This window comes from Mercurialis annua, linkage group LG5 (genome assembly GCF_937616625.2).
Source record: "Mercurialis annua linkage group LG5, ddMerAnnu1.2, whole genome shotgun sequence".
Lineage (NCBI taxonomy): Eukaryota > Viridiplantae > Streptophyta > Magnoliopsida > Malpighiales > Euphorbiaceae > Mercurialis > Mercurialis annua.
In genome coordinates, this window is record NC_065574.1 from 37,766,567 (window position 1) to 37,838,655 (window position 72,089).

Genomic DNA, 72,089 nt, shown 5'->3' on the forward strand with positions numbered 1-72,089 from the left:
AAGGTGAAACGTTTTGATTTGTTTCATAACGTTTGTAAACGTTTGGCTTAAATTGCTAAATATGTGAAACGTTTGGATTAATTTCGTAATGTTTGTAAACGTTGGGTTTAATTTGCTAAAAAGGTGAAACATTTGGTTTTGTTTCATAACGTTTGTCAACGTTCGGCTTAAATTGCTAAAAAGGTGAAACGTTTGGATATGTTTCGTAACGTTTGTAAACGTTTCGCTTAAATCACTAAAAAGGTGAAACGTTTGGATTTGTTTCGTAATGCTTTTAAACGTTTGGCTTAAATCGCTAAAAAGGTGAAACGTTAGGATTTCTTTCCTAACGTTTGTAAACGTTTGTCTTAAATCGCTAAAAAGGGGAAACATTTGGATTTGTTTTGTAACGTTTGTAAACGTTATGCTTAAATCGCTAAAAACGTGAAACACTTGGATTTGTTTCGTAATGTTTATAAACGTTTGGCTTAAATTGCTATAAAGGAGAAATGCTTGGATTTGTTTAGTAACCTTTGGATTTTTTTCGTAACCTTTGTTTAAATCGCTAAAAAGGTTAAACGTTTGGATTTGTTTCGTAACCTTTGTAAACGATTGGCTTAAATTGCTAAAAAGGTGAAAAGTTTGGATTTGTTTCGGAACGTTTGTCAACGTTCGGTTTAAATCGCTAAAAAGGTGAAATGTTTGGATTTGTTTAGCAACGTTTGTAAACGTTTGGCTTAGTTGCTAAAAAGGTGAAACGTTTGGATTTGTTTCGTAGTGTTTGTAAACGTTTGGAATTGTGTCGTAACGTTTGTAAACGTTTGGCTTCAATCGCTAAAAAGGCGAAACTTTTGGATTTGTGTCGTAACGTTTGTAAACGTTTGGCATAAATCGCTGAAAAGGAGAAATTACTAATCCAGATAGTCCGACCCGGGAGTGCTCACACTCTACCTCGTCGATCGCGACTTATCTCTTAATCCCAAAGTGTGAATCCAACTCACTAGATACGGGGACTCTAGACTACACCATAGCCGAGTGCTCACTCGTATCGAATTCATTGTCCAACTTCAAAATTCATATTTATATCGTGTTATTTCATATCATATCGTATTAAATCATCTCTCATATGCAAATACACTAGACTGACTCGATACTAGTGAACGCACATCCTATTGACACCCAATAGGTAGCTAGTTTCTTCGGATCGCATACTAGTTCCTCGTATATAAAAACTTAATAAAACATATAACATTTCAATAAATCATATATAATGCGATGCGTGTAAACAATTTACATATATATAATATAACTTTAATATGTAATACACGAAAGTAAAGTGCAACTCACAGAAACCGCAATCTGATCAATGACGTAGTCAATGAAATGATATGCCCTCGCTATCCCACGTCTACTGACCTCTCCGCTCGCTAACAAGTATGATACATAATAATTAACGTTTAATAGTAAGATATTAATCTTGTATTTTTATACGTGTAATATTTTAAATTCTAGGGTTATGTCTCATTCTTAATGTTATTTGTGAACTCGATATTCGTTTATCGTATTCACGATATATCGAACTATGTTTCTCATATTCGAGGAACGTATAACATCCTTAGCGTTTTAAATTATCGGGGTCCTTAATCGTTTTTAGGGTCTAATTATTGAAAATATTGAAATCCTGCTCAATTAGGGCTAAAAGCCCATTTTGGCCCTCATGGAGCCATTGTGCGGGCGCGCAAGGGCACTGGGCGTCCGCATAGTGTAGTGTGCGTCCGCACACTAGTGTGCGTTCGCACACTGTGCGTCCGCACACTAGTGTGCGTTCGCACACTGTGCGTCCGCACACCTGTTGTGTGCGATCGCACACCACGGCGTGCATTCGCACACCGTGTGAAGCCGTGTATACAGCCCCAGAAACATCATTTCCGGACGCCCCGTCGTCCTACCACTCGTCAAACACCTAAAAAACTTCATTTCCTCACAAACCCGTAATTCGGTTTTCGTCAAAATTCTGAAAACGATCCAAAAACATCAATTTTGCTAAATCCGCTAAAACAGCCCGTATATTCGAATTTCACACCAAATTTCGAGATTCTTACCTTAATTTGGAGCTTAGGATCGACAGAGCCTTCGATTTCGAAGAGATTGCCGCGAAAATCGCTTGAATCGGACTCCGAACGGCGAAACGACGATATCGATCGATATGGAACTCTCTGGACTTCTTCCTTTCTCTAATCTTTCTTTTTCAAATGAAATAATTATATATATCTTGGCTAAAGTGCCATTTGGTCCTTTTTTGTTACCATTTATCCTTTAAACTTTTCATTTATACGATTTAGTCCATAACTAAATAAAAAAATTCTTAATTTATAACTTATACGTATTATTTATATCCAATAAATAATACGAAGCTCGATATTAAACCTTTCCCGTCAAAACCTATGAATTTCCATTTTCGACACATAGTGGCTAAATTACCACTTTAGTCCTTGCACTTTATTTTGGGCCTTGGCATTTTTCCTTTCGATTCCACTTGCAACTCTAGAATTGAAATATATTATTAAATTCTTCGCTATTATCTTTTTCAAAAACGACCTACTAAAACTTATTTATCTTAATTTTATCAGAAATCTTTCCGATTTCGCCACTCTGACGAGTTTAAACTTGACACGTGGCCCAAATAAATAATTAAATCTTTTGGGGTATTACATTCTTCCCCCCTTATAAAAATTCTTCTTCGAATTTTCATAGAACTTATTGAGACCTTATAATTGGCCGTACGCTTTCCTTGATGTCCACTAGTGCGTTTTAGTCGTAGCTTTTCTTTTACTTCTGCTTTTAGATCTCCCCTTATAACCTCGTACCATCGCATAGTTGAGAATCTTCTTGTTATTATTTGTGTTCATCTGTTGCCTCTCTGAAGTAGTATGGCTTTAGCGTACCCTCGATACTGAGATCTTTGTGTCCTTATCACATGGTTGTCATTAATCCTTAATTAATACTGTCCAAACCCATTATTCCATTCTTAGTCGTCACCGGGTCGCTACTTGTCTCTTTTGTACGTGTATAGTCACGACGTGTTGGCTACATCCCTAATGACGTACTTTCTTCATTCATACTTTTATGAGTATTTTCTCTTGTAATCATAATCTACGGTTATGGTCTTTACTATCGTTTGTATTTGTCACTTTTCTTTCTTAGCTGGTTCTTGTCATTTCTTACTCCTCTCTATCATTATCTGACACTTCATTTCTCATCAACCAATCTCTTTCAACTTGCACCTTGTCTAACACATTCATTATCTCTTAACATAGCTGAGCCTGATACATCATTTACTATCTACAATTTCTCTTTCCTTTGTTTTATTAAACTATCGTGAACCTTACGTCGTTTTGTTAGTTGTGATTCTTCACTCGTTTACCGTTATTATAACCGCTCGCTTTACGTTGATTTTAATCGTGTAGATTGTACGACCGTCTTCTTTGACCGCTACTATTCGTGTTTTTATCTTCTTTGACTCTCTTTGATTGGTTCTTGAAGATCCTCTCGAGTCTTTAATTGTCTTGTCAGTCAAACATGTTTCTTTTTCTTTACGTTACAATTCCTTATTCATGTTGACTTCATAAGAATCTTAAATGTTTCTTTAATACTTAACTGTCTCAAGAATGTTTCTCACTAATTAGTCTTCGCTCACCTGCATTCTTACTTTTAAGATCAAAATAATCCAATAGATCTTTAATGATCTATCTTCTTAACTTCATATTTATCCGCTTTGGTATTTGTATTAATTTATAACTGACAATCTCATAAATTTTCATCACTTTCCTTATCCTAATCCCTCCTTGTTACATGAACGACTTTCTTTTTCGTCTTACACTTCTTCTTCCTACTCTCAAATAGCTTCACAACTTATTCTTACTCTTCAAGGTCTCGTCCTGATACTTATTATGATTGTTTCTTAGTTTGTCCTTATTCTGCCTTTCATTTTCTTCTTGAAGTGTTTCCTTAGCACTTATGATATGGTTCTAATTGTCGTTTGAGCAACTTGATTTCTCTGTACTAATACCAACTCTTGTTATTATAACATACGTCTTTCCTCCGTTTATAACAACTCCATTGCTGCTTTTTTATTCTGATAATCCTTCTGATGTATCTCTAGAACTTTCTATTTCTCAAATCATCTTACTAGATTTTAAGGACACATACGTTTCCTATCACATTTTCTTTCATATTTATTTTTTGCCATTTTTACATTTACTGATACGCATGTCTATGTGCGTGACCTTTATCTTTATACTAGAATTCTACAATTTAACTTTTGTCCTTTTTGTTAACGCAACTTACAGCTCTTAACGCTGATATTAGTAACTTCACTTAATATCAGTCATATAGCATCATTTATTTCTTGATCTATCTAACTTCAAACCTTCACATCTTACAAGATCATCTTCTTCGTCGTTCGTATCCTTTAATTCTTTTTTAATGTGTTTCTCTATATCTTCTATTGCTGACATTGATAAGGTTACATATCCTTAAAATATTACTTGATGATCATCATCCATATCATCGTCTTCTCATCCTTTATACTTTTAATTTCTCTCCTCCGATATGGCTTTTGGTTGCTATGTTACTTGTCTTAACATAAGGATAATCATTATATTCTTCATCCTTGCGTATTCATTACTTCTCTTTCGTCTAACATGATTCTCTGTCATTACACCCTTTGTTTTAACATAAGGATAGATATTGTATCCTTAGACATTGCCAGCGCATCGCATCTTGTCTGCGTATGCTCTCCGGCGATAACTCCTTATTCGCATTTTATTTTAACTTCGTTAACTGTGTTGCAATTAATCGTTAACATGGCTTTATTTTGTTATTGGGGTTTATTTTTGCAAGTCTTATTCTTATTTATTAAAAATCTTTTATTATCCGTCACAGAGTTTCACGTATGAGTTCACTTACAAAACCAATACGATTTCAAAAACATCTTTTTGGCTAGCTAGCACTTTAAATCACTTTTCATAAATCATTTAAAATCGTCAATACAATTGTAGCTCAGAGTGATGACACCTCTAATCACCAAAGAGTTGCTCGAAATCGCATTTTCTTTATCATTGTAAAGATATGATGCATGATCTATAATTCGAAAATCATTTTCTTATGCATTTGTAAAGTGATTATGCAATGTCGTATGCGATGTTTGAGCGCAATTGTACTTTGAAAAAAAATCTTAAAAACTTTCATAATTTTCATAAAATCGTAAGTTTACTCTATATTGTACACTCTGCGACTATTAACGGCTTTCTTTATACTTATTGGGTATATTTCAAATTTTGTATTGTTGTCACTTACTGTCGTTTTTCCTGACTATTCTTCTGTCACATCACTTCTTTTTTCATATCTCCGATAACTCAATTCAATTCGAAGTTCTCTATTGCTGTAATCACTACATCCACTTCTTTGATACAGTGTATCATGTCATACACAAACGTAGGTACCGATGTTCCACATCGATTCCCTTTTCAGTAATCTATCTTTTCTTTTACAGCTTCTAGAACGTAATATAGGAATTACGTTCGCGATATATGTATTATGTGGTGTTTATTATATTATTACTAAATTATGTTCATACTTTCTTTTATTAGGCGCGTATTCGTCGATACTGCTTCCTATAGGTTCTAGCTATCAAAGGTATTATCCTAATACTGATATTCTATATGCAATGCAGCAAACATATACATAGCCGTGCAAACATATTAACACAAACACACAGAGCATGTAAATCGCTGATACCTGGAGGTGCCTGATGCGGAACGCTAGGTTCCCTAATGACTATGCCTGTGTGTCGGCCCCTAACTCTTCTACCAGAGTGGCCTCCGCCTCTGTGCACAAAGTGGGGGTTGGTCCTGATTCTAGAGGATGTGTTGACGTAATCCGGATGGAACTCACGCCTAAAATAGAAGGGTCGAACGGGATCACCCTCCCACTCACGTTCAGTCTCGATTCTACGGGCCATCGTAGTGAGCATCCCAAAATGTTCACCTACATATTCATATAGCTCACCAAACTCAGGTCCTAAGCCTCTGACGTATCTACGGCTGATGGTTCTATTATCTTCATTTAGATCAGGGACTCCCTCAACCATTCGCAGAAAATTAGCAGAATACAACCCTACTGTTAGCATCTCTCTAGAAAAGGAGCGCATCTGCCTCCTAACTTGGTTTAAAGCTATATGTGCCTGACCATTTGCTATATCTGCATCTTCTCTCAAATCACGGTATCTCCGCACCCTAGACCAGAAATGCTCGCTTCTGTACTCCTCAATGTCTGATTCATCTAACAGTTCCTCTTCTTCAAACTCCTCTCCTTCTAACTCTTCTTCTAGATTTTCCTCCTCCGGATCCTCCTCAGGGTCCTCTTATGGGTCCTCTTCAGGATCCTCCTCAGGGTCCTCTTCTGGATCCTCCTCATCTTCTTCAATATACTCTATTTCTGGCGAATGGACTCTACCTCTATTTCCAAAAGAACTGGCAATCTCTGACACAGACATATAGCCATTCTAATAAATTTATGGCGATCTTCTAATATTTGCGTGGAATCCATTCTGATGGACTCCAGATGGTTCGCCTATTTCATTGTGAAATCCATTTTGAAATATAGGAGGCGCTTCCTCCCGTTCTTCCACAGCATGTGACTGAGCTCCGTTCTGCCCAGACATGCTGAAAAGAAACAATTTCAAACATAAGCGACCATCTGAGCCCATTTCCACACACAATTCCAATATTAACTTATAAAATGCTGTAAACATTTAGCATTTAATCCAAATGCACGTAGTTTAAAAGCAAATAATCATTTAACAATTCTAGCGAAAGTAGTAAGCACTTGGTTATCTCAGTCGTTCGTATATACATATACTAATCACTTAATAGGTTAGTAGCCCTGATTCCGCGCACTGTACCACATATTACTAATGCACATATCAAACAAATGCAGGCAACTAAGGTCCGACTCTCTTGCTGCAGTAGTTCCTAGGTTTACTTACTTGACAGAGTATCCCAAATCAACAAACACTCAGACAAGACTGGCAGTGGTAACTGGGAAAACTGCTCTCAAATAAACATTGAAACAAACTTGCAGTGGTAACTGGACCAACTGCTTTGATACCAACATTGTCACGACCCAAAATATTAAGCCGCAACCGGCGCTAGGGAACGGGAGTGGTAGCTCCGAAACCCATAGCAAGCCTCAAACCACTATGAATTTCTCGCAAATAATAAACAGATAACATTAACAACGGAAGCTAATACACATATATAACATCTAATCAAATATTTACACTAACTGTTTAAAGCCTCGCGGGCTCTAGTTACCGTACCCAATACGAATTGACCTCGTTGTACTATATACATAAGTTAGTGTAATAAAACATATCACCGGCATCTGGGGCCGTGAATAAACATACTACATGTAGCCTACAAAAACATATAAACAAGACAGCAAGTAATATGTACACTAAAAATGTACTGCTGTCTAGGCTACGACTCTGTCAACACGGGACCACTACTGCAGCACTCACAGAATTCATGAAACTATACATACACAGCTGACTTCTAGACTTCAAAACTGGCTTCTAGCTAAGTCCACATACTAAGCACCAGAAAAAACATCAAAGGTAAGGGGTCAGTATTTGGGAAAATACTGAGTGAGTTTGCAGTTTACTAACGGCATTACAATAAAACATAGCATCGCATTTCAAGAAAACAATAATTTAATATAAAATAATACATATAAACAGGTATTTGATCCGTACGAAACTAATATCCTAGCATGCGACACAACTTTTGAATAATAAAATCATACTAATCCAGATAGTCCGACCCGGGAGTGCTCACACTCTACCTCGTCGATCACGACCTATCTCTTAATCCCAAAGTGTGAGTCCAACTCACTAGATACGGGGACTCTAGACTACACCGTAGCCGAGTGCTCACTCGTATCGAATTCATTGTCCATCTTCAAAATTCATATTTATATCGTGTCATTTCATATCATATAGTATTAAATCATCTCTCATATGCAAATACACTAGACTGACTCGATACTGGTGATCGCACAGCCTATTGACACCCAATAGGTAGCTAGTTACTTCGGACCGCATACTAGTTCCTCGTATATAAAAACTTAATAAAACATATAACATTTCAATCAATCATATATAATGCGATGCGTGTAAACAATTTACATATATAATATAACTTTAATATGTAATACACGAAAGTAAAGTACAACTCACAGAAACCGCAATCCAATCAATGACGTAGTCGATGAAATGATATGCTCTCGCTATCCCACGTCAACTGACCTCTCTACTCGCTAACACGTCTGATACATAATAATTAACGTTTAATAGTTAGATATTAATCTTGTGTTTTTATACGTGTAATATTTTAAATTCTAGGGTTATGTTTCATTCTTAATGTTATTCGTGAACTCGATATTCCTTTATCGTATTCACGATATATCGAACTCTGTTTCTCATATTGGAGAAACGTATAACATCCTTAGCGTTTTCCATTATCATTGCTCGCGTAAAATGTCGAGCTAAAACCTTACTTTTTAAATTATCGGGGTCCTTAATCGTTTTTAGGGTCTAATAATTGAAAATATTGAAATCCCGCTCAATTAGGGCTAAAAGCCCATTTTGGTCCTCATGGACCCATTGTGCGGGCGCGGAAGGGCACGATGCGTCTTCACAGTGTAGTGTGCGTTCGCATACTTCAGTGTGCGTTCGCACACTACAAGTGTGCATTCCCACACTGTGCGTCCGCACAAATGTTGCTAAATCCGCAGAAATGTCGTTTCCGGGCGCCCCGTCGTGCTACCACTCGTCAAACACCTAAAACACTCCATTTCCTCACAAACCCGTAATTCGGTTCTCGTCAAAACGCTAAAAACAATCCAAAAACATCAATTTTGCTAAATCCACTAAAACAGCCCGTATATTCGAATCTCACACCAAATTTCAAGATTCTTACCTTAATTTGGAGCTTAGGATCGATAGAGCCTTCGATTTCGAAGAGATTGCCGCGCAAATCGCTTGAATCGGACTCCAAACAGCGAAACGGCGGCGAAACGACGATATCGATCGACATGGAACTCTCTGGACTTCTTCCTTTCTATGATCTTTCTTTTTCAAATGAAATAATTATATATATCTTGGCTAAAGTGCCATTTGGTCCTTTTTTTGTTACCATTTATCCTTTAAACTTTTCATTTGTACGATTTAGTCCATAACTAAATCTATAAATTCTTAAATTATAACTTATACGTATTATTTATATCCAATAAATAATACGAACCTCGATATTAATAGTTTCCCGTCAAAACCTATGAATTTCCATTTTCGACACATAGTGGTTAAATTACCACTTTAGTCCCTGCACTTTATTTTGGGCCTTTCTTGGCATTTTTCCTTTCGATTCCACTTCAAACTCTAGAATTGAAATATATTATTAAATTCTTCGCTATTATCTTTTACAAAACCGACCTACTAAAACTTATTTATCTTAATTTTATCAGAAATCTTTCCGATTTCGTCACTCTAGCGAGTTTAAACTGGACACGTGGCCCAAATAAATAATTAAATCTTTTGGGGTATTACATCAACTGACAAAATTTACGTTATCTTTAAATTAAACTTGTTAAAATAAATGTATCTCTTTCTCGAAAGTACACAAACCGTGGAAAATCCTTCGTACTGAAATACACATTGATGTTTCAAACATCCAAAATTTAAGTCGTTTCTAAATCTTGCTCTCAAACAAAACCACAATTTGAAGAAATCGTTCAACCGAAAAATTTATTATTCTTTTTTAATCAAATTTGATGAAATTTCATCCTTTCCTCAAAAGAATAATGTTAGCAATGCAATTTTCTTTATTTATAAAAAATCTTTATATCAATATACCGAAATACTTGCACACTTTAAAATCTGAAAAGATAATGTCTCTTTAAAAAATGCATTGTCTAAACACACAGGAGCATAACCAATATCCTAAATCCACAAACTTTTAAATAATAAATCGGAAATTATCACGAAAACTTCTTAATCTGAATATAAACATACACCGCACTTGGCACAACTATTTTACGAGCGCAACTTCAAATTTATTCTTACTTTCTATAAAATACAAGATTTTGAGAACACAGGCCGATCTCTAACAACGCAATCATCCAAAAATATTCACCACCATCATCACAGAGTATTTGTCCAGCTACCTTTCGGTAACAGTTTAAAAATCATTTGAAATCCGACAACTTTATAAATAAGTTTATCACAATGCGACTCGCAAGCTTGATTTAAAACATTTTTCTCAAAACACTTTATCGATAAAAATCCATTTTACATAATTATGCGCCAAGGAGATGAAATCTCTCATCCCCAAAGAGTAACATCCAACCCTAATCATTTCTATGCACGTGATGCATGTACTATTAACATAAGTGCTCAATGCAATCCTATTTGTGACATTATAAATGCATGTTCATGATATCTCTGGGCACAATTACGTGTTGAAAATATTTCAATTATTTTAACAGGTTAATATTTGAAATCAATTTCCCTTCGAAATATTTACTATATATTACACTCTGTTAGACGCGCATTCATCCAACTTGACATATTTTCCCATCTTCATTATCCTAATCCACCAATTTGCATCGTCATTAACGAAATAACCCAAAACAACAATGAACTAAAATTTACCTAACAATGACTTCCACCTCAAATAAAATTGAAAATTTCTCCAAAAAAAATAAAGCAACACAACCGCCTTCACAGCCTCACCACCAGTTTCGGTATTTCACCGATCTACCTTATGCAAACACTAGCGTATTACTACACTGATCAATCTCGATTCACAGATTCCAAATCTATTTCTAAAATGCCAAAAGCCAAAAATTTCGATACTCCAAATTATCAAAAACGATTCCGACCTAGAAACGCCTAACGCTCGAAGCTTCACGCACGAGGCAAACACCTACGAGTAGAATTATTCCATCGGTGTTGAGTAATATAACTCAACTCACCTTCCAATAATAAAGATAGTTTCTTAAACAGGATCAACTAATGATCCCAAGAGTCGCTCCTCAAATTACTTGATGTCAAAATTAATCACATAAAATCTCCAGAGTTCAAACAATAGATCTGGCATAAACGAATTATAACATCTAAACTAATCGCAGGGTCAAAACAAAGGTTCAAATCGCACATTGACTCCAACGCAAAAGTTAAACCAAGGAAATACTAACGAGAGATACCCTCACGTGACACTCCATACAATGAGGCCAACGAGGTCAATAACTGATATGACATAACTTAATCAATCATGAGAGACAAAAATAATGACACTTAAACATCTCGCAGTAAAAAAATTACTCATTAGGATAGTTAAACAATATAAATCTCAAAGGATTGAGCATAGACCATCTTATGTGGTCAACGAATTCCTACCGACATGGTTACAACACAAACAGTCCGGAAATGATCAAAATATTAAAACATAATATAACATGTTCAAAATGTCAAATCGGATCAAAATAAATAAAGATATTGACCGAAAGTACGCATCAAAACCCATCTTGAAAGATAAAATTTACAAAAATAGATTTCAAGTTCATGTCGAGTCCCATAGTTTAAGAAAAAAATCATTTTCCGGAAAACTTCTTTACAAATCAATGGTTAAAATTTGTTCTCAACGCCTCAATTTAAAATCATCGAGTTAGCCGAGTGATTACAACTTCCAAGCTCAACTCCAAACTTAGGTGACCTAAGTCAAACCCGCAAGAACCATTTGTAAAAAAGAACATATACAATAAGTTTTCAAATCCGGAAAAACGCATTTTAAAACAAATTTCAATATTTTCAAAAGAAAAAGTTCGACGTCACCCACATAACAACATCAAACTCATCGCCCAAGTGAGAAAACGATTTTTTTTAACAACCTTTCTAGAAACATAAGCTTCAATCAAAATTAGCAAATCGAGCACAAGACCAACAACATCAAAGTATTGAGAAACTAAAAAAATGGTAAAATCACGAATGCAATATTAAAATGTCAAAATGGTATTCCCTTTAAAAATAATTTTAATTCGAAGACAGTCGTTTTAGAAATAACAATTCAGATGTAACCTTTAAAATTTAAAATACGAGACAATCATTTTATTTCAAGAGAATAACCCTTTTGTAATCATCAGTCAAATGTAAGAATTTGAAATACATGAATTTAATTTTTTTTACTGGCAAGATACTAAAATAGTATTTTAGGGTGTCGTGTCCAGACTACCCATTTGACTTTTTATGTCAAAACACCAGTTGGGCCAAAATAATTTTTTTAAAAAAATTTAAAACAATACGTGGCCAGCAACATAATCCACAAAACGTGATAAAAAAAATTCAGTCAAACGTCATTTAAACCCGAAACAATAGCAAATCCTGATAAAATAGCATTTTTAAAATCAAGGCTTTCGGCCAACGCTAGAAGTACTCACAAAATAATCCAATATCAACAATTTTATTAAAGGCATAAAAGCCAAAATACTATCACCCAGTAAAACGCACCAACAACATGATAAGAAAAATGATATCATGCCCAAGCATGAATTAGAGCAATTTACCATAGTAAGATTTTCCGAGAAATCAAAAGCAATTTAAAATCACCCAAACGAAATAGTATCAACAACAAAACTATTAGGATCAAATCAAGACATAAAAAGATTGACTCAACACATTCCTATCGGTGTAGGTAGAAAGTTTAAAATTAAAAGATGACGTTTCAAAAGACACGACACAAATCCTAATTTCACAGTAGTTTCTAAGACACGACATCAACTTATCATGCCAAAAACGCATAACACATAACATGCATAAGGCCTTGGTTTGAAACCAAAGCTCTGATACCAAGTGTGTCACGACCCAAATTCATGGATCACGACCGGCGCTAGGGTATGGGTATGGTTTTACCAAAACCTGTAGCAAGCCTTGCGGAAAACTACCAATCATATAAACCTGCAGAAAAACCAATTCTCGGGGGCAACCGAGACTCCAACTTAAACTACCAGTTTAAATAAAGTACTACCATTAAATAAAAATAACTAGAGTTAAATAATAATAATGCCAAAGCATAGAATAAAGCAAGTCAGACCAATTCGAAAAACAAACTAGAATAATATAGACTTCTAGTTTTCTACTGCGGTTTAAGAATAAAAATTAGTTTGACAATTTATTTAAAATAAAACAAACCTCCGAAGAATCAAAGGATAGGAGTTGACCAGCTTTCAAATCATAAACCTCGAAAATTTGGGAAAACAACGGGGTTAGATATAATGAGATGAGTTCGCAATACTATTTACATTTATTAATTTTAAAACCCTTAAATCAAATCCTTTTATACTAATATAATATATGATTATGGAATACAGTATTGAAATGATCCCAGCGTAAGTATGACATAGCATACCGAAAAATTCAAAGTGGACGGGAATAAATTCTCGTCAAATTACCAGCGTAAGCAAGACCTTAGTCAGCCGATCCCAAAGTATTTATCGGTGCACACAGTCTCAATACAAGCCTATCGAGTAGCTCGTTTCAATCCAGATCCATAATCGCTAAAAACGATTAAAAAATATTTATAATACTAAAATAAATTGCGGTACTTAATAAAGCGGTTAATGGCACTACAAACTCACTGCTTGCGTATCCACGTGAATATTGGCAAACAGCCTAAACCTGCTCTGAATCCAAAGCACGAACGGTCGACAAGTCTAAACAAATATAAGTAATTATTAAAACGGACCCTAACTCTATAGAGTACTAGACACCACATAGGACTACCACAAACAACAAGTTAAGGTAAAGTCAATCATAGTAAACATAATACTCAACAATTATAAGTCAACAACAAGTCAAGCCTATTGAGTTTCCGCCTTAAAATATAATCCGGAAAAGGTAAACCCAAATGAAAACGTTAAATTTAATTTAATAATTCCATCGTAGTGAGCCTACTGAGACGTTACGTCGCTCAGTTTCTTCTCACATGTTGGGCGACCAATGTCTAACCCGATCCAACCATTTATATCAAAATATAAACTACAAATTGTAATACCAAAAATAATAATTTTGATAAAATGGAAATTACATATAATAAGGAACAAAATGACAGTCACATAATAAAATAACTCATATTTAGCAACTAGTTACTATATACTCCCTCTGTCTCATTTTGTTTGTCCATTTTTTATTTTCACACATATTAAGAAAACATTAATTACTAACAATTCTTCCTTTTGTATCCTTTTTTTGGTTCTTGAGAATTACTGTATTGAAAAAAATAGTCAATAAAATAATAATAAGATTAAATGCCACCACAAATGTAAGAATAATATCCATTAATATTAAGAGGTAAAATAGAAAAATATGTGTATATAATACAATTGTGACAATCATTTTGGGACTTTTAAATATAGTATAGTGGACAAACAAAATACGACGGAGGGAGTATACAAATATAATTAACTATACTGCTCTAGTATTATAAACATAGCACTCATTGAATTTCTATTCATTTATTAGATTTTTTTTTCAACAAAATGTTTTAAAATTGATAAGATTAAAAGATTAGAAATAAAAATATCATCTGTTTCTCCATATTTCAGGGAATCGAAACACAACTTTTAGTTTGGCAAAATGTTGCTTCAACATATGACCAATTACCACTCAAAAATGAATCATGCAATTCGTTAATATTTTTCAGAAATATGATAACAAATACAGAGAAAATAAACCCTTTGATAATAATAGAATTATAAATATTTCAAAATCGATTATTAATACAAAACTTAATTAGATTATTGAATAGAAATAATAATTAACAAGGTGTTATGGAAAGTTTATTTTTAATGGTAGAGACAAATTCCCATTTTTTTATGAAAGCCACTGTATTAAAATCTTCAGTGACGGCTCATTTTTTTCTTTTAAATTCTTATTTTGTTTGTAGCAAAAACAAATAAATTAGAATAGACTTCTTTAAATACATTTTGTTAGGATTAGGGTTTTATAAAAAAGATGAAATCCCAACTTTGCCATTACTACTACTGCTATTATTATTATTATTATTATTATTATTATTATTATTATTAATTGCTGGATTTTACACTTAAATACATATCACTAAGGTTAATTTCTCTTAAAATAAAATTACAGTTTTATTCATGTTAATTATTATTATTATTATTGTCTACCAGATGTTACAATAACAGTGTCTCAAATGAGACATTGGTCTAATTGTATATGCATGGCCATCGCCAACAAGGCCCATGCAAGAAAAAGAATCTTGGGCCACACGAGCACAATCGAGAAAATTACATAAATCATGGGCCAACCAACTCAACATAAATCGCACCACGACCAAAAGATTCAAATAATTACCGAAAGTTCGACAGAAAAAGCAAAAAAAAAACATACGGGATATGACATTCTCTCCAACTTATATGAAATTCGTCCTCAAATTTAAACATGAAACAACTCAAATAACACAAAATATAAGGCGCACAAATAAACACAAAACATAAAAAACACACCAACTCAACCTACCTCAAGGAAACAGAATAGGGTAACGAATTTGCATATCGGACTCCGTTTCCTAAGTGCACTCTTCAACATAATGATTACGCTAGAGAATATTGACCATAAGAATCTCCTTGTTCTGCAACTTATGCACTTGCGTATCTACAATCTCAACAGGTTTTCCCTCGAACGATAACTTAATACCACCACTTGCACAAACTGACTTTGGTAGTTTTCAGGTCATGGAAAATAGAGTGCCTTTCTCACCCAAAATCCAAAAGAAAAGCAGTCTGATTGATACGTCGATTTCGATTCGCTTGCCTCAAAAACGGGCATTAGGCCACTACTGATGTTGATTCGAAGGAAGAAGAACTATCTCAAATGGTCACAAAAGGTATCAACACTAAGTTTCCCTTAACTTAAAACGATAACGCCATTTCTAGGTGAAATCAAACGAGGGAATATAACTCGTCTGAAATACTTAGGATAATTAAAATGAACCTCGAATCTCTTTCAAAGATAACTATAATCAATATTTCTATTTAGCAAAGGTCAACACAAGACGAAACACATCGGAAACATATGGGGTATTACAATTGGCTTCTCTATTTTCATATTTGAATTGGTGAACTCATATGCGTATTTAGAACCTATTTAATTGTTGTGACACGCTTGTGTCTACTTTGGGTGTTTTGACCAATTGTGGCTAGGTTTGGGTTTTTTTTATAAATGTGTTTCTTTGTTGTTAAGCCAGGTTGAGTTTCATATTTTCAAATGAGTAATCTTTTGATTTAAAGCTTTCGGATCATACTTTCTTTTTATTCTGGCATATCTTTCGGTCGGGTTGGACTTGAGTCGCCCGACATGTGAGATTAACCTTGAATGCTAATTCATTACTCAGGATTTTCACTTGGTTTTAAAGTTTTAAACTAAGTTATATAAGTACTCCGGATTATGTTTTTGTAATATCCCGTATTTTTAAATTAATTTTTTTATTATAATTTTTGCATTCCATCAAATTTTAGATAATTTATTGTTATTATTATAATATATTTTTATTAAATCTTATTTTACTCTTTCGTGATTTGTTTCAGACTAGATTTGTATTATATAATTAAAAAAAAGATAAAACGAATAAATCTAATTTTCCATGTAACCCATGCATTCCTTTTATTATTCACACATATGGCCCATTTAATTTTGTAGTTGGACAAATGAGGAGCCCATCATGCTTGGCTTTGTATTTTCATATTTGATCAGATTCAAATTTTTGTAACAATAGAATTTTAACGTTTCTCTCTTTTCATTCCTTAAATATTTAAGATACATTTTAAAACCTATTTTTTTTACCCTAATTCTATCACCACACTTCATACAATCCCTAGCCACCATCTCCTTCGTTTTTCCTCTGAGAAATTCACTCCCAAATCCTCCTCCAAACTCAGCTGTTCATCGGTAAATTTCTTGAGCCTTATTTCAGTTTTGGCTAAAAATGACATCACCATATTTTGTTCCGTTCTTAATCGTTATAGCATTATTTTCAGTTCCGTTTTGTCTTAGACGGAGTAGACTCACGCCTCTACAAATCCCATCTTTAGTTTCTCCAAACGGTATGTTATTAATCTCGTTTTAATCGCCGTCGTATCACCGCTTTAGATTGTTATTAACTATGAATGTTTCAATTGGTTGCTGCCTAATTTCCTTTTTTTCTTTTAACTAAGACTTTGATTGCTTAAGTGATGTTAGTCTCTTAATTTTGGGTAGTAAATCGTTTAAGCTCTTAGTTAAGATTCCTGCCCTTCGTTTTCCTTGGTTCTCTGTTATTCGTTTTTGAGTTTCTATCGAAATCATTAATTGTTGATCTTATTCATGCTTGTTAGGGAACTCAGCGTGGTCATTAGATTTGTTAGGATAATGAAGATTTATTGAGTTGGCTTGGAATTTGTTGTCTGGGTTGCTAAGGAAATCACGATGCAATGATAAATGGTTAGCTTAAGTTTTGGTTCTGTTACAGCAAATATTAAGTTGGGTTTGTATGTTCATGATGATGATAATGTGGCGATGGATGATTGGATACTTTTGAATTGTTTTGGTTAAATGATGACTTTGGTCACTGAATTCTTATGTTTTAAATCTATTGATTCCTAAGCTTATCTTTCAACTGTTTTAATTGATTTTTGATTTTAATTTACGAAATTGGTTTCGACTTATTAATTAGCGATTTAAGTAATATTATTATTTATAATTTGAAATTACTTTGGGCATTAATATTTTTAAATTTAAATTAATATTAACTTTATTATAGTTTATATATGATTTTATTATTTTGACTACATTGAATGGGAATTGAGGATTTCATTTAATTCGAAATTTTGTCAAATTAATTATATTATTTCTAAGGCATAAAAATAATATTTGAATATTTACAAATCAAATTAATAATTATTATTAATTATTATTTAATTGTTAAATTGATATTTTTGGCTTAGAATGCCTTTGGAATTAAATTTATATTTTAGCTTTATTTGTTATTTAATTAATTGAGATAATTTCCGGTAATATTTAATTACTTGAGTTTCAAGCTATTGAGTTCTATTTTGATATTAATTAATATTTTATTTAATATTAATTATAAACTGTGGTTTATAAATTCTGGAATATCAGTTGGGTCGGTTTGGACTTGGGTCACCGACATGTGGGTTTAGCTTGGTAGTTTTGAAAAACTCGGCTAACCCACTATTTGAGGAATTGATTTTATTTATCAATTAAATATTATTTTAATAATATTCTCGGATTGGATTTAAGTGCGAACTCAATAGTCTTGAATTAATTACGGCATTATAATTTATTTGAGAATTGTGTTTCTCTGTGATTTATCTGGTTATTTAATTGTGCTAGTCCTACATGGTGTCTAGTGATCTTAGAGTTAGGGGTCGTACGAATTTTAACCTATTTATTATTTTAGACCCGTCAATTGCTCGTGCTTCGGAGTTTACGCAGGGTTAGCTTTTTGCCAAGATCACGTGGATAAGCAAGCAGTGAGTTTGTAGTGCTATTTACCGCTTTATTAAGTACCGCATCGTATTTTAATATTATAAATGTTTGTGAACTGTTTTTACGGATTATGGATCTGGATTGAAACGAGCTACTCGATAGGCTTGTATCGAGACTGTGTGCACCGGTGAGTACTCTGGGAAACGGCAAACTAAAGTCTTGCTTACGCTGGTATATATTTATGACGAGGATTTGTTCCCGTCCACTCTGGGTTTATCAGTATGCTATGTCATACTTACGCTGGGATCATTTCAATACTGTTTTCCATAATCATATTATATTAGTATAAAAATATTTTGATTTAAGGGTTTTAAACTTAATAAATGTAAATAGTATTGCGAACTCATCTCAGTATATCTGACCCGGTTGTTTTCCCAGATTTTCTAGGTTTATGATTTTAAAGCTAGTCCACTCTGATTCTTTTGATTCCTCGGAGGTTTTTATGTTATTAAACTAGTGTCTGTTTTCGAACTCTTAGACCGCAGTAGAACTAGTTTATTTATTACATTTGATTATTACACTTTGGGATTGTCGATATATTCGATTATTTATATTGGCATGATTACTCTGGATTACGATATTGTTATATATAAGGCACGCTGTTGAACATTTAAGATATTTAAGTTATTTATATTAGAACTGTAATATAAATTGCTAGACCTAGGTTGGAGTCTCGGTTGCCCCCGAGCAATTTCTGCATGTTTAAATATTTATTTGATTTCCGCGAGGCTTGCTACGGGTTTTGGTACAACCATACCCATACCCTAGCGCCGGTCACGATTCATGAAATTGGGTCGTGACAAAGTTGGTATCAGAGCTTTAGTTTCGAACTAAGGCCAAATTTTGCATGTTATGTGTTTATCGCGTTAAGGCATGTTAAGTGTTCTTGTTGTGTCATAGGATCTACTGCGGAATTAGGAATCATGTCTTGTCTTTGAAACGTCATCTTTTGATTTTAAAACTTTCTCCCTACACCGATAGGATTGCGTCAAATCAGTCATTAATCATGCTTTGATTTGATGCTTTTATTTTATTATAGTGATGTTATTTCACTTGGTGATTTAATTGCTTTTTATTTCTCGGAAAATCTTATGTTGATAATTTTCTTTATGTCATACTTGGGTATGATGTTAATTGCCTTATCTTGATAATGATGCTTTTCACTTGGGTGATATATTTTGGCTGTTATACTTTAAGGATGTTGTTGGCATTAAATTATTTGAGAGTACTTCTGGTTTGGCCGAGAGCCTCGATTTTAAAAATGATATTTGTCAGTCTTTGACATTTTTTGGATTTAAATGATTTTTGACCGAAAAATCTTTATCACGTTTTATTGATTATGTTGATGACCACATATTGGTTTCAAAAGTAACTTAATGAAATTATTTTTGCCTAGCTGGTGTGTTAACGCAAAAAGGTCAAATGGGTAGGCTGGACACGACACCCTAAAATATCAATTTCAATATTTGGCTAGTAAATTGAAATTCATGTATTTCAAAATTTTAATTTTGAATGAGGATTGTAAAAAGGGCTGTACTTTTTAATTAAAATGAATTTCTCATAATTTAAAGTTTAAATTTTTACGTCTGGATTGGTATTTCTAAAGTGATTGTTTTTGAAATAAAATTATTTTGGAGGGGCATACAGAGTTGGAAATTTAATATCATTTTCGTAATTTTACAATATTTTGGTTTGTAAAAATTGTAGTGTTGTTGGTATTATGCTCGATTTACTAGTATTGACTGATGTATGTGTTTTTGAAAAGATTGATGGAAATAAAATTGTTTTCTTACTTGAGTGATGTGTTGATGTTGTCATTTGGGTGACGTCGAGCTTCCTATTTTGAGAGGATTGGAATTTGTTTAAAACGCGTTTTTCCGGATTGGAAAAATAATTTGTATACGTTTTACAAATAGTAAATGCGGGTTTGACTTGGGTCACCCAAATTTGGAGTTAAGTTTGGAAGTTGTAATTATTCGGCTAACTCGATGATTTAATAAAAATTGAGGCATTTGAAAACAAATTTTTAGTCAATGTTTTGTAAAGAGGTTTTCTGGAAAATCAATTTTTAAACTGAAGAGGCTCGACATTAACTTGAAATCTACTTTGTAAATCTTACCTTTTGAAAGGGGTTTTGATGAATATTTTTGGTAAATATCTTTATTTATTTGATCTGATTTGGCGTTTTTAGCATGTCGTTTCATGATTTAATGTTTTAATCATTGTTGGGTTGTTTGAGTTGTTACAATGTCGGTAGGAATTCGTTTATCATATAAGATGTTGCATGCTCATTTGTTTTGGAATTATATTGGTTACCTACCCTAATGAGTAATTGTTTTACTGCAAGATGTTTAAGTGCTTTTTGGTTTTGTGAAAATTTATGACCTTTATTATTGCCTCATTGTGTGGAGTATCACGTGAGGACATTACTCACTTGTTTCTTTGGCTTAATTAAAGCATTGGGTTGATGTGCGTTTCGAACCTTTATTTTGACCCTGCGATTAGTTTAGATCTTCTAATTGGTTTAGTTGGATCGAACGTTTGGACTCTGAAATTCGAAGTGATTAATTTTGTTATCAAAAAATTTGAGGAGCGATCTCAAGAGTTGTTTGCAGATTCGAATTCTGAATCTATCCTGGTCAGAGGAAGGCGATTTGAGTCATACTACTCACCATCGGTGGAATAATTCTTCTCGTGAGTGTTGTCTCGAGCGTGGAATTTCGAATGTTATGTGTTTCTAGGTCGGGCTCATTTGTGACGATTTGTTGTATCGAAATTTTTTCTGTTAGCATTCTAGAATTAGATATGCAATCTGTGAATCGAGTTAGATCAGTGTAGTAGTACACTGGTGTTTTCTTCAGGTAGATCGGTGAGACACCGAAACTGATAGTATAGCTGTGAAGGCGGTCGTGTTGGTTGTTGCCTTTGGAAAATTTGAGTGGGAAATTCGTTGTTAGGTAAATTTCCGTTTCGTTGTTGATTTTGGGTTATTTCGTTAATAACTACGCAAATTGGTGGACTAGGATAATAGAGATGGACAAATATGTCAAGATGGACGAGTGCACATCTCACAGAGTGTAATGTCTAGAAAATGTTTCAAAAAAATAAATTGATTTCAAATGTTAACTTGTTAAAGAAATTGAAATGTTTTATCACGTAATTCTGCCCAGACATGTCATGAACATGCATTTGAAATGACATGAATAGGAAACTGCATTGAGCATTGAGTATGATCACTAACTAAAAGAGAAATAAATAATTGATACATGCATTTAGAACATTCATCACGACATTAAATTATTAGGGTTGGATGCAACTCCTTGGGGATGAGAGCTGTCATCACCCTGGCGCACAATTATATAAAATAAATTTTATCAGTGAGACTTTTCAGGAAAAATATTTTGTTATAAACTCGCGAGTTATATTGTGAAAATAGTGTTTAAAAAGGTTAATAAATTTCAAACGCTTTTGAAATTTTTATTTGGTTGGAAACTAGACAAATACTCTGTGATGACGGTGGTGATTTAAGAGGAATTGCATTGTAAGGATTTATTCTATATTATTGGAGTATCAGCGTTTGCTAAATAGGATTTATGGTTGTAAGTTGCACTTGAGGTTTAGTTGTGGTAAGTGCGGAAAAAAAATTGAGTAATTTGTGTCAGCTTAGAGTATATAAGTTGAGGAATATTGATTTATGGAAATTGGTTATGCTCTGCGTGTTTATTTACACTGAAAGGTTTAAAAGGAATTTTGTATTTACAGATTCAATTTCTGTTTAAAAGTTTTGTTACCGATATGGAAATTTTTCGTAAATAAAGGAATTCTTATTTGTGAAATTTTAACTTTTTAGAAAGAGATGAAATTTTGTCAGTTTTAACTAAAAGTTGATTTTAAATTTTTATAAATGAACAATTTTATAAAATCGTGAATTTATTTTGAAAGTAAAGTTATGTGGTCATTTCAAATTGAGAGTGTTTCATTATGTTGATGCGTTTACGAAACTAGACGATTTTTCAACGGGTTAATTGTTTTCGGTTGAAAATGAAATTTAACTACAGATGCTAGTAATTTCAAATTAAAGGCGGATGGTGTTATTTAAATTGTGTTTACGGAAAGCGTTTTTCCATAAAAAAATTATTTTGAGCATAACCAATAAACCGATTAATTGTGACTGGATCTTAATGAACTTCGGTAGGATTCAGGGATTTGGTGATACAGAAATAAATGTCGAGGATAAAAAATTTTCGTTGTTGTGAGTCTAAGTTATGTATTCCTTACCTTTGGTGTGCTTTCCTACGTTTAGGTTCGAATAGTTGATGAAATTACAGAAATGATCTTAGTTAGTTAAAACAGGGCGATTCTAGTGGTATTTAGTTTTAAGCCGTTATTTGTGAGAGCAATTATAAGCAGGACGATATTTTGTTTTGCTGTTAAGTTTTTTTTTTTTTAGGGTAATTGGTATTGTGAGCACTCTAAGTGCTATAGTGAATAGGTGTTAAGAAATGTAAGATAATATTCCAGTGAAAGTGTCCTTATGTTTCAGTTGTAGCATTGGAGTTTGGCTTATTCAGATTTCGATTGAATTTTGGGACTGTTCCTACACTTATGGTGTTGCTTGGTAGTCTTGGAGACTTGATCTTGTTATTTTGAAACTTTTTCTCGTTTAGTATGTTGGTTACTTCCTGATTTTAATAAATTTCTAATATGTTCACACGTGGTGTTTGAGAAGTCGTCTGAGGTACCAAATTGTTGATATTAGAATTTTTTGCGTATGCTTGTGGTGACCAGTCGAACTTTCGATCCAATTTTGTCTTCGAAGTCGTATTTTAATAAGTTGGGGAGAATGTCCAAAAAAAAGACAGCGTGTTTTCGGTTATTATGTTTTGCTTCGCTTTAACTTGCTCAGTCTTCTTTGAGATAGATTTATCTTCTGGTAAGAGTTTGGTTAGAATCTCTTGAGATTGCAGTTTTATTTTTATTTCCGTAAAGTTGTCACTCGGTCGTAAGAAATTTCGGAATTCAAAAATTGTGACGCGTAATTGTTTCTTTCGTTCCGTCAAGGATGTGTTACTACGTATTTTGAGTTATGTGAGACTTTGCGTGATATAATTGATTTTATATTACTTTGCTTTATGGTAAATTCGAGGACGAATTTTTAATAAGCTGGGGAGAATGTAATATCCCGTATTTTTAAATTAATTTTTTTATTATAATTTTTGCATTCCATCAAATTTTAGATAATTTATTGTTATTATTATAATATATTTTTATTAAATCTTATTTTACTCTTTCGTGATTTGTTTCAGACTTGATTTGTATTATATAATTAAAAAAAAGATAAAACGAATAAATCAAATTTTCCATGTAACCCATGCATTCCTTTTATTATTCACACATATGGCCCATTTAATTTTGTAGTTGGACAAATGAGGAGCCCATCATGCTTGGCTTTGTATTTTCATATTTGATCAGATTCAAATTTTTGTAACAATAGAATTTTCACGTTTCTCTCTTTTCATTCCTTAAATATTTAAGATACATTTTAAAACCTATTTTTTTTACCCTAATTCTATCACCACACTTCATACAATCCCTAGCCACCATCTCCTTCGTTTTTCCTCTGAGAAATTCACTCCCAAATCCTCCTCCAAACTCAGCTGTTCATCGGTAAATTTCTTGAGCCTTATTTCAGTTTTGGCTAAAAACGACATCTCCATATTTTGTTCCGTTCTTAATCATTATAACATTATTTTCAGTTCCGTTTTGTCTTAGACGGAGTAGACTCACGCCTCTACAAATCCCATCTTTAGTTTCTCCAAACGGTATGTTATTAATCTCGTTTAAATCGCCGTCGTCTCACCGCTTTAGATTGTTATTAACTATGAATGTTTCAATTGGTTGCTGCCTAATTTCCTTTTTTTCTTTTAACTAAGACTTTGATTGCTTAAGTGATGTTAGTCTCTTAATTTTGGGTAGTAAATCGTTTAAGCTCTTAGTTAAGATTCCTGCCCTTCGTTTTTCTTGGTTCTCTGTTATTCGTTTTTGAGTTTCTATCGAAATCATTAATTGTTGATCTTATTCATGCTTGTTAGGGAACTCAGCGTGGTCATTAGATTTGTTAGGATAATGAAGATTTATTGAGTTGGCTTGGAATTTGTTGTCTGGGTTGCTAAGGAAATCACGATGCAATGATAAATGGTTAGCTTAAGTTTTGGTTCTGTTACAGCAAATATTAAGTTGGGTTTGTATGTTCATGATGATGATAATGTGGCGATGGATGATTGGATACTTTTGAATTGTTTTGGCTAAATGATGACTTTGGTCACTGAATTCTTATGTTTTAAATCTATTGATTCCTAAGCTTATCTTTCAACTGTTTTAATTGATTTTTGATTTTAATTTACGAAATTGGTTTCGACTTATTAATTAGCGATTTAAGTAATATTATTATTTATAATTTGAAATTACTTTGGGCATTAATATTTTTAAATTTAAATTAATATTAACTTTATTATAGTTTATATATGATTTTATTATTTTGACTACATTGAATGGGAATTGAGGATTTCATTTAATTTGAAATTTTGTCAAATTTATTATATTATTTCTAAGGCATAAAAATAATATTTGAATATTTAAAAATTAAATTAATAATTATTATTAATTATTATTTAATTGTTAAATTGATATTTTTGACTTAGAATGCCTTTGGAATTAAATTTATATTTTATCTTTATTTGTTATTTATTTAATTGAGATAATTTCCGGTAATATTTAATTACTTGAGTTTCAAGCTATTGAGTTCTATTTTGATATTAATTAATATTTTATTTAATATTAATTATAAACTGTGGTTTATAAATTCTGGAATATCAGTTGGGTCGGTTTGGACTTGGGTCACCGACATGTGGGTTTAGCTTGGTAGTTTTGAAAAACTCGGCTAACCCACTATTTGAGGAATTGATTTTATTTATCAATTAAATATTATTTTAATAATATTCTCGGATTGGATTTAAGTGCGAACTCAATAGTCTTGAATTAATTACGGCATTATAATTTATTTGAGAATTGTGTTTCTCTGTGATTTATCTGGTTATTTAATTGTGCTAGTCCTACATGGTGTCTAGTGATCTTAGAGTTAGGGGTCGTACGGATTTTAACCTATTTATTATTTTAGACCTGTCAATTGCTCGTGCTTCGGAGTCTACGCAGGGTTAGCTGTTTGCCAAGATCACGTGGATAAGCAAGCAGTGAGTTTGTAGTGCTATTTACCGCTTTATTAAGTACCGCATCGTATTTTAATATTATAAATGTTTGTGAACTGTTTTTACGGATTATGGATCTGGATTGAAACGAGCTACTCGATAGGCTTGTATCGAGACTGTGTGCACCGGTGAGTACTCTGGGAAACGGCAAACTAATGTCTTGCTTACGCTGGTATATATTTATGACGAGGATTTGTTCCCGTCCACTCTGGGTTTATCAGTATGCTATGTCATACTTACGCTGGGATCATTTCAATACTGTTTTCCATAATCATATTATATTAGTATAAAAATATTTTGATTTAAGGGTTTTAAACTTAATAAATGTAAATAGTATTGCGAACTCATCTCAGTATATCTGACCCCGTTGTTTTCCCAAATTTTCTAGGTTTATGATTTTAAAGCTGGTCCACTCCGATTCTTTTGATTCCTCGGAGGTTTTTATGTTATTAAACTAGTTTCTGTTTTCGAACTCTTAGACCGCAGTAGAACTAGTTTATTTATTACATTTGATTATTACACTTTGGGATTGTCGGTATATTCGATTATTTATATTGGCATGATTACTCTGGATTAGGATATTGTTATATATAACGCACGCTGTTGAACATTTAAGATATTTAAGTTATTTATATTAGAACTGTAATATAAATTGCTAGACCTAGGTTGGAGTCTCGGTTGCCCCCGAGCAATTTCTGCATGTTTAAATATTTATTTGATTTCCGCGAGGCTTGCTACGGGTTTTGGTACAACCATACCCATACCCTAGCGCCGGTCACGATTCATGAAATTGGGTCGTGACAGTTTTCAAAAGAGAACTTAATTAGGCTTAAATTATTATTTGACTCTGGTATTACTTTGTCTATCGATTGTATACGTTTGATTGTTATGCCGTGGCATATACTTTGGCTTGTGGGTGAGATACTAGTCCTATTTGTTGTCTAATATTCTTAGAGTTAGGGGATGGATTGTTTTTAACTTAAGCTTTGTTTCTAGACCCGTCGACTGATCGTGCTTCGGAGTTAGAGCATGTTTAGGTTACTTGCCAGGTTATTCACGTGAATTCGCAAGCTTTGAGTTTGTAGTGTTATTTACCGCTTTATTAAGTACCGCAATTATTTTAGTATATAAACTGTTTCTGAACTGTTTAAAGCGATTATGGATCTAGATTGGAACGTGCTACTCGATAGGCTTGTATCGAGACTGTGTGCATAGATAAGTACTCTGGATCAGCAGACCAATGTCTTGCTTACGCTAGTATAAGACCAATGTCTACCCTAAGTTCGATATGATACATCATACTTACGCCGGGATCATTTCAAGACTGCTATTTCCATAATCTTCCGTATATCAGTAAAATGATTTATTTTAAGGGTTTTAAACTTAATAAATGTAAATAGCATTGTGAACTCATCTCAGTATATCTGACCCCGTTGTTTTTCCAATTTTCCAGGCTTATGATTTGAGAGAGTTGGTCAATCTCCGATTTCTTGATTCCTTCGGAGGTTCCTTTGTTTTAATAAATCTAGTCAACTGTTTTATACTCTTCGATCGCAGTAGAACTAGTTAGTCATTTATGATTACTTTATACTTTGGTTTGTCGGTATGGTCCGACTATTTTATATTGTTGATGGCATGATATACATTAGATATGATCATTTATATAAGGCCTGCTGTTGAGTTTTGGGTTTTAGCCTAGCAGTTCAAATATTTAAGTTATTATTTAAGTCGTGATATAAACTGCTAGACTTAGGTTGGAGTCTCGGTTGGCCCCGAGCAGTGGTTTTCTTGCAAGTTTATATGTTGTATGATTATCCGCAAGGCTTGCTATTGATTTTGGTACAACCATACCCATACCCTGGCGCCGGTCGCAATCCTTGAAATTGGTTCGTGACAAAGTTGGTATCAGAGCTTTGGTTTCAAACCAAGGTCATTTTGCATGTTATGTGTTTACTACTTTAATGCATGTTCAGTTGTTGCTGTGTCATAGGATCTACTGCGTAATTAGGATTCAACTCTTGTCTTTTGAAACGTCATCTTTTATTTTCAAAACATTCTACCTTCATCTATAGGAATGTTGAATGTCGGTCTTATGTGTTACTGATGCTTTACTTTGGAGTGTTAGTTGCTTTTATATTGGGTGATATTTTATGGCCTATTGTGCCTTAAATGGTGTTTACTTCGGGTGATGCTTTGTTGGCTTTTGTGCCATATATGAGATATAGTTTGAGTGATGTTTTATGGACTGTTGTGCCTTATATAGTGTTTACTTCGGGTGATACTTTGTTGGTTGTTGTGCCTTATATAATGTTTAACTTGGGTGATTAGTTGTTGGCTTTTACGCCTTGGATGATTTTGATTGGATTGCTTTCACCTTTTTGGTGGGTACAATTTGTAATGACTCGGCTAACTCGCTGGTTGTTTTGGATTGAGATACTTTAGAAACTTTTAAAAAAATGATTTACAAAGGATGTTTTCCGGGAATTTTTTTTTTTAAAACTGTGAGGCTCAACTAGAACTTGAAAACTTTTGTGGTTGACTTTATAATTCAAAATGAGTTTCGATGCGTATTTTGATCGATGACATATTACTTGTTGTTCTTGTTACGACGAATCGCAGTGTGTTGTAGCATGCTTTTTATTTGCCATTAAATAGGTTTGGGTTAATTATGGTTAATCGCATGTTTGAGTGGTTTATGGTTTGTAGAATTTGTAATATTTTAGCTTTAATTTGGGTTGTATACCTCGCAATTTTGGTTGGTATATGTTGGTTGAGTTTTTTTATCTCGTCGTGCTGGGTAGCACGGGAGGTAATTTCTTTCATGCGTTCTTTGACTTAACCTTGATGTTGGCTTTTGATTTGTGAGTCGAACTTCATTTAGGCCTGTATTGCTTTAGTTTTAGTTTGAGGTTAGACTGGTGTTAGTATATTGTTTTGCGGATCGAGATATTTTGGGTTTCAATATCGAGAGGAGTAAAGTGCTCTTTGAAACGGTTGGTGGTTTTTGACTATCAAGAAATAACATATTTTGGAAATTCTTATCCGAGGAGATAGATTGGTGTATCTTATAATGCTAGTGCTTTTCATCAAGTTGGACGATGTAATGCAGGAATTTATGGTAAGTTTTTATATAAGCATATGCGATGTATTGTTTTCCTTTAGCTAAGTTTCATATTATTTTGGAGTTTAATAGAGCATTATTTTATTCATGAGAGATGTTAACAGAGTTATCAATTTGAATTATTGTATTAGTATCATATAATTTGGCAGATTGAGAGTACAGAATTTGAAATTATATTTTGAGGCTATCAAGTGCACGTCTCACAGAGTGTAACATCTGTAAAACGTTTTATCGAGAAATTGATTTCAAATGAAATTTGTGAAAGTATTTCAAATATTTTTATCACGTAGTTGTGCCTAGACATATCATGAACATGCATTTTGAATGTCTGGAATAGGAAATTGCATTGAGCATTGAGTATGTTCACTAAATAAAAAAAATTAATAATTAATACATGCATAATAGTACATGCATCACGTGCATATAAATGATTAGATTTGGATGCAACTCTTTGGGGATGAGAGGTATCATCACCCTGGCGCACAATTATGTAAAGTGGATTTTATCAATAAAGTGTTTTGAAACGAACTCGCGAGTCACTATGTGATAAATGTAATTACAAAGAGGATGGATTTCAATTGGTTTCAATTGGTTTTAAAGTGTTTTGAAACGAACTCGCGAGTCACGGTTGCATTGTAAAGGTTGGTTTTCTATTGTTAGAGTGTTTGTATTTCATAAAGTATAGCTATGAATATAAGGTTGCATTCAAGATATAGTTGGGGTAAGTGCAGTAAAATGTTAAGTTTGGATTGGGAGGATTTGTGTTAGCTAACGGTTTATGTCTTGAGGTAGTGTTGAATTGAGGAATTTGGTTATGCTCCACGTGTGTATTTACACTTAAAATTTTAAATAAATTTTGTTTTTACAGATTCGATTTATGTCAAACAGTTTTGATATATCGATATAACATTATTTTGTAAACGAAGAGATACTTATTTGCAGATTTTCCCTTTTTGAGAAAGTGAGGAAATTTATCAAGGTTAATTTAAAAGAAAATAATAAACTTTGTGAGTTGAACGATTTCATAAATTTGTACATTTATTTAAAAGTATGGTGTAACGGTGAATTCAAATACAAATGTTTTTAAAATGGAGGTGTTTATAAAACTGGAGATTTTCAAACAGTAAAAGCATTTTGTTTTGGAAAATAAAAAGGAGGTATAAGATGTTAACATTTTTGTTTGAAGTAGAAAATATTAATATATAATATTTTGTGTTTTGGAAATTTTATTTTCCTATAAGTCTGACTTTGAATATAACCAATGACGGGGTCAATTGTGAATGTGATCTAGGTGATCTATTGTTAGGATTTGAGGTTACATTTATTGGTGTAATAATTTTGGATGTTCGAATAATCTTAGACTTAAGTGTTAATCAATTTTGAGGTTTGGTTATTATAAGTGTAAGTTGTGTACTACTTATGGGATAATTAAAGGAATCATTGTGATTGAGATTGTTTGTTATAATCATGAGATTTCGTTACCATGAGGTAAGTTCACATTTTCTTTTGAATAACGGTGTGAGTTTTGTGTTTTATAATTCGCAAAGTTAATGGTATTATATAGTGTGGTTTTTGTATGAACTAGAATTTTCAGTTCGGGGTTGTTCTTGAACTTTGATGATATGGGTTTCAAATTTTTTAAGATTCAAGCTAGTTTTGGAAACCAACTTCGTTGGATAATTTTTGATTGTTCACATTTATGTTGACGGAGTGGTTGTTGGAGCACCAAGTTGTTAGAATTATAATTTTACGCAATATGTGTGCTGTGACCGTTTAAATTGCGAATCAGTTTCTTATTTATAATTCGAGGTCGAATTTTTCTTAGGTTTGGGAGAATGTAATACCCTATATATTTTTGGCGTGTTTTGTATTGTGTTGACTTTCTCTGGGTGGAAATTTTGATTCGAGTTATCATTGAAAGAGATTCGAGGTTCGTTCTTATTTATCCTAAGTATTTCAGTCGAGCTTTATATGGAGATTTGAGGTTTGTTCTTGTTTATCCTAAGTATTTTAGTCGAATTTTATCCGTGAGAGTTTGTATTCCTTCGTTTAGTATCACCTAGAAAGGGCATTATCGTTTTATGTTAAGTGGAAGTTAGCATTAAGGCTCTTATGACCTTTTAAGATTGTTCGGTTTATTAAAGTCATGAACATGTGTTTTTGTTCAGACAACATATAGTTGTATCATATGTTTTACGTGGGTTGTGTTATGTTAAATTCGATGACGAATTTTATATAAGTTGGGGAGATTTTAATATCCCGTGTTTTTCCGTCATGGTTTTGTTGTGTTTCCGACTTAGTTTCGGATTGTTATTGGTGGACTTAGCTAGTGTGATACTATATTTGGGGTTTGAGTTGTATCTTGTATGGGTCGCATGTGTCGTGTGATTTTTGATGGCGATTTTGTAACAGGTTTATAATCGATAATGTGTTCGTGTGCCTTCTGAACCTGACATGTCTTGATAAAACATCCATATCTCCCAATTGCACAGTTGGATCGGGCTCATTATTGAATATGCTGTGCACTAGAAAGAGTTCACCGTTGGATCAGAATCGGAGCACGTCGGAGGGCACATTGGGCCATCATGCCTCCCAACGCGCCCCAGGGTGTTTTGTGCCTTTTGAAAAGGCACGACGGCAGGCGCATTGGGCCATCGCGCCTCGCAATGCGCCTGTCGTGTTTTTTCACTTTGGGGCCTATAAATAGAACGAGTAACGAGTAACGTTCTGATTTTGAAAGGTATCAAGTATTCACATATGGTTTTTTAGTTTTACATATCATCGCCGAGACATAAACAGAACGATTAACGAGCACCGATGAATTGCAATGTAGGGACTAAACGGGAAATATGGAAAACATTCAGGGACAAAAACATGCTTTTAAAGATTATTTTTATTTTGGTTGAATGAGTTGTATGGCAGCAGATATATATATATATATATGATGATCGTGCAAGGTGCGACGGGTGCGATCATACCAGCTATAATGCACCGGATCCCATCAGAACTCCGAAGTTAAACGTGCTTGGGCGAGAGCAGTACTAAGATGGGCGACCTCATAGGAAGTCCTCTCGTTGCACCCCTTTTTTGCAATTTTACAGTTCGTGCCTGTATTTTTTTATTATTATTATCATAGCGGAGACATAAACAGAACGAGTAACGAGCACCGATGAATTTCAATGTAGGGAATAAACAGGAAATATGGAAAAAGTTCAGGGACCAAAACGTACATTTAAAGATAGTATTTATTTTCGTTGAATGAGTTGCAAGACAACAGATATATATGATAATCGTGCAAGGTGTGACGGGTGCGATCATAACAGCACTAATGCAGTGGATTCCATCAAAACTTCGAAGTTAAACGTGCTTGGATGAGAGCAGTACTAGGATGAGTGACCTCCTGGGAAGTCCTCGTGTTGCACCCATCTTTTGCATTTTTGGGGTGCGCGCCTGTATTTTTATATTATTACTATCATTTCCGAGACATAAGCAGAACGAGTAACGAGCACCGATGAATTGCAATGCAGGGACTAAACGGGAAATATGAAAAGTTCAGGGACCAAAATGTACTTTTAAAGATAGTTTTTATTTTGGTTGAATGAGTTACAAGGAAGCAGATATATACGATGATCGTGCAAGGTGTGACGGGTGCGATCATACCAGCACAAATGCACCGGATCCCATCAGAACTCCGAAGTTAAACGTGCTTGGGTGAGAGCAGTACTAGGATTAGTGACCTCCAGGGAAGTCCTCGTGTTGCACCCCCTTTTTTGCATTTTTGCAGTCCGCGCCTGTATGTTTTTTATTATTATTATCGCCGAGACATAAACAGAATGAGTAACGAGCATCAATGGATTACAATGAAGGGACTAAACGGGAAATATGGAAAAAGTTCAGGGACCCAAATGTACTTTTAAAGATAGTTTTTATTTTGGTTGAATGAGTTGTAAGGCATCAGATATATACGATGATCGTGCAAGGTGTGAAGGGTGCGATCATACCTGCACTAATGCACCGGATCCCATCAAAACTCCGAAGCTAAACGTGCTTGGGCGAGAGCAGTACTAGGATGGGTGACCTCCTGGGAAGTCCTCGTGTTGCACCCCTTTTTTTCATTTTTACGGTCCGCGCCTGCATTTTTTTTAGTATTATCGCCGAGACATAAACAGAACGAGTAACGAGCACCGATGAATTGCAATGCAGGGACTAAACGGGAAATATGGAAAACGTTCAGGGACCAAAACGTACTTTCAAAAATAGTCTTTATTTTAGTTGAATGAGTTGCAAGGCAGCATATATTTATGATGATCGTGCAAGGTGTGACGGGTGCGATCATACCAGCACTAATGCATCGGATCCCATCAGAACTTCGAAGTTGAACCTATGGTTGGATTGTTGTCTTAAAATACTTAATTATATATTGGTTTGTTGTTGTTATTGTTTGAGGATATTGTTGCTGCCCATAAACATTTTTTGGGGTTGTTTGTATGACTTTGGTATGTTAGTATTGTTTAAACTTGTTGGGCAAACGTTTCATGTTTGTTGATTATAAGATTAGAAATTCTATGCCATGAATGATTGTTGGTTTGATTAATTGGTTCATATATGAGTTTATGCTTTAGATATGTATACATGTTGTTGGAATCATTTTAAGTGATTTGGCACGCTGGTGTCTACTCTGGGTGGTTTGGCCAATTGTGGTTAGTTTTGAGCATATTGTGTAAGTGTTGCCTTGTTGTTAAGCTATATTGAGTTCCATAATTTTCAAATGAATAATGTTTTGGTTTAAAAGTTTTAGATTTAACATTGGTTTTACTCTGGCATATAATTGGGTCGGGTTAGACTTGGGTCACCCGACATGTGAGATTAAGCTTGAAGTCTAATTCACAACTCTGGGATTTTCACTTGGTTTCAAAGTTTTAAACTAAGTTATATAAGTACTCCGGATTATATTTTCAAGGGGAACTCAATTATGTTTAACTTATTGTTTGACTCTGGTATTAATTTGAATATGGAATGTATTTGTATGGATGTTGTGCTTGGGCTTATACCTTGGTTGTGGTTTGAGATGCTAGTCTTATGTGGTGTCTAGTATTCTTAGAGTTAGGGGATGATTTGTTTTTAACTTAAGCATTGTTTCTAGACTCGTCGACTGTTTGTGCTTTGGAGTCAGAGCAGGTTTAGGCTATTTTCTAAGATTCACGTGGATACGCAAGTAGTGAGTTTGTAGTTTTATTTACCGCTTTATAAAGTACCGCAATTATTTTAGCATATAAACTGTTTTGAACTGTTTTAAGCGAATATGGATCTGGATTGGAAAACGCTACTCGATAGGCTTGTATCGAGACTGTGTGCACCAGTAAGTACTCTGGGATCAGCAGACTAATGTTTTGCTTACGCTGCTATATAACGAGGATTTGTTCCCATCCACTATGGGTTCAGTATGATACGTCATACTTAAACTGGTATCATTTCAATACTGTATTTCCATAATCCTAAGTATATTAGTATAAAATGATTTTTTAAGGGTTTTAAACTTAATAAATGTAAATAGCATTATGAACTCATCTCAGTATATCTGACCATGTTGTTTTCCCAATTTTCCAGGCTTATGATTTGAGTGCGTACAAGTGAACCCAAGTGAAAACAACAACTTATACAAGAAATATATCAGTTAAATCACACAACCCACTCATGACATTCCTATAGGAGTACGCAAAAAAATTTTGAAAACAAAAAATGACGTTTCAAAGACATGACTCGAATCATAATTATGTAGTAGTTCTTAGGATTCATTAACCACTTATCATGCCAAAAAAATAAACAAATAACATATAAAAAGCCTTGGTTTGAAACAAAAGCTCTCATACCAACTTTATCACGACCCATTTTCATAGATTGCGACCAGCGCTAGGGTATGGGTATTGTTGTACCAAAACCCATAGCTAGCCTTTCAGATAACCAACAATATACATTTAAAACAATGTAACTGTATAAAACTACATTTTCGGGGGCAACCGAGACTTCAGCCTAGTCTAGCAATATATAAAAGCAACACATATTCAAAGTATGCTTGTCTTGAATTAAAAACTCCAAAAGTATGGCAATATATAGAAATACCATAAACAGAGTAATCATGCCAATAGCAATAAAATAACAGTTGGATCACTCAAAAAAATAGTCAAAGACGGGAAATAATCTAGTACTACTACTATGGTTTAAGAGTTTAAAACAAATTTGACTATTTATTCTGAAAAATAAAAAAAACCTAAGAAGAATGAAGAAACAAGGATCAACCAAGCGCTCAAATCATAAACCTGGAAAATTTAGAAAAACAACGGGGTCAGATATATTGAGATGAGTTCATATAACCATTTACATTTATTAAGTTAGAAAACCTTTAAAACAATTATTCATTATGGATAATCATCGAAACCCTAAACCACAATTCTAAATCCATTTGTTATGTCGGTGAGATGTATCTCTATAACCAACCCCCGACTGTCACCTAATAAATATGTGAGTCTGGGGAGACGTATCTTCCATCGGCTCCGTCACTAAGGTGAGACATATCTCTAACCTACCACAATACCATATGATCATTAATACCGGTGTGCACGCAGTCTCGATGATGCCCTTCGAGTAGCTCGTTCCAAATCAAATCCATAACGTTAAAAAACAATTCGAAATCTATTTATACAATATACATACAAAATATAAAGTTTACTTAATAAAGCGGTAAATTGAGATATAAACTTACTGCTTGCTAATCCACATGATAACCTTGCAAGCAATCTAATCCTGGTGCATCTCTTAAGCACGAACGACCGACGAGTCTAAACAAGGTATAAATAATAATTAAAAATAAACCCTAACTCAAAAGAGTACTAGTGTCACGACTCATTTTCATGAATTGCGACTGGCGCTAGGGCATGGGTAATGTAGTATCAACACCCGTAGCTAGCCTTGTAGATGAAAGACAGAATATTGAAGGTTGTGGCGGAATCGGTTCTTGGTCATCCTACAAGTGGGCAGGGGTAGGGTTCCCAACTCAATTTACATTATGGGTCTTGATCTCGAGATATTCCGGGTAGAAGAGCAAATTCCAAGCACAAATCCAGATGCAGAGGCGAGAGCCGCGGATAAAGCAACGATATTTGAATTCCTTGTTTTTGAGAGCTTGTGCTATTCTGGGAGGGAGTTGAATACGAGCCAAGAAAGAGGGTGCTCTCTTTTCTCGGTTATGAATAAACCTGCACGAAAACCAATGCTCGGGGGCAACCGAGACTTCAGCCTAATTCTAGCAGTTTATAATATCCAACATTATATATAGCATGCTCATCCAACACTGAGTCTTAAATATGGCATAACATAAACCAGATTAAATAATGTGACATGCCTAGACAATAAATAATCCAGTCGGACAAATCCGTCAAACAACTGAAATAATAATAAAGACAGCTAATTACTACTGCGGCCTAAGAATAAAATAGTTGACAGTTTAAAAAGATATGTAACCTTCGAGGAAAGTAAAGAACAAAGATCTGCGAGCCCTGAAAAAATTGGGAAAACGACGGGGTTAGATATACTGAGATGAGTTTATACCACTATTTATATTTATCAAATGGAAAACCTTTAAAACCGTTTAAAACATTTAATAACAACTTACGATTAATAGTTGGAACCCTAATCCACAATACTAAATATATCCTTAATCCAATAGGCCTGGTCCCGAGAGTTAAGTTACACCGAATTACCACCGACCACACTTATTCCATATCCAGAGTCCCGAGAGCTGAGCTACACCGAGTTACTCTAATGGTCCCGAGAGCTATGCTCACACCGAGTTTCCACATTTACACAAATCGCCTTTTAGGCAACCAACATAATTTTATTTTTCCGAATCGCCATTTAGGCAACCAATAACGGAATTATCACAATGTTGGCCCAAATTGCCATATAGGCAACCAACATTACATTATTGGCCCAAATCGCCTTTCGGCAACCAATAATTCATTCTCACGATGGTGGCCTGAATGGCCATTTTAGGCAACCAACGAATATTATCAATTCTCATTGAATATACAAATATAAGCATGACATGATTCTCACAACCAAACATCACACACATTAATATTTCAAGCTTGATTCACAAATATCAAATCAACACACACTTGCAATCGCAAACAAACATATATATTAAGTATAACACTATCTATTCATTGACATTACTACTTTACACGCAATCTTGTTGTTGTTTAATAGGTAACCTCATTTCGTCGGAACTATATCGGCTTTCCATAGCATATATTATATATCGTTTCCAAACATTTCATATATATATAAATAATTAATAACATTAATATTTAAGAATAAAGTACAACTCACAGATCGTGCGCCTTCTTATGGAAATATGAACTCGCAAAGGTTTGAATCTCGATGCCTCGACATGCAATAAATCTTTAAGATACTGCTCTTTAAAAATCAGAAACTTTAACCAAAGGATTTGAGAGATTAAATTTTCATAAGAACGAACGAGAAAATTATTCGAAGCACGACGAACCGAACACGTCGTTTTTAGCATCACTTTGCATCGATATTCTGATATATATTTCGGCTCAATTTCGAAACATAAAAATTGTATAGTCGAAGATCACGTTGATAGCTTCGATTTGACATAAAACATATCAATTTCCAATGTCTTGATTGAGAGATATCGACGAAACAAGAAAACATATTTTAAACGTTTTTTAATTCTATTTATAGGCAATGTCTCTTGCCACATTTCACCGTGCCAGTGCGCCATGTGTCACCGTGCATGTGCGCCTTGTGTCACCATGCATGTGCGGCATGTGTCACTGTGCATGTGCGCCATGTGTCACCGTGCATGCGTGACACTTGTCATCTTGCATGCGGGACACTTATCTTCTCGTATGCACGCCACGTGTCCCTTAATCGCTATTTTTTTTATTCTTAATTTTTTATGTCCAAACTTCCATATTTTGATGTTTTAATTTCAGGGAGTTTTCCAAAACTTTCTACTCTTCAATTAGAGATGCATATTGATATATTAATATATTTTATTTTAACAGCTACTTTATCAAATACTACTTTGCACGCGTATTATATCCGATATGAATGTTTATCTCTTCATACCTGATTATGACTCCAAATATAATTTTATCTCATCCTTAAATCACAATTTATTTTTTCCCTTTCACATATTTAACTTAGTTATATATCAAACACGACATGCATTTTATCGGACTTTCAACCATACGTGTGTCACACGTCGGATTCTTATGTCATAATAGTCAGGTATGTTACATTCTTCCCCCCTTAAAATAATTCGTCCCCGAATTGGAACTCAAAACTATGAGTATTACGTTGAGTTTGGACTAACTCCTTTTTGTATGATAACTTTTTGCACTTCGTGGTCGTATAACACGCAATGATGGGAAGCTTATCTTGTAAGCTAAATTTCTCATTTGTTAATCGTTTCTTAACGATATGTCCTTCTTAATCACGACTTACCCATTCTTTGTTCCTTATTATTCACCTAACAATCGCAACCATCTTTACTCAAATATCTTACTTCATTACTATTCCATTATCAGCAATAGTCTTTACTCGTGTTACTCATCTTTAGCACACTAGCATATTTACATACTCATAGCTCCATTTCCATCAAATTACCGATAATCGCTTTTGCTCTTTATACCAAATTTCTCCAACACGATAGTATATGCAATCTTAACTTAATATCAACCTTTCATCGTTCTACATTATTTAATCTCTTATTGTACTTTCAATGTTCATATTCTTGCACTTTATACCAATACTTTATCTCATATCAAATCCATTCCTTGGTAACGATTTCTATTCGTCATTTCACAACCTAATATCTTATCTTAAACAACGTCACTCTATCGTCCTTAAATAATAATCTTTTCGTTCATTCCCGCTTATCACTTGCAATTTCCTAATTTTTATAGTATACTAATTCCATTACTCGCAACTTACCTTCTTATACTAGAATTCTTTCTCAAGAAACGATAACATTTATGATTTCATAATTTATCCAACGTTTTTGCATCACACGTGAGACTATCCAAAAACAGTACTCAGCACGTTTGTTATAACAGTTTCCTTTTCAAGATAAACTTGTAGTGTATTCCTTGCTAAGAATTGATTTACATCAATTTCTCAGCTTGAGACTCAATTCACACATAATTATGTGAATATCTCAACAATTACATCATACAATCGATGTCTCAACCTAAAGTACATCACTTTCTAACTCATGACTTAACTTATTAGAGGAAACTCTTTCATATTCACATTAAATCGTCTCCTGACAACGTTTTCCATTAAATTATTTTTCGTATAATTTTTGTTCATTACTTTATATGATTCTGACGTCAACATCCCTTCACATATTCTCTTAACTTCCTATACTCTCATATCTAATTACTCTCCCTTTGTTTTCCAATATCTTTGCACTTCTTTTCCGTACTACTCTTTACTTTCACTTATCCGCTCTTCCACTTATACTTTCTTGAATTAATCATAACTTCCCTTTCATAATCAATATATTTACTTCCTCTTTCTGCACCATTTCGTTTCTACTACGAGAGAAATAACACCTTAATAATGTTATCTCTAACCATCAACATATTAACTTGTTACGACTTCGCTTCTTGTAATAAAGTAGATTTTCGTAGCTCTTCTCTGCATCTCACTCGACATCATTATGCATCTCACATCGCACTACTTTATTTCTAATTCACGATCTTCCAATAATACTCTTAATCGATCTACTCGCTAGAACCGCCGCATAATCCTTATATCCCTAAGGATACACTTACCTTATAGTATCAGTATGTGAGCGGAGCGGGGTTTAGGGGCCGCTCGCCCAAGGCTTATGGCTAACTTCTCGATCTGGAAATGGTTTAAAAAATGGAGTCGCCACCTAGTTCAACTAGGAAATACCTTTTAACCAACTAGATAGCCTTACTCGCCTCCGCTAAGACTATCGTGCATCAGACCAAAGACTAGGATTCGTGGACCTCCCCAAGACTCTTGTGCTTGGCTTATTGGTTACCGGCTTTATTTACTGGACATATTCATTTTATATTCTTATCTCAGCAGTATATGCAGTCCATAGGATATGAAAGCTATATATAAACATGTATGAAGGCAGTAAACAAGTTTGACGTGCATATGACTTAATCTGGACTTGCATTTGAGGCAAGTAGCAGGTACTCCTAAGCATACATCTAACTTTAGAGATTTCTGGCAAATAACATAAGTCTGACTGGTCTGGATATTTTACATGCAAAAGCCTAAAACCGGATGTATAGGTGTGATTGATTGATTTTATTAGGTGAGTATTTAAAAGCCTATACAACTGTTACTACGTTTTCCTATTAGTCCTATGATGTCTAAGCGATGGACTGGAATTGCATTAATGGGCCAATTTTAGGTGATTAGTCCTATAGCCGGTTATTATTGAATTTGGAATGCTTTTGTAAAGCGGTAAACATTGTTGGTATGCTTAGGGGCAGTTGGATATACATACAAGGTTAGGAATACTTTTAAACCTCGTTGCCTTTGAATGCCTGGCACTCGCGCGGGTTTTGACCATCGGTCTAGTCAAAATGGGTTTTCGGTCAGATCACCAGAGTTGTGCGTCTCGTTAGTCATGTTCTACTGGTTTAATCCAGAGTCGATTCCGAGTTTGGGTTAGCCCGGAATCGGCTCTGGAAGTTGCTGGTTTCGGACTCGTGGGCCCGGTTTATACACTATGTACATATTTGGACTTCTGAGTCTGTTTTACATCGGGTCTTGCCCATTACAATACATAATATTAAACTACATCTAATTCCCTACGTCTTGGTGCAAAATGGGCCTGACTTGGAGTCCTGATGAGCACGGAAACACGTCTGGAAGTCTGGATCGGATGAGCACGGTTTTTAAAATTATAAAACCCTATTTTATTAAAACCCTAGCCAACTCTAAAGCTCTTAAACACATTCAGACGTTCATTCCTTTTCCTTTCAATTCAAAGATTCGGTAAGTATTACGTTACTTGGTTTATTTGATTTCGATATCGTCAAATACGGTTCTTGATTCCTATCTCATTGTTCTAGCTATAAACTTAAAATTTCTTCGACAGTTCTTCATTATTCATCGATCTCTTCGATCTTCATGTGTTGTAATCGTTAACGGTACATTTAGTTCTTTCGTTCTACGCTGTACGGTTTATCGTTGCCTTGCTTTAATATATACCGTTGTTCTTATTTTGCTCTGGATTTCTTATTACAATTGCTGCTGTTTCTCTTAGGTTTTGATTAGGTGATTTGTATATTGTTTATTCATGAATGATGTTGCTATATTAGCATAAATCATGTATGGATTTAAGGTTGCTTTAAGTTTGATGGTTACTGCAACTTTTTGTTAGATGGAGGGAATTGTCTTGTTTGAATTCAAGGGAGATGGTTAAATGGCTATAATGATCACTCATTTGTTTTGTCTAAAACAATTGAATCCCTCAAGTTAGTTTAACCTATTGTTATTGTTTTAATAATAACTTTTGGATTTCGTTTTAATTTATAAATTAGTAAAGTGTAAACGACAATTATTATGTAACCTAAATTTATATAATTACTCAGGTAATTATATTTGATTTCGAATATCATTTTGGCATGTCGATTTGGCTAAATTACAATTTAGCCCCTGAACATTTTCTAAAGTTATTTAGTTAAATTTTTGGTCTCTAATTTGGGTTACTTCAATTTAAAGCTATTAAGTTCCATTTTGAATTTGATTATTATTTATCAAGGTTGTTTTTATAATTATAAACTATGGTTTATAAGTTGAATAGTATATTATTTTATCAAAGTTGTTTTCGGAATTATAAACTTGGGTTTATAATTTGATAAAGCCTTTGAGTTGGGTTAGACTTTAGTCGCCAAACAAGTGGGAAGAAGCTTGGTAGTTTTGATAACTCAACTAACTCAATGATATGGATTTTAATTTGGTTTTTTATTTAATAAATATTTAAATAATATTTCCTGAGACAGCCTTTAAAGCGAGAACTCAATAAAGCTTGACTTGTTGTTGACTTTATAATTATTTGAGTATTGCGTTTACTCTGATTGGCTTTACCGTAACAAGCTATTTGTGCTAGTCCTATGTGGTGTCTAGTACTCTATAAAGTTATGGTCCGTTTTTAATAACTATTTGCATTTGTTTAGACTCGTCGACCGTTCGTGCTTTCGAGGCGAACCGAGTTTAGGTCGCTTGCCAGGAGTTTTCACGTGAATTAGCAAGCAGTGAGTTTATATCGCTATTTACCGCTTTATTAAGTAAATTGTATTTTTGCATACATATATATTGTAGGGTTAATTCCTAAGAAAATCACGAACTTTACACGAAATTTCATTTTAATCATGACCTTTAAAAGTTGTCATTTAAAGGCACGAACTTTTATTTTATTTCAAATCTATCACCAATGGAAAATTCAGTGTATTTTATCTGACTAAAAATTCCTAATCCTAGATACTCTAACTGAAAGATAATAAGATTTGATGTTGATTAATAACTTGGATCTTTCATTAATGGTTTAGTGAAAAATTTAGTCAATAATAATACAATGAAATGATGAATTTGAAACAATATGAAAGTTCGTGCCTTTAAATGGAAACTTTTATAGGTCATGATTAAAATGCAACTTCGTGTAAAGTTCGTGATTTTTTTAGGAATTAACCCTATATTGTATAAACAACTTTCGAACTGTTTTCGGCATTATAGATCTGAATTGGAACGGGCTACTCGATGTGCATCATCGAGACTGCGTGCGCACCGGAATGATCATATGGTTATTAAGGTAGGTTAGAGATACGTCTCACCTAGTGAGGTCGGCGGTGGAAGATACGTCTCCTGGGACTCACCTATTTTATTAAAGTTATTGAACTAATTTTACTCTTAGACCGCAGTAGTAATTATAAGTCTTACTTGTCTGTTACTTGTTACTAAGTTTAAATTTTTGATATCTATATATTGTTCTAGCATTCTTATATTAATTTGGGTTAATAAAGTATTTATGCATGTTGGAGACTCGGAGTTGTTTAATCAGTTATTTAAATACAAAATTAATACTCTAAATTAATTAAATTAAAAAACCGGTTTTATCCGCACAACGCGCGAACATCAACCTAGTTCTAGCAGAAACAACATAGGAAAGGAAGCAAGTGATTTAGAAGCAGAACATGCAATTGCGGAAACAGCAATCGATAACTTCAACCGGCAACCCAAGACCTCTGACTATCTTCTTTATTTCAGCAAAGTTCTTTGTCATCTTGTTGTCCTCTGGGAGCAGCTCTTGTATAAATTCGGTCACATCATCTACTAAAGCTACTGACCCACTATGTCGACATTTGATGTCCAACATTTTAGCAGCTGCAGACAAGGGAGAATGTTTGCTATTACCGGGGCATACAGGTTCTTCGGCCGCACGCATCATATCATAAAAATGTTTAGCTTCATTATTCGGCTCCTCCTCCGTGAACACTACTTCTGGACCCGCAACATCAATAACCATTCTCTTAACTGAGCTGAACTCGTCACCCCCCTCATATTCCATGTCAACGTCACACTCCGGCAGTTGTGTAACAGGACGGGGATTTAAAACATTTCCCTCCCCATGAAAAACCCAAACTTGATAATCTTTAACAAACCCTTTCTGCAAAATGTGGAGCTTCACTGTTTCGACATCTCGGTAACTCGTATTTTTACATCCCACCCTAGGGCAAGGGCATTTAATATCGGGCCCGCTCATACACGCTGGATGGCGTAAAGCGAAATTTACAAACTCTTGGACGCGCTCCTCAAAACCAGGGTACAGCAACCCGCCCTGGAGCCGCCTATACATCCAACTTCGGTCTGTATCCATTTCTGTAGCACGGATAATTAGGAGGGTTTTCGCTCGAGAATAGCAAAGTCAATGTAATTGACTGCTTTAAAGGTGTGGACCTATCCCATTCGCAAAACTGGCTCCCCTTAACTCGGCCACGATATATGCCTAGCAACGGAGAAAAATATTCGGCAGCCTTCCGGCGTCGTTCTCCTTCAGTGCGATATTTAGTATATGCGCTGTAACGCTAATTATATATTCCGCGAGGAATAAGCGTTACAAAACATATACTATACATCCACCCGGAGAACAAACGCTGGAAAACAACCAAATATTTTTCTACCGCTACTAGACATATATGGTTTTCGTGACCGAGTTACGGGAGGACCAGTTTTGCAAACTGTACAAACTGTACAATCCCGTGTCGTTCAATCTCTTGAACACACGAGACGGGAACTCTAAGGCTAGGTTTGCGATTTTATTCGGTGGGAATAAAATCGCGGTCAATTTAGGTTGAAAGTTGTAATTCAATAAAGTAAATAAAATAACAACAATAAGCAATAACACCTACTTGTTGAAGCGCAGAACCGCAAAAAATAGAAGAAACAGCAGGATCAGTCGGAACAACTCTACTAGCAACCGTCAACGAATACAAACCTATCATATTAATTAAATATTAAGATTTATCAATTTTGTTTTTCTAATTAAATTTTGGCAGCACTTCGCCTAAAAAATGAGCATCACCCATTTTTCAGGGAAGTCCTGCAAGCAATTTATGATACACAAACCACCAAACTACAATAAACAAACAAAATTACTAATAAAACTCAGTCCAATTTACTAATTAAGTTAAACAATTCACCTACCTATCAATATAACAACTTAACAAAAAAACCTAAGTTAATGTAACAAATATTAATCTCTTTTAATAAACTAATTAATCTAACAAAAAATATTAACTAAATAATGTAATAAATTAACCTAATTTCAAATAATTAACATAAACTAACTTTACCTAACAATACAACTAAAACTTTTACAACTAAATAAAAAATTAATTAAATTATAACTTAAACTATTAATTAACCTAATTATAAATATATCAATTTAAGTAAAAAAATTATTAACAATTTTACACAATTAATAATTAACCTTTAATTATTTGGCAAAAAAATAAACCTCTATGTAAATCGAATTTATGAATTTAAAATAATACTAAAATTAAACCTAACAATTTATCTAAATTACCAATTAAAATTAAACCTAAAATTTAATCTAATTTACAATTTAAACTAAAATAAACCTAAAATTCAATCCAATTTATCAATTAATTAAACTACAATCAACCCTAAAATTTAATCTAAAGTACCAATTTGAACCCTAAAATTAAACCTTAAATTCTGCCCTAATTTAATTATATCTAACAAAATATATTAATCTAACTAAAACATATATATATTAATCTAACAAATCAATTTAAAACAAATAACTAACAATTAATAAACAAATAGATAATAATGCAGAAAAAAAACTCACCGGAGAAAGGAAGGCGGAGGCGGCAGCAGGCGGAGGCGGCAGTAGGCGGAGGTGGCGGCAGCAACAACACCAGAAATGAAGAAGAAGAAGGCCGGAGGGGGAAGGCGACCGGAGGGGGAAGGGGAAACAGGAAGGCGACCGGAGGGGGAAGGCTGGAGGTGAAACGGCAGTAGGGGGAAGCGGCAGTAGGGGGAAACGGCGGCAGTAGGGTTTTTTAGAATTGCAAACTGAATGAAGAAGAAGACCTGGGAGTTAATAACATTCTATTTTAGCGACGGACTGAAGTTTCCGTCGCTAAAATGGAATCCTTTACGAAACGCACCGTTTAAATTAATGATTTGGCGACGGACACTTAAGTCCGTCGCTAATTTAGCGACGGACAGATTAAATCCGTCGCTAACGTCTCCACTGAAACGGAGCGTTTCATCATGGGCCACATTAGCGACGGACTTTTGTCATCCGTCGCTAATTTTCCTAAAAAAAAGGCGCCTTGGTTTCCCACCAAAACGCGCCAAATTCAGTGACGGATTAGCGACGGATATCCGTCGCTAATTGTTTTTTGGTGTATTTTGCGACAGTTTCTTAAATGGTCGCTATATCCGTCGCAAATGTGGCTGATTAGCGACGGATTTAGCGTCCGTCGCAAAAATCCGTCGCTAATCTACTGTATTCTAGTAGTGTACAATAATCTAAATTGAAGACTGAAGAAGAAGGTCCAGGTCCATAAAAAGCCATATGATGTGACGGTGATCACTTGCTGCTTCTCAGTGCCTGCTCTTCCCTCTACACATACATGACCTTTCTATTTCCACTAAAATTCTTGAGATCTTTGTTGACCAGAACAAGACAATTCAGGAGCTCTCTGGAATGTTTTAGCTAAAGACATTGCTGCTGATTCGGTAACCATGACAAAAGAGGAGCTGGCCGAATACACTAGTCTTAAAGTTGACCTTTGGCGTGCAGAAAAGAACGTGGAGTCTCTCTGGTTATAAAGATCAAGGCTTAAATGGAATTCTGAAGGCGGCAGGAACATAAAGTTTTTCCACAGCATGGCTTCTTCCCATTATAGGAACAACCATATTTCATCTCTGCTGGTGGATGAAACTACTTACTCGGAGCCAAAAGACATTAGGGTCCATGTTAGAGATTTCTATAAATCTCTTTTCAGCTGTGAAGGAAGGATTAGTTTTGACATCTCTGGTCTCACCTTCGATAAGATCTCTGATGCGTAAAGTGAATCTTTGATCAAGTCTTTTGAGGAGCCTGAAATCCTTGATGCTATCTCTTCTTGTGGCGTGAATAAGGCTACAGGACTGGTCGATTTTAATTTAATTGTTAATAGAGAGCGTGGCCAATGATGAAGGATGTCATTATTGATTTCTTCAGTAAGTTTCACAGTTTTAGCATTCTACCTAGAGGTATTAACTTTTCCTTTTTAGTTTTGGTTCCAAAGATGGCAGGATCGTCAAACATTAAGGATTACCGTCCTATCAGTTTGATAAATGGGTTTTATAAGATACTTTCGAAAGCTCTTAGCAATAGATTATCCCCCATCCTTTATAAAGTCATCTTGAAATTCTAAATGGACATGTAAATATAGACAAATTCATTTGGCTAAATGCACAACTAAAAAAAATAGAGGGAGTACCTATCAATTTGGGACGGAAGGAGTATCTATTTATCTCGTAAATTTATGTTTTGATCAAAATAGTCATAACTTTTTAAATAATCATTAATTTCTCGGATTAATTCCATAAAAAATCACGACCTTTACACGAAGTTTCATTTTAATCACAATATTTAAAAGTTGGCATTTAAAGGCACAGCCTTTCATTTTGTTTCAAATCTATCAATAAAGTAAAATTAGGTGTAACTCTTTTTGACAAAAAATTAGTAATCCTACAGACTCTAGCCGAAAGATAATAATATTAGCTGTTAATTTATAATTTGGGTATTTAACTAATAGTTTAATGAAGATATTAGTAAAAAAAGTACACTAAAATGATAGATTTTAAGAAAAAAAATGAAAGGTCATGGTTTTATATAGGAAGTTTTAAAGGTCGTGGTTAAAATAAAATTTCATGTAATGTAAAGGTCGTGATTTTTTATGGAATTAATCCTAATTTCTCCCCTAAACTTGATTGGTATTTTCCTACTCTTATGCATGAATTATTTATTTTTATATAAATTATTAATAATAATAATAATAATAATAATAATAATAATAATAATAATAATAATAATAATAATTAATTTCTGATAAATTTAATACAATAAAGATCATTTCTACACTAAAGAGGCAGTATATTTATATTTAAATTTATGTATAACTCTTATTAATTACGTACAATCCTTTAATTTTCTAGTGGACCGTTTTTTTTTGCCAAATTCTAGTGGACCGTCACAATATAGATAGGTTAACATGACATACGAAAGACCTAAATTTTTAATGGGGTTAGGCAGGTTAATCTACATCCCTGCCCAGACAGGGAGGCATTTTGCAGAATGGTGTCAATTCCGGAAATAAATATTTTGATAGGCACATAAATAGGATTTTCTAAACTAATAAACACTTTTGTGTCAAAAATCATTTTTAAGCATTTAATATTTGATATATTTCAGAAAGTGAAACTTAGTCAGTTTCAAAATTTAAATAATATCCCTATAATTTTAAAAATTTAAAAATCATATTAATTCTTAATCAAAATTTTAGGGACCTAATTCTACAATTAGCCAATATTTTTTAAGAGATCCATTTAGCCTGATTTTAACCTTAAATCAATTAACCTGATTTTAACCTTAAACGCTGCATGTCATCTTCATCTCCACCCATCACCATTCATCGTCGTTCTCAAACCATGCCGGATGAATGTCTCCATGCAAGAAACAACGCTGCAGTAATCACGTTTTAAAACCGCAGAAGGAGTTTGTCCATCGCCGGTTCTATAATATTGTTGTGACGTTCCCAGCCATCGTTTCAAACGCAACAACTTTTCCTCCATCGCAAGTTCTGTATGTTGCTGTTAATTTGTCTTTCTCATTTCTTGGTCCTAGCTGTGCAATTATTGTTGATGGTGTATGCTACGAATTGCAGGAATGTAATGTACATTGACCGGTGGCGTACTGGACCAAGTAGGTCTAATTAGGTTTTAAAGTATTATTTTAATTAATTAATTAGGGTGCCAAATTTGAGGGGTTTTATTTTTACGGATGTATCTTTCGATTTCTGTGTCAAGTTGAGGTGGTGAATTGATCTTTTTTCCAAAAAACATCACATATATAACTCCTCATTGTTTTATTTTTGTACCCATTTCTTCAAGCTCTGCTTTTACCTTCACAACAACGACGAGGCTTACAATGGTATGAATATAGAACCTTACATTCTTTAATATCCTGCCCTACAACGAATTCTTGAACATCAAAAGTTCTTAATCCTCTCTTCACTATCAAAATTTAGTTGAAAAATTAAACTCTGAAATCAACACTCCAAGTCCAATTCAAGTTCTACGTTTCCTTCTTTCTTTCTCCTCTATGTCTCTGTTTCAAATGCAAATTATTTTTTATATGGTTTTTTTAATCCTCTAAATCTTTTTTTATTTTTGTATATGCAGACAAGATCTTGTGTCCATTTTTCTTTTCCGGAACGTTGGGTCCCTAATACAAGGGTATATGATAAAATACAACATTTGAGCGTTTCTAAACTTGGGAAGGTTTCTTTTTTTAATACTTCTGCAATGCTACTGTTTGAAGTTTGTTCAACCTTCGTTTTTGACAATAAAGATATTTGCTTCACCATAAGAGATAATGTTATAACCCTCACACTTGAAGATGTTCATTATATATCAGGCCTCCCAGTTGTGATTTTTGAGAGAACTGATTTAAATGATGCGTGTATAAAACTATTGGGCTGTGCAAGTCCTGAAGCTACTTTTATTAAATATGTTTGGCTTTGAAGTACATTCAAAGATGTTCCCGAAAACATAGGAGATGATGATGAAGTGATTTTACGTTACTTTAGGGCCTACATTCTCTACTTTATGGGCTTTTTAATTTTTCCATATACATCAAGCACAAACATAGAAAACATTTATCTACTATTCTTAGAAAAAGTCGATGAATTTGATGAATATGCTAGGGGAGCTGAATTGCTGGCTCAACTTCTTAGTTCAATAAGAAGTGCAAGAACTCGAAAGAAATAATATTGGCATTGAGCTCTTTAGTTGCTTCAAGTTATTTTTTTTTCACTTCTCATTCTTTAATTGCTCCAAAAGTACTTTCAACATAATGCTGACATGTGAGATCATATGCTTAAACCATGTATACTATAATTCTGAGCTCCAAAAGTACTTTCAACACAATGCTGACATGTGGGGTCATATGCTTAAGCCATGTGTATTAACATCTATTAAACATATAAAAAGAGTAGTATTTTCTTCGCAGCTTTTCATTTCCTCCTAACATAAACATCATCAATTACTTAAAAACTTCTCATTTTTTCTTCTCAAAAACATCATCTATTAATTTAAAAAACGTTACAATAATCAACACCATATCTTTTATCAAAAAACGTTACAACAATTAAAGCCTTTTATATAAAATCTTAAATACACACATTCAATACAATTTCATATGCTCTTATATATAAATACTCAACACCCATATCAAAAAGAAATCATCTTCTCATCACCATTATCGGCATAAATATGTAGCATTTTAGCTCTCCATATCATTTTTTAGTTAAAATTAATAATTTGATCGGTTGAAGAGATATTATAATTCGGGTTGATTCGGTGTTACTCAATCTAATGGTTCTTACATTTATCCACTAATCATTTCATAACCATAAACAATTAACTAGGTAACACAAAATGGGATATGGGAAAACCGTACACTCGGACACGGAGAAATAATATTATTTTAAAGTATTCTATGTAAACAATGAAGTTTCGTGTCTGAAACTTCAAATTTTCGAAACGTTCCTGAAACGGGACACGTTAATTAAATGAAGTGTACGTGCTACGTAGACAATAAATAAATACATTAACTGACTTATACGTTAATTAAAAAGGTGTACGTGCTAATAGAAAATAAATAAATACATTAACTAACTTAATACATATTGCTTCCATAACTGAGTGAATGGATAGTTATATTAAATTATGTGGGTTAAGTTTGATTGAATGCTTTGATAATTTATTTGATTCAGTCCAAAAAATGTTAAAAGTTGTGGATTTTTAATTAACTGAATTATCTAAATAGTTTATATATTTTATAGGCTTAAATGCACCAAAAATCACTAACTTTCGTGTGTTTTTGGTATTTAAAATAATCTTTTAATTTTGGCAAAAAGTACATGAACTTTCAAAATTTTGTAATTAAAGATACCGACACCATTTTGGATGTAAAACGACAACGTTTTAGATTAGAACTGTGCGGTTTTGGATGTAGAATGACATTATTTTTCAAAAGAAAACACACATGGTCTTAATTGCAAAAAAAAATTGGAAAGTTCATGTTAAACATGCCAAAATTAAAAGATTATGTTAAATACCAAAAACACGCAAAAGTTTGTGATTTTTGGTGCATTTAAGCATATTTTATATAACTTAATAATTTTTTTGATTATTTTTAAAAGTAAATTTTAATTCTTTGGAGATAGGGCCCAGGCACTGCCTAGGCCTACCCTATCTCTCTCGCTGAAAACAATATATTATTGTAGACACCTATTTTTCGGACAGGTAAAAAGTGATAAGAAACTGAAGCATCCAATGATGATTTCCAGAGAAATCTGTCCGAGTGACGAGCTTTTTATTTGCTTGCTGGAATCTAAGCAAGTGTAATATGTGCACAGCTGTAAACTTGGAGGATTAAAACGTAATTTGGCGTGAATAGCCCATAAAAATCCAAAGAGATTGTAATCTAAGTCTAGAAATTGGAGTAAATGCCATATCTTAGAAGTTTATTGGCCAATTTGCAAGTTTGACGGACTGAAATTGATCTTAACCAAACCCATAGGACCTTAGTAGCCTTTTTAGCACTATTAGGCACTAAAATAGACTTTTAGCACCTTTTTACTTAGCTAGCAAGTCAAAATCCGAATTTAATTAATTAAATAGAGTTTAAAGCTAATCTTAATACCTAATGACTTATCAATTAACAATTTAAACCCTAGAAGACTCTAACGAAATCCTAGGTCACCCTTAACCACTATAAATAAAGCCTTAAGCAAGCCTGGCTAAAGGTGTCATAGAAACCCTAGAAAATTAGACAGAAAATTCGGCCACCTCACACACACACATTAAATCCAGTCCTGAAAACACTAAACACGTGTTGATTCTCCAAGAACGCAAGCCCTGCATAGATTCAAAGCTGGATTCCGCATCCACTTTGCCAGGAAACGAGCCAAGGACTTAGAACGGTATTTCTGAGGACCCTCTATCATAATTCCTTTGATTTGACATGTCATAAAATATCACAATTGCTATAATTGCATGTTTTAGGATGTATAGCTAGCATATGTGTTAATTTTAGTTATAGAATTACCATGAATAGCTTATTTATTAAATTGCCAATCACCATAAAATTCGATGAAAAAGCAATCAATTTAGACACCTTAGAATGTATGTTGTAAGTAGATTTTAGCTAATTTTGCGTTAAGAAAACCCTAAAAAAAGTTGCTGCCCAGAAAACTAATTTTACATAGATGAGCTCTAAACACTTCGATTATGTGTTTTTTAGATTCGTTGTTCAATTTTATGTTGTTTTGACTACTTTTGCATGAAAAACAGAGTTAAAACGAGTGAGAACGAAGCAAAACAAAACGACCCAAAAATTGCCGACGAACAGCCGGCGGCGCCGCTGAAGCCGGCGGCGCCGCCATGTCATCCTGCCGGCGACGGCACTATGAACCGGCGCCGTGTTCATTCTTCGCCAGATACCCAGATTCGCTCCCAGATCTTCCAAACGCAATCCAAACTTCAAAACGTGTTTCCGGGCCCATCCGAACTCCAAATCAGGCCCAATTTGAACCCTGACGTAGAGAATTTAGTGTAGTTTAATATTCTGTAATGTAACGGGCCATACCCAATGTAAAACGGACCTAGAAGTCCAAATATGTAACATAGTGTATAAACCGGGTTCACGAGCCCGAGGCCCAGCAAACCAACAACTTCCAGAGCCGATTCTGGGCCAACACAAACTCGGAATCGACTCCGGATTGAACCACTAGAACCGGATAAACGAGGCGCAAAACTCTCGTGATCTGACCGAAAGCCTATTCTGACCAGACCGATGGTCAAAACCCGCGCGAGCGTCAGGCACTCAAAGTCAACGAGGTTTAAAAGTATCTCTAACCTTGTATGCATATCCAACTTCCCCTGAGCATGCTAGCACTGTTTACTGCTTTCCAAAAGCATCCAAATCCAATAATAATCGGTTAAAGGACTAATCACTCAAAATTGGCCCATTAATGCAAATCCAGCCTATCACTTAAACATCGTAGGACTAATATGAAAAAGTAGTAATGGTTGTATAGGTTTTTCAAGACTCACCTAATAAAATCAATCAATCACGCTTATACATCCGGTTTTAGGCTTTGTGCATGTAATCAATCCAGACCAACCAGACTTATGCTACTTGTTAGAAACCTCTAAGGTAAGATGTATGCTTAGGAGTACCTGCTACTTGCCTCAAATGCCAGTCCAGATCGAGTCCTATGCGCGTCAAACGTGTTTACTGTTTTCATCACTGTTTATTTACAACTTCCATATCCTGTGAACTCCATATATTATTGAGATGAGATATAAAACGAATATGTCCAGAAAATAAAGCCGGTAACAGATAAGCCAAGCACATGAGACTCGGGGAGGTCCACGAACCCTTGTCTTTGGTCCGATTCATGATAGTGTTACCGGAGGCGAGTAAGGCTATCTAGTCGGTTAAAAGGCATTTCCTAGTTGAACTAGATGGCGACTCCATTTTTCAAACCATTTCCAAATCGAGAAGTCAACCATAAGCCTTGGGCGAGCGGCCCCCGAACCCCGCTCCGCTCACAATTATATTTATATTTATCTAATTAACATTTAATATATATAACTAGTCATATAAATATCGTTCACGTACTATAATTCTTAATTTTTTTAAATAGTAGTTTATTAGATTTAATAATTCAATCTATCTATAATACACATTTATAACGGGTCATATGATAATTAACAATTTAATTTTGATGATATTTAATAATTCAATCTATATATATATATATATATATATATATATATATATATATATATATATAACGAATCATATAAATGTCGCTTACGTGCGTAGCAAATGTAAAATTAAATAAAAGTCCAACACTATTAGAAAAGTTATTTTAGTTAAGTATAGAAGTCTAATTATTATAGAAAAATATATTTACGCCTAATTAGTAGCCTAATTAAGAGTAATATCTGTACCGATCAATAGTTTGCAAGCAATTATAATATTAAAAAAATATTAATAGTTATGGAAATATAAAGTTAAGTAGACATCTAACTTAATCACCAATTGTAATATCCCGTGGTTTTTCGTCGTTTTTCGGTTGAGTTTTGATAAGTTTCTGGTTCGTTTGTGGGTCCGGGTTAAGTCTGGCGGGCCTGACTCGAAGGAGTCCTCCCCTAGGCCCTAACCGTGCATCTAAAACAAGCACCTTGTGCTTGCTGTCACGTACACGACCATGCACCAAAGTACACGAGCGAGCAGTTGAATAATAGTATCCCGTGGTTTTTCGTCGTTTTTCTGTTGAGTTTTGATAAGTTTCTGGTTCGTTTGTGGGTCCGGGTTAAGTCTGGCGGGCCTGACTCGAAGGAGTCCTCCCCTAGGCCCTAACCGTGCATCTAAAACAAGCACCTTGTGCTTGCTGTCAGGTACACGACCATGCACCAAAGTACACGAGCGAGCAGTTGAATAATAGTACACGATCGTGCACCTCAAGTGAACGAGCGTGCACTTGAATATGAGTGCACGATCGTTCACATTCTTGCAGGATCGTTCCTTACGCTGACGATCTAAGAGGTCTATAAATAGACTTGTTACGTTTCTGTTTCAAACCCTATTTCTTTATTTTGTTTTAAAACAAACCTTAGCCGACTTTTTACTACTGAATACGCTGTAAAACATTACATCATTCTACTCTTCCATTTGCTTTTGATTCCAGTAAGTTCTCACGTTGGTTTTCCATATTTAATTCAATGTTGTCAATATCGATTTTAATTCTTATCTTGTTTGTTTTATCTTCAATCTGAGTTGGGTTTCCTCGTTACTTCAGCAGACTTCATTCTCGTTAATCCTTACGCATTGGGATTGATTTTGGTACGTAAATATGTTGAGTTCTGGCGCCGTTACAATTTACCGCTTTTGAGTTAATGTTATTGTTTTAGCAATTATTGTTTCTGCCGATGGGTTCTTACCTCTTAGGGTTGTCTATGTCGTTCCTAGGATTAATAACTGAGGTAGAATTGGTCATAACATATTGGGTTTATTCGTGTGATTCTATTGTTCTTGCCGTGTTGAATTCGGCCGTCTTCTAAGTTGAGTTGCTTGAGATGCCAAACTTCGCCACTGTTGTGCTTAGTTCTTTTGGATTGTTCTTATAAGTTGGGTAATTTTTATTTGAGTCTGGCCTTGATTGTTTGAGATCAGAAATTGATTTCTTATTGGCCATAATCTCGTCGTTCAGTTCACCTATCTTTTTGTGGTTTTATGACAGCACGAAGATATGTGTTGTGACTGTTCATATTCTGCTCATACTACTCATTATGATAGGGTTATGAATTAGGGTTTGGCAAAATGTTCAATTGGTTGGTTTAATTTTTTTGTGCACTAAACTTTTGATTGTGTTATTATCAATTAATGAAACCGAACTTTTAAGTATCAAATTTATTTTAATTTATGGTGGTTTACTCCTTTGAAAATAATATTATTTTGGAGTATTATAAATTGGAAAAGTATTTTATTATCTTTTATTGGGATAATTACTTAGGTAATTATCGTTTGAGAATTTTTAAACTGTTATTGGCTAAATTATAAATTTAGCTTTAAAAAGCGCTTTCTTAACTTATTTCGGTTAAGTATTTGGTTGTAACTTGGGTTACTTATGTTTAAAGTTATTGGGTTCCGTTTTGATTTTTTTATTATATCAAAGTTGTTTTATTAATTATAAATTATTGTTTATGATTTGAATAAACATATTATTTTATCAAAGTTGTTTATTTGAATTATAGACTCTGATTTATTTTTTTGAAAAATCATTTTGGGTCTGGTTAGACTTAGGTCGCCCGACATGTGAGGTAGCTTGGTAGTTATCGGTAACTTGGCTAACCCACTATTTGTAAATTAATTTATTTTATTATTTAGTTAATATTTGAATAATATTTTCCGAAACGGAATATAAAGCGGGAACTCAATAGACTTAACTTATTGTTGGCTTATTAATTATTTGAGAACTGTGTTACTCGATGTGGTTCGTATTTTGACTCGGGTCATTATGTGATAATTTGTCCATTCTGTTTGGCTGTGTTTTTCTTGACTTGATATTGTGCTAGTCCTATATGGTGTCTAGTACTCTTTAGAGTTAGGGTCCATTTTAATAATCATTTATATTGTTTAGACTCGTCGACCGTTCGTGCTTCAGAGACGAAACGAGATTAGATTGCTTGCCAGGTTATCACGTGGATTAGAAAACAGTGAGTTTGTACTTACTATTTACCGCTTTATTAAGTAAATTGTTATTTTAATATCTATATATATTGTATACGTATAATTCCGAACTTTTTTTCCATTATGGCTCTTAGTTGGAACATGCTACCTAATGGGCATCATTAGGACTGCGTGCGCACCGGTATTGATCTAGATGAGGTATGTGATGGTTGGGGTAACTCGGTGGTAGCCTAGCTCTGGGACCCAGTAGAGTAACTCGGTGTAGCTCAACTCTCGGGACTCTGGTTATGGTTCAAGTGTGTTCGGTTGTAACTCGGTGTAGCTCAGCTCTCTGATAGGAGTAGAAATACTCCCATTTCCTAGGGCTTTTAGTTATCGATTATTGTGTTTCATTGTCAAATTCATACTTGTTTTGGTCTTTATTCGTTATGTTCAAGTGTTGCAGGCATATGCGTCGCGACAGGGTGAACTGGCTTTCCCAGAACGAGTTGGCAATGTTATTCCATGTAAATGGTTGAATTGGCTTCTCTATATTCAGATCTGAGTTGGTGAACTCATATGCGTATTTAGAACCTATTTATGTGTTGTGACACGCTTGTGTCTACTTTGGGTGTTTTGACCAATTGTGGCTAGGTTTGGATTTTTTGTAAATGTGTATCTTTGTTGTTAAGCCAGGTTGAGTTCCGTATTTTAAAATGAGGAATGTTTTGGTTTTATTCTGGCATATCTTTGGGTCGAGTGGGACTTGAGTCGCTAAGTTTAAATTCTAATTCACTACTATGGGATTTTCACTTGGTTTTAATGTTTTAAACTTAGTTATATAATTACTCCGGATTATGTTTTCAAAAGAGAACTTAATTAGGCTTAACTTATTTTTGACTCTAGTATTACTTTGGCTATGGATTGTATACGTTTGATTGTTATTCCGTGGCATATGCTTTGTCTTGTGGTTGAGATACTAGTCTTATGTGGTGTCTAGTATTCTTAGAGTTAGGGGATGAATTGTTTTTAACTTAAGCTTTGTTTCTAGACCCGATGATTGATCGTGCTACGGAGTCAGAGCATGTTTAGGTTGCTTGCCAGGTTATCAAGTGGATTCGCAAGCTGTGCGTTTGTAGTGTTATTTACCGCTTTATTAAGTACCGCAATTATTTTTGTATTAAATTGTTTTCAAACTGTTTTAAGTGATTATGGATCTGGATTGGAATGAGCTACTTAATAGGCTTGTATTGAGACTGTGTGCAACAGTAAGTACTCTGGATCGGCATACCAATGTCTTGCTTACGCTAGTATAAGACGAGGATTTGTTCCCATCTACTCTGGGTTCGGTATGATACGTCACACTTACGCCGGGATCATTTAATACTGTTATTTCCATAATCTTCCGTATATCAGTAAAATGATTTGTTTTAAGTGTTTTAAACTTAATAAGTGTAAATAGCATTATGAATTCATATCAGTATATCTGGGCTAATAATCACCCATGGCACCTCAACTTTAGGGGTACGGGCGCTAAACCCCCTAATGTTTAAAAACGGGCGCTAAACCCCCTAAGCTTTGTGTCGGCGCTCACTAAACCCTTTTTGGACGAAATATGACCAAAATACCCCTGGCGCCGTTTTTCCTGGTCAACTGACTTTTTTTCAAAAAAATAAATAAATAAATAGTGGCGTCACGTCAGTTGCCACGTCACCCAACGATCTGTTCCTCAGTTGAGGAACAGATAAAGATGACCGGAAAATTTCCGGTCATCTTCAAAATGGAGAAGATGACCGGAAAATTTTCCGGCGGTGGTCGGGTGGCGGGTCGGTTGGTGGGGTGGTGGTTGGGTCGGTTTTTGGGTTGACAGATTGGTTTATATTAAATTGGGTTGGTTTGATTTTTTTCTAAATTAAATTAGAGGTATTTTGGGTGTTTGAAATTTTTAAAATATATTTCTGACGTGTCAGATGATATGACAGTGTCAGATTTTTTTTTTAAAATGTCAGTTGACTGAAAAAACGACGCCAGGGGTATTTTGGTCATATTTCGTCCAAAAGGGGTTTTGTGAGCGCCGACACAAAACTTAGGGGGTTTAGCGCCCGTTATTAAATATCAGGGGGTTTAGCGCCCGTACCCCTAAAGTTGAGGGGCCATGGGTGATTATTAGCCGTATATCTGATACTTTACTTTGGAGTGTTTATTGCTTATACATTGGCTGATGTTTTATGGCCTGTTGTGCCTTATATGGTGTTTACTTCGGGTGATGCTTTGTTGGTTGTTATGCCATATATGAGATATACTTTGGGTGATGCTTTATTGGCTGTTGTGCCATATATGAGATATACTTTAGGTGATGTTTTGTGGACTGTTGTGCCTTATATATGTTGGCACATAAGAGGATTTGTTAGGGTTGGCCTTGTTTTGCTTTTAAAGGATTCTTATTTTAAATCTTTAAGCATGTTTTTTGGCTACACGTTGTTCTGTCACACGTTGGTTTTATGGTTTTATTGAGAAAATTATTTTGATTTGATTTGTGTTTTGACACACGAATCGGAAGAGAAGTCTGAATTTAATACTTTTTTTTAAAAAAAATGTGATTTTTGGTTACTTTGCAAGTAAAATTAATTTCCCGCATTTTGGAATCTTACATTTGACTTGGTATTGACCAACGATTATTTTAAAAATAATATTATTTAAATGATGGAATATGGCTTTGATAATTTATTATGACTTTTATGGTCTTACCATGTTTTGGTTTGTGTACATTTGAGGTTTCTTTGGTTATATGCTTTGGTATATTATGTTTCGCGAGAGTATGCGTTTCTCGGAATGGTTGTTTGTGATAAAGGGTTTTCTCACTTGAATTTTTGAATTGATGTTTGATGCTTGGATTACGTTGAGCTCCTATTTTTAAGAAAAGATTGAGATTTTATTTAATGGCATTTCAAGATTTACAATTGTTTTGAGTAGGTTTTATAAATGGTTGTTTTGGGTTTGACATTGGTCACCCAAATTTTGGAGTTGAGCTGGGTAGTTGTAATGACTCGGCTAACTCGCTAGTTGTTTTGAATTTAGATACTTTGGAAACTTTTAAAAAAATGATTTACAAAGGAGGTTTTCCGGAAAACAAATATTTTAAAACTGTGAGGCTCAACTAGAACTTCAAAACTGGTGTGGTTGACTTTATAATTCAAAATAAGTTTCGATGCGTATTTTGATCGATGACATATTACTTGTTGTTCTTGTTACGACGAATAGCAGTGTGTTGTAGCATGCTTTGTATTTTCCTTTAAATAAGTTTGGATTAATTCACTACAAAAAGTTTGGCTTGTTGGGACGAACAAAATTTATCACGTTAAGCCCAAAAGTTGTCACAACAACGTTATTGTGACTACATTGTGACAAATTTTGTTGGTCACAACAAATAAGTCACAATAAGTCCATTTTATAGTTTGTCATCATAAATTTTCTATTGTGATAAAATTGTTTTGCCACATTCATATTTATTGTGACGAAAATGTATATCACAAGTAATCAAATCTTGTCAAAATTTATCGTAATATACATCGACTTCTAGTGACAAAACGCTAATAATATTTATCACAATTCATATAAATTTGTCACTACATACACCGAGTTATTAGTGACAAAAAGATTATGCAGTGACAAAACCATATTTATCACAATTAATATACATTTGTCACTGCATAAGCCGAGTTATTAGTGACAAAAAGATTGTGAAGTGACAAAAAAATATTTATCACAAGTAATCTATCATAAAGCGACGAAATTAATTGCCATCTTAAATAATTAGATGTGATAAATTTAATTTATCACAACAAGTAATTTAACATAATGTGGCGAGATTAATTGTCATTATAATTAGTTAGTTGTGACAAATTTAACTTATCATAAGAAGTAATTTAATATAACGTGACGAAATTAATTGTCATTATAATTAGTTAGTTGTGATAAATTTAATTTATCACAACACGTAATTTATGATAATGTGACGAAATTAATTGTCATTATAATTTGTCAACGGTGACACATTTAATTTATCTAAATAACTAATTTATCATAATGTGACGAAATTAATTGTCATTATAGTTTGCCAACGGTGACAAATTTAATTTATCACAACAAGTAATTTATCATAACGTGACAAAATTAATTGTCATTATATTGTTTTCATTTTTATCGATATTAAAATAATTGAATACGGTAATTTGTTACTAAAATCAATGAATAAAAAACAAAATCAATTCAAATATTATATAAAATTATCAATAAATAAGTCTTTAATAATACTAAAATAACAGATCGTATGCAAACATGTAAACTATTTTCTATAAAGAAAAGAAACTAAATTAAGCCTAACTTTTGATATAGGAGACGTTCATCTTCTTTCATTCCAACAATTTCCATTTGTAAGAAAAAAAAATTACATTTATTATATACACTTTTATTTTCAAACTGACATAATTAAGTGAATAATTTTGAAATTATAAAAAAAATTAAAAGTGTAACGAATAAAAAAATTGGAATGTTACCTTAATGTGTGCATGTTCATCAAAATGTTCACATAGGTTCTTCTAATCGTTTATCTTTACATCCTTGGGTGGATGTTTTTCCAGCTTACACACGAGTAGAGAACATCTTATAGTGTAAGTGACAATGATACTTGAAGTTTCTAAATCGTCTAGCCATCATTCCATATACTACTTCTCTTGCATGTGGATCACGTAAATCAATCTCAAATTCACCCTATCAATAAACAAACATATGAATAGTCACATATTATAAGAATATAATTAATTGAAATAACAAGTATGATATAAAATTCGTTTCCCTCCTATTATAATATTGTTACCCACCTACTAAATTTGTTTTTCACTTTTCCTTATTTGATTTGCCAAAATCTTGGCAAATCAAATCAGTTTGAGATATATTCTGAAAATCTTATTGCAGAAAATTTATTTGTTACTCGAGGTAGTCCAGAAACTCGACGAGTTTATATATTTCATCGAATATATGTTCTACTGAACTCGTAATAACTCGACCATTCTTTTTTAAAAGAGGATCTAAGAAGTACAACAGTTTATCTTATGATAGTTTGCTTTTTATTTCCAAATTGATATGTATTTTTTTAAGGAAATATTTATATGCAGTTTTTTTTAAAGTTATAGTGAGTGAATATAAACTACATGTCAACCATATGTCAACCTTAGAAAACAAAAAATAAGCACAAAATAGAAAAATACGTAAGAAATACAAAACTTTACCTCATATTAGTTTGCTTCTCTATAAAATTTTATATGTAATTCTTATGCTATTTTAAAATTTCATTTAGATGCACTTTCTTAAAAAGTTATGGTGACATAATGTGAATCTTATGTCTACCTTATGTCAACCATATGAAATACAAAATAAACACAAAATAGAGAAACAAACACGAATTGCAGAAAAATATATGGTAAAGAAAAACACAAAAAACAATCGTTCCATTCCGACAAAAGCATTAAAACACATTTTGTTTTGGGAAGAAGACCTAAGAAATACTACAGTTTATCTCATGTTAGTTTTCTTCTCTATTCAAATTGATATGTATGTCTTATACTATTTTTAAATTTTGTTAAGATGCAGTTTTTAAAAGTTTTTGTGACCGAATATGAACCTTATGTCAACCTTATGAAACACAAAATAAACACAACGTAGAGAGATAAAAATGAATTGCATAAAATATATGGTAAAGAATAACTTGAAAACATGTCACGACCCGATTTCTCGAGCCGCAACCGGCGCTAGGGAATGGGAGTGGTAGCTCCGAAACCCGTAGCAAGCCTAAAAACCTGTGTAAATTTTTCGCAAATCAAATCATTTTTTTCATATATCAAAATACATGTGACCCTATTTTACAAAAATATCAGAGTTAAAATGCGCTAGTCAAATACATAGACAAAAACATCTAGACTACTGTGGACTGCTAGAATGAAAACCTTCTTTCACTTTTTGTGCAAATGACTTCCGAGAATTAAAACTTCGGAAGCTTGACTTTCCAAATAATATCATGCTATCCCTGAAAAATGGGAGGAGCAACGGGGTCAGTATAAAACTGAGTGAGTTCACCAAATTACACGCAATATCACATAAAGGGTTAAAACCGTTGAAAACCCATTTTATATATAGAAAATACTCTTTTAAAATCATATTACATACCCTCTTTACTTTCCTTCATATCTCTTTATTTATTTCATAAACTTATAGTTTATACGTATTTGACATCTTCGATTTCTTATTATGGTTTTGATATTTTTCTTCTCTCGTTTTGTTTCATTAGTTTTCGACCGAACCTTAAATCTTAGTTTATATCATCATGATTCTAAGTCGAACTAAATCATTGGCAGGTCTCTTGTGACTTGATCCTTATGGTTGGGTCTCGAGATAGTTCAACCGAGTTACCCATAACCATATGGTACAGTCCCGATATAATTCAACCGAGTTACTTGTACCATTTCTCAATCCCAAACGATCGATAGGAGTCCCGAGATAATTCAACCGAGTTACTCCTTAGACACGGGTCCCGAGATAGTTCAACCGAGTTACCTTCGTGTCTGCATTCAGACTCTGCACCCTGCAGGTCTTTTGAACTTAACTGTCGATTCATATGATTCCTATTGACATTTAATAGGAGTAATTGTTCACATTGCGTTTCGATCTTGTTTCGTATTGATTCTCGATGTATCACACTTACTTTTTATTTCGTATGAGTTCCAAGGATTATCATCGAGAAGGGATGAGATACAGGTCCCGGGATAATTCTACCGAGTTCAACCTTGTATCTCATTTCTTATTATTGGGTGTACCATAGTACAATTCTCATTTTACGTTTACTAGTTGATTTTGTATTTTTCGTTATGTTATATTGATCCTTTATGGACCATGGCATGCACATTACATCTACAAGCATACATCTATAACACACGCACGTATGGGTATTTATTATGTTTGATAGTACATATCGGAATGTACTATATTTTCTTATTCATATTTGATTCGATTCATGTCATTTTACTTTACCCATCCCCGGTGCCTTAACATTTATGTTATTATCAAAATAACACATTACGATAAAACATCATTTTCAAAGCATACATACGTATACATTTTAAAAACAAACATTTCAAATATATATATATATATATATATTCATATAGCTTTTCGTATTAAAATACGTAGCTTTATGAATACTAGCGAGTAATTTAAAGTGTACTCACCACTTGCTATCCAAATTCTTCAAATAAGCATGACGATATTTCGATCCGTTTGCCTCGAGCCTTATCGATAGTCGCTTTGTCGAGTCTATGCAAATATAATAATAGCAAGAATTAATAAAATTCTAGCTATTATTAACTTATCCAAAATTATGTTTCTAGCCAACTTCGGCTATTGAAAATGCTTACTTAAAATAGCCCGTATTCTAAATAAATTGAACATATCTATAGTCCACAACACCGTCTACGACTTTCATTTAGACTCAAACTTCCTTCGACATCTCTAAAGTCTCCAAAATCTTACTCAAAAATAGCTTCTTAATCTTCCCTTTTTAATTAATGTTTTTCGACCAATTTTGAGCTATTAAAACTGTTACTTAGAATTGTCCAAACTCTAAATAAAAATGACATTCCTAAAGTTTGGAATGTCGTCTACAACTTCCGTTGAGACCTTGGTTTGAAATTAGCGTTCGGAAGTGTCGGAAACTAGTTTGGAAGTTGCTACCTCGGACTAGTCTTATGGGTTGCAGAATTTAGCCTTATGGGCTGCTGTGTTTGCAGCCCATTCTGCTGCTGTTCTGCCACTATTATGGCAGCAGCTATTCCGCACTTTCATTCTCAATATTATAACGAACAAAACGACACCAAAATCAACTCATTCCGACATTCCGTTAGCTCACAATCTTATTTCAAAGTTTGCTCCTTAAACATGTTTTAACTCATTTCTTTAACTCATAATTTCCACTTAACTTTAAATGCGTCTACCTCATTTTTAATCCGACTTTTCCGAAGTCGATATCCTTTTTAACTTCGATAATTCATACTTTACACCTCCGACTATCCAGTTTATTTTTCTTATAATTTTTCCTTAAAATTAATAATTTTTCCAAAGTGACTAACTAGTCGACTTTGGGCCGACAAACGACATGCTTACAAACATCCAATGACCAAAATTATTGTGCATTCTTATTCATCAACATCCCGACTACATTTTTCGTTAAGACTTGAACCAAATCCGAGGTGCGTACGGCCGTCTGGGAGCTGCCAAAACAGCTCCCATGGGCTGCCCTGTTTCTGGACAGAAACAGCCCAGAAACAGGGCTGCATCTGCTCTGGTGAGCAGCCATGTTCTGCTCACCGGAGCAGATGGGTTCTGCTCATTTGAGCAGAACCACCGCTTCCGTTGTAAAGTCATACATACCCCCTTCCATTCCGACCACTTTCCGGCCAAAAAATACCGACTATAACACCCTTAAATCATAGCTCAAACTTGACTCCTTAAACATGTTTATAATTCAGCTTTAAACATCACAATTTCAATCAATCTCAACCTATATCACCATCAAACATTCATGGTTCTAGAAATTATACCTTGGTTGATGTCTCTACTTGATAACCGAACAAAGTTCTCCATGATTAATCACCAATTCCTTCAAAATTATGGCTCCAAGTACATGATTATACCTTATAATCAATCAAACATCTCAAGTTAATATATAGTTCATTAACCCTAGATTTTTCTCATCAATTTTCTATCTAATTGAACCATTAAAATCTTAAAGACTTAGCTTACCTTGCTTCCTTATGATCTTGTGATCATTTTGCCTCCAAGTTTATTGAATTTGGATGAGAAAATCATGAGCTTGGCTTGGAGGAAGAGGATTTTGCATTTCTTAGCAAAAATGGATAGATTTTGGTATCTTCTCTTCTTTATTTTCTGAATTTCATCTTAATTAGCTTGCTAGAGATATTTGAAGGGGTGGAGGGATATGTGTCCTTAGTTCATTAGCCTTGTGGGGAAAAAGGTCCACTTAAATGCTTAAGTTTTGCACCCTTCAAAGCTCAATCCTTCAATCATTCATTCTTTCAATTTAATACGAAATCATTTTCGTACTTAAAGAACCTTGACGATTATTCTTTGCCGATAAATAATGGATTACCATATTATTTATTTATCCGGGTCCATTAATTTATTTATTTAATTTTTTTTTCGAATATCCAAATTCCGCTTAATAAAGTATTTTTGTCTAAATTTCACGAAATTTAATTTTATATCCATAAATTTATTTTACGATCTCTATCGTAAAATTGATTAGCTCGGGACTTTCCAATATTTTATTTTATTTTCTTTAGTCCCAATTAAATCCAACTTCTCGCATAATAATTTTCCATTTAGATAATTATTTTTCGATAATTCCAATAGACCATCTTCGGTCTAAGTCCTTATTATCCAATCCTAATCTGATTTTCTCGTTCTTAATCTTTACGATTATGCCTCATGGCACTACACGTAATACCTCAAAAATTTAGGTTATTACAAAACAATATTTTCATTCCAGAAAAAGCATTAAAACACAATTACATTAGCTAATTATATCAATTCTCTAAGCAAAATAAATGAACCACAAAATAAAGAATCAATTCAACCTAACCTTCATCAACATTTGTTGGTTCAGAGGATATAGTTTCAGTTTCTCACACCGTATTAACTTCAGCAGCCACTGGTCCTTGAGTTGTTGAATAACAAGTATGGTGAGAATTGTTTATAATTGTTTTTATGATATTTTGATAAAAGAAGAAGAAATCACTTTATTTTGTCATTCAACAACGTGATTCCTGCAATTATGGTCAATGCCAGTGAGTTTTCCTTTTAGAGGGAACTTTCATTAATTAAAAAATTAAATAAGGACATAATTATTTTCGTTTCCCTCTCTCTTTTTTCGTTTCCCTCCTATTTTAATATTGTTTCCCTCCTACTAAATTCGTTTTTCACTTTTCCTGATTTGATTTGTCAAAATCTTGGCAAATCAAATCAGTTTGAGATATATTCTGAAAATCTTGTTGCAAATTTTTTTATTTAGATGCAGTTTTTTAAAAGTTTTTGTGACCGAATATGAACCTTATGTCAACCTTATGAAACACAAAATAAACACAACATAGAGAGATAAAAACGAATTGCATAAATATATATGGTAAAGAATAACTTGAAAAAATATTTTCATTCCAGAAAAAATATTGAAACACAATTTCATTAGCTAATTATATCAATTCTCTAAGTAAAATAAATGAAACACCTAACCTTCATCAACATTTATTAGTTCAGAGGACATGGTTTCAGTTTCTCCAACCCTATTAACTTCGGCAACCACTGGTCCTTGAGTTGTTGAATAACAAGTATGGTGAGAATTGTTTATAATTGTTTTTATGATATTTTGATAAGAAAGAAGAAATCACTTTATTTTGTCATTCAACAACGTGATTCCTGCAATTATGGTCAATGCCAATGAGTTTTCCTTTTAGAGGGAACTTTCATTAATTAAAAAATTAAATAAGGACATAATTATTTTCGTTTCCCTCTCTCTTTTTTTGTTTCCCTCTTATTTTAATACTGTTTCCCTCCTACTAAATTCGTTTTTCACTTTTCCTAATTTGATTTGCCAAAATCTTGGCAAATCAAATCAGTTTGAGATATATTATGAAAATCTTTTTGCAGAAAATTTTATTTAGATGTAGTTTTTAAAAGTTTTTGTGATCGAATATGAACCTTATGTCAACCGTATGTCAACCTTACGAAACACAAAATAAACACAACATAGAGAGATAAAAACGAATTGCATAAAATATATGGTAAAGAATAACTTGAAAACAATATTTTCATTTCAGAAAAAGCATTGAAACACAATTCCATTAGCTAATTATATCAGTTCTCTAAGCAAAATAAATGAAACACAAAATAAAGAATCAATTCAACCTAACCTTCATCAACATTTGTTGGTTCAGAGGACATGGTTTCAGTTTCTCCAATCGTATTAACTTCGGCAGCCACTGTTCCTTGAGTTGTTGAATAACAAGTATGGTGAGAATTGTTTATAATTGTTTTTATGATATTTTGATAAGAAAGAAGAAATCACTTTATTTTGTCATTCAACAACGTGATTCCTGTAATTATGATTAATGCCAATGAGTTTTCCTTTTTGAGGGAACTTTCATTAATTAAAAAATTAAATAAGGACATAATTATTTTCGTTTCCCTCTCTTTTTTCGTTTCCCTCCTATTTTAATATTGTTTCCCTCCTACTAAATTCGTTTTTCACTTTTCCTAATTTGATTTGCCAAAATCTTGGCAAATCAAATCAGTTTAAGATATATTCTGAAAATCTTGTTGCAGAAATTTTTATTTAGATGCAGTTTTTTAAAAAATTTGTGACCGAATATGAACCTTATGTCAACTGTATGTCAACCTTATGAAACACAAAATAAACACAACATAGAGAGAGAAAAACAAATTGCATAAAATATATGGTGATGAAAAACTTGGAAACAATATTTTCATTTCAGAAAAAGCATTGAAACACTTTTGAGGTAATATATGCCTTTTGTAAATAAATGGGAACAAATAAGAAATTTTTCCACTTTTGCCTATTCTTATAATTTATTTTAATGTTTTTAATTAGTATAATTTGAATTTTTGTAATAGGTAAATTTATTCGGTTGAATATGATTTTACTCGCATAACCATTATTGAAATTGTATTTTAGGGTTTAGGGCTTAGAATTTAGGGTTTAGGGTTTAGAGTTTTTGGTTATGATTAGTGTTAGGGTTAGCAAAAACAACATTTTGCAATATTTTTTTTTTATGACCTCTAAAAAAGTAAAATAATATTTAATTTATTTATTATAAAATTAGGAAAAGTCAAAAAAACCTTAAATTAACACTATATTGATATAAAAATAAATTTGATTACAATAGGTAAAAATGATTATTTTTTTATTATGTAAATTGTTATTATTTATATAACTATAAAATAATGCTTGCTTGAAAATAATTGCAAAGTCTATACTAATGTGTGTAAAAGACTGTTAATACATTGTTTGTACGTAGGTCGTACACGGTCCGTTAAAAATTACGAAAAAATAACAAAGCTGGCTTATTGTAACGGTTTTTGTAGGATTTGATCATCGATAAGTTTATTTTTATAATTTTTGATAAAAATTATAAGAACTTAAAATATACGTTACATGTGCCTCAAATTACGTTGCATGACGTGCCTCAACTTACGTGAGATGTGTCCAAATGTCAACGTAGTTAAGTTATGAGTAAAAAATCGCAAAGTCTATACTAATGTAAAAAATCGTTAATACATTGTTTGTACGTAGGTCATACACGGCCCGTTAAAACATATGGCAAAAATACAGTTTAGCTCCTTGAATTGCCAAAAACGTAATTCGGTCCCTAAACTCATAATGTTTGCTAATTTTCCCCAAAATTAAAATGAAACTTGAAAATTAAACACAATAGTGAGAATCAATCTATCAAATATCCCTTAGATCTTTAAATTGCCCAAATCACACTGAATTTAATAAATACAAACTACAATCAAACCACAATCATAATCAACAAAAATAATTGTTTAAAACAGCCATAAATGCGAATTCGGTGCAAAAATTAAAGTAATCATTTCAAACAGACCTTAGGGTGCAAAAATTATTTATTTTAATGTTTTTAATTAGTAAAATTATACCAAACAATTAAATTCTCAAAAATTTATATTATTGATTTAATATTTTTTCCTTGAAAAAATACCTCAGTTGAAAACATTATTTTATTTTCAACACCCTTTTTATTTGTCATTCCTATTTTATCCCTATCTAAGGTATTTGTGTCTTAGTGTGTTTCTAATGCACCATATTATTTACCTCCTTTTCTTTTTCATGTAGCGGGAACTAATGGGTATTTCATAATTTTACAATTGATTTCCTTCCTAATCAAACTCTTTCTTTCCTTCCTAATCGACCTAGTTTTTTTTCTGACCTAGATCCATGGTGATTTCACGCGGTGCCACTGATAAACTCTAATTTTTGAACGACTATCCATGGGGTATTAACGTATTCAAGTACACGTTTGATTCTTTGTCGAAAATAGCTGTTCTTAGTCCGGGATCTCTTAGTATTGAAGACAGCATTTATCAGTATCGCCTTCAAGGTTTCCCATATGCACTGGTATGTTGGTTTTACGAGTGTTGTCCGGCGGTGGAAAATACCTTTGCTCAGCTAGTGAACAAAGCTGCTATCCCGCGGATTCTAAGGTGGCATCGTTCCTACAAAATACATTGATGTTGACAGAAATTTATTTGTTGAGATTGCATCTTATGAGGTTTGTATGTTTTAAATTTTCAATTTTTCAAATTTAATTTACCATTTGCTCTGTTTTCATATATGATTTTTAAAAAAAATTAAGGAAAACGAGGAGGGTTATTGTCCGGCATTTGATAAATTGAAAGTGTAATATCCCGTGTTTTTTCGTCATGGTTTTGTTGTATTTCCGACTTAGTTTTGGATTGTTAATGGTGGACTTAGCAAGTGTGACACTTTGTTTGGGGTTTGAGTTGTATCTTGTATGTATCGCATGTGTCGTGTGAGTTTTTGATGGCGATTTGATTTGTATTCGGTTTATAATCGATGATGTTTTCGTGTACCTTCTGAATCTGACATGTTTTGAGAAAACATGCATATCTCCCAATTTAACCGTTGGATCGGGCTCCTTTTTGGATATGTTGTGCTCAAGAACAAGTTGACCGTTGGATCCAAAATTGAGGTGCGTTGGAGGGAGCGATGGGCCATTGCGCCTCGCAACGCGCCCCATATGTTTTCTGCGCCTAGTGAAGGCGCTATGGGACGAACGCGCCTCGCATCGCGCCTCCCATCGCGCCTCACCTGTAATTTTGTGTCTTGGCCTTTAAATAGACCCCTTATTCAACTCATATCAGCCCCCACTTATTTTATAAACCCTAGGCACTTAAAAACTCTCTGAAATACGAATTCCCTTGCTATCTCTCACATTCTTGGATTTGGTAAGCGATTCTAACACTCCGTCCTTTGTTAAATCCATTCCTTATCGCGTATATTGATTGTTAACTTATTCAAACCCTTTTTCCAGCATGTTGTGGGTGTTGATTCATTGTTTTCATTTGGTTCTTTCGCTGATCTTGCTTCTTAACGGTATGTGTTGCTATCCCTTGATTTATGAGTAGGGCTTCATGTGTTAGGTTGCTAGATTGTGTTCTAATGTGATTTACCCATGTTTATGGCTGAATTCGATCTCTGAATTTTCATGTCAATTATGTAATTGGGTGTTTAGCATTAGATTGACTTGATTTAATCATTAGAACTCATGTCAATTGTTGGGTTTAAGTGCTAGTTGATTTCGTATGTTAATGGGTTGTTAAATTGTTGTTTTAGCATTGTTATAGAGGGCTGGAAATTCATGATTTGGGGCTGATCTTATGTGTTTGAATCAATGGTATATTTTTGACATGCTTGGTAAATCATAGGTTGATTGCATGGCTTATAATGCATGATTTCACCTTGTTGTTGTGTTGATTACTTTTTAATGATCTAGTTGCTGCCCAATATTGTGTTGGGGCCGTTTTGTATTGTTCTTGACATGTTGGCATCGCTTTGTTTGTGTAATACTCATTCGTGTTGATTATGCTTGTCGACAAGTTATTGACATGATTTGATTATCGTTTCAAATCTGAGTTTAATGTTTAAATGGATGATTTAATCCTTTTTGGTTCATTTAAAAGAAGTTTAACATACTTGTGTTGGTATGGTGTGATTTGCCAATTGTTGTCTAAACGATGGATTGTGTTATCTCTTTTAAAAGACTATACTTTTTATTCAAGTAATTCAGAATGTAAACTTGGGTTTTATTTTGATTTAACTTTGGGTTAGGTTTGACTATGGTCGCCCAACAAGTGGGAAGAAGCTGGGAAGTTTTGATAACTCGGCTGACTCACTGGTATGGATTTAAACTTGGGTTATTTAAAACAGTTTTCTGAATTATTAAAATTGTGTTTTGAAATGGAAACTTATATGGTTTGTATTCTATAACTTGGGTTATGGTTTGGATGCGTATGAACCTTATGTGTTCGGTTATACGTTAGCTTGTTATTACGTGTGCTAGTCCTACATGGTGTCTAGTACTCCCTAGAGTTAGGTTATGTTTTTAATTATTATTTATACCTTGTATAGACTCATCGACCGTTCGTGCTTCGGAGACGAACCGGGATTAGATTGCTTGCCAGGTTATCACGTGGATTAGCAAGCGGTGAGTTTATATCGCTATTTACCGCTTTATTAAGTAAATTGTATTTTTGCATATATATATTGTATATACACCTTTCGAACTGTTTTCGACATTATGGATCTGAATTGGAACGGGCTACTCGATGGGCATCATCGAGACTGTGTGCGCACCGGTATATGATCATATGGTATTGAGGTAGGTTTGAGATACGTCTCGCCTTAGTGAGGGCGCCGGTGGAAGATACGTCTCCTGGGACTCACATATTTTATTTGAGTGATAGTCGGGGATCGGTTATGGAGATACGTCTCACCGACACGACAACTGGATTTAGATATTTGTGGTTTAGGGTTTCAATGCTTATCCATAATGATAAAATGCTTTAAATGTTTTAAAAGTATTTTAAAGGTTTTCACTTAATAAATGTAAATAGTTGTATGAACTCATCTCATTATATCTGACCCCGTTGTTTTTCCAATTTTTCCAGGGTTATGATTTGAGCGAGTCAGCTAGTCTCCGATTCTTTATTTCCTCGGACGTCTTACTTTAT

General features: G+C 33.7%; 3 non-coding genes and 1 pseudogene across 3 annotated transcripts; all 4 read left to right on the top strand.

Annotated features, from left to right (window-relative positions):
* Nucleotides 1–32,011: 32,011 nt before the first annotated feature.
* On the top strand, nt 32,012–32,130 carry LOC126685105 (5S ribosomal RNA). The gene has a single exon (XR_007643257.1). It is a non-coding gene; the product is annotated as a 5S ribosomal RNA (ribosomal RNA).
* Nucleotides 32,131–32,353: 223 nt separating this feature from the next.
* LOC126685126 (5S ribosomal RNA) lies at nt 32,354–32,472 on the top strand (annotated as a pseudogene).
* Nucleotides 32,473–32,693: 221 nt separating this feature from the next.
* On the top strand, nt 32,694–32,812 carry LOC126685093 (5S ribosomal RNA). The gene has a single exon (XR_007643246.1). It is a non-coding gene; the product is annotated as a 5S ribosomal RNA (ribosomal RNA).
* Nucleotides 32,813–33,034: 222 nt separating this feature from the next.
* LOC126684996 (5S ribosomal RNA) lies at nt 33,035–33,153 on the top strand. The gene has a single exon (XR_007643155.1). It is a non-coding gene; the product is annotated as a 5S ribosomal RNA (ribosomal RNA).
* The last annotated feature ends 38,936 nt before the right edge of the window (nt 33,154–72,089 follow it).